Below are 61,601 nucleotides of genomic sequence, written 5' to 3' on the forward strand. Positions count from 1 at the left end.
GAACAGAAAATTACTTTGACTCTCTCTTCACTCTGCTTCTCTCCCTCCATTAGTTTTCTTACATAAATATAAAAGGATCCAAGTTTAAAATCATTGGAGAGGTATTTCAAGTAATTTAGTTTTAATTTATAAGAGTATTAAAATGTTGTCTACAACCCAAGACGGATAAGATGCTTTCTCACAACACATTAACGGGATTTAATCTGAACACATGTAATTATTTAGCTTTTAATTGTGGAAGAATCACTTTTTTTTTTAACTTTAAAATTTGATGCCTTTATTTTGATATTTACTAGTATAGGGATCAAGAGTTTGATTCATCTTCCTCACGCAGTCAAAGATGACCGACTAAAAGAATTCATAGTCCAAAGAAAGAATAGATCGTTTCAGAAACGAATTCATGAGCTTGTAAAGATTCAATCGAAGAAAACCAAAAAAAATGTAATCCAACTAAACCTCCCGCAAGATCATAGCAGATCTCTCACTCGCGGACGAGGAATGTCGGAATCGGAAGCCTCCGATCCCTCTCGCAAACGAAGAAATTGCCTCAAAACATCGGATTTGTCTTGGGACAGAGTGAGTTTGCTAAGAAATCAATCACCAAACCGAAACCAGAGATTTTGAAAATAAATAAAAAAACCCTTGATTGGAAAGCAGATGTACCACCTATGAAGGGCCCGGAGAATCACGGATTCGATCAGATCCAGTTTGAGTTGCGCTGGATTCCATCTCGCAAGTTTGAATCGAAATCGACTACGAGGGGTTTCGAGATCAGAACAAGAATCTGATCTTGCTTACCTCGATCTCCCCACCCAAAATAAAGAAGAAGAAAAAGAAAACAAATTAGAGTAAAAAGAGTACAAAAACTTTGGAGAATAATTTTGTGTTAGGGTTTTAGTGTTGAGCCGTTGGCGAAAAAGGAGGAGGTTACTATTTATAGAGGTAGGGTTAGGGTTTTATCGGTTCGATTTGACACTTTTACGTAATTGCCCTTGTTCTTTCCGTAATTGCCCAAATCGTTTGGTTAAAGAATAAAAATATATCATAAATAATATAATACTCATTTTTTTTAATCTATAATTTAGAGGAAAATTGTAGTTTTTTTTTTTTTTTGTATTTTGTTAGAGTACTGAAATAGAGGGCCCTATCTGGGGTGAAAACATAAGGATAAGACGGTGTGCTTAATCTATATCTGGATTCATATTTCTGGTTCGAATACAAATTCAAATATATATATATATTGGACTAATAGAAAAGTTATACTTTAGAGGATAGTTATACTTTTTTTTTTTTTTTGTATTTGGTTAGAGTACTAAAATAGAGGGTCCTATTTAGGGTGAAAACATACCGGATAAGGATGGGATGGTGCTTAATCTATATCTGAATTCATATTTCTGGTTCGAATATAGATTCAAAAATAAATATTGAACTAATAGGAAGATTTTAAATCATATCTTAACTAAATCGGTATGGATGAAATAATTTTCAGATAGAGAATTAGATTTTATATGAATACAGATAAACAATTAACATAAAATATAAAAAAAAAAATTCTTGTGTATTAAATACATATAAAGTTAGCAAAATCAATCTATACAAATAATATAGAATACAACATTGGTAACAATATCAATATTCATTATATGAATAAAGTATATTAAAAACTATAAATCATTCAAAATATGCAGGTAAATAGAATCCAGTATACGCATTCGTATACAAAAACTTATATTTGATTCATGTCCAAATTTGTATCTTCCTTAAAAAGACTTACTTGTATTTGAATTCATATTTAAATTTTTTGTTAAAAATTCTACCTATATCGGAATTAGGTACAAATTTTTGTACCCGAATTTGATCCGAATAAGGTTGAATAGTGAGTTGTAGAGTTAATCCTGACTTATTTTCTCCCTGATCCTCTTTCTCATTCGAACTTTAAGTTGGAATAGAAAAATAAGGATATTAACCATAGAATTAATCATAGGGGAATCTTCAACCAAGTGGAAATTACTATCATTTTAATCACCCCTTATGTTTTACCAAATAGTTCAAGAACACCTCTCTTTAGATACTTAACTAAACTTAACTAAGCTCAATTACTACACACAATAATTATAAACCAATAAATTGCCAAATAAATAGAACCCATGACTAGGGATTGACAAAATAACTTTAGACCTAAACCCACCTTTCACACAAAGAAATTCATCTCCTATTAAAAAAATAAAATTCCAAATAAATAGAACCCATGACTAGGAATTGACACAGTTTAATCCTATTAAGATAAATCTCTCTCTCTCTCTCTCTCTCTCTCTCTCTTTCGTGTTCTTTGTCCAGTTCCTTTTGAGTTTCTAAATATGGGGGTTCTAATTTAATTCAAAACTGAAATAAAATTTACAAAATCTCCTGTAATGCCCTCACGCAGGATCGAACTACGGACCTTCAGTTTACAAGACTGACGCTCTACCACTGAGCTATAAGGGCTGGTTTCGAGAATCTAATAAGATTATTGTATAATAATATTAATCGTCAATTTTCTTGGATATAATTGATTATAATTTTCTAACTGCACAAAAATCTGTAACATAATTATTAAAATTTATGAACACTCAACAAATATATACAAAAAATAGATTGGAGATTCATATAAAACTATTTGACCTTTATATCACTATTTTCATCATATTTAAATATTATTCAATATCTTCAACCAATATCCATATATGTATAGACTATCCAAATAGAGATACGAAATTGGGATACTAAGACGAAAAAATATATATTCATACCCAACAAAACTCGGATACAGAATTAGATCTGGTCGGAGTTAATCCCACCTGCTTTCACTCACCTCTATGTACAGTCTATTAATATTTGGAAATTGTTTTATGAGCATAAGAGTGGCCAAATTATATGAAAAGAGTGCACAAGAAATCCTCTGGTGAAGTGGAAATATATTTCCCAGATATATTTACAAGAACTTTAGTAACATCAAAATTGCTCACTGTTCATGTAGCAAGATGCAGCAAAAAGTGGATCTCACAGACATTATGTTTCTATTGTATTACAAAATTCACTCTTCTTTTGTCAACCAAAGGAAAAATTTATGCACTCAAATGGGAAAAAAACACTAAATAAAAGATTGAGAAAAAAAATGGAGCTACAAAAATTCAAACATCATCACACAAAAATACGTGGCTGGTGGTGAGATTAAAGTACAAATGCTCCCCTACTTGTTTAGCAGTGGGCATTTTAGGGTATATCCAGCCTAATAAACCACCTGCAAGAATTGCATAAACAAACCAGCGAGCGCAATTAGTTCAAAATTTAAGAAATACTCCTCTGTTAAGATAATAAGATCAGCTATATTATCAAAAGAAACAACTGATAAGTCCCATAAAGAGAATTGAAAAGGGCACTTGTCATGAGTCCAGAAAACTGCAGCCATTACTGGACACTAGAAGAAATATACATAGAGCTTTTGATCACATGATCTAGAGGGCTCGAGCCCCCCTGATACGTGATGTTTGGGGAGGAATATATAATTAACCTCGATTTTGAGGAGGCTATTTCCAAGACCTGAATACATAACCGCAGGGCACAAGAGGCTAGTCTTACCGCCACACCAAGTGACGTTTTATATAATCTAGAGAGATAAGAGAATCTAGATACAAATAAATCAATTTAATGAACTATCCAAAAGAGCTTGGGTGTTTATCTGATGAACTCGCCTTTAGGTAATTCATCAAAATCTATATATTACCTTCTCCCACATTACAATTTTTTAAGGTCAGATATCCAGGCCAGATAATACTATCTTCTGGTTGTCCTGCATGAATGCCAACATCACCATAATCATCAATAATTGTCAAATGACTAGGACAAAAGAAGTGTTCTTTCAAGAGAAATAAGAAACCCCACATGATCATAATTAATAACATTGTCATCGACATGCAAGATTTCCCCATAACTTGGGATTGGCTAGATCTTCATCATCCAAGACTTCCCTAACAACATGGTATTAGTTGGTGTAAATTTCAAAGATGATAAGGCTCAAAAGAACTTAAATTTTTTTGCGATAGACTGTCAACTAGAAAGAACCCATAAAATATTAGTGTCAAATTACTACCCAAAGAAAAATCAGATAATAGAGTGATTGGCATAAAAAACAAGGTTATTTGGAGGAGTAGCATTGCAATTCAACTTCATTGAACAAAAGGACCTCCAGAAAGGCCTCTAGACTAGATGAAGAAAGATGATAATATTGTTTTGGGATTTGCGTCATTTCCAAGGCAAGATAACCAAATTAAATAATGGATCTTAATCGATGGAATAAGTTACACAACTAAAAAATTTGATAGGTCTCCAAAAAGACTGACGAATTCATAAGACTGCTCTGACTTACTGGCAACACTCCCAAAATTGAACTCAAAATTCCTAAGCAAAGAAAAATCAGGCAAAACTTTCTTGCAGTAATTACTTAAGCATATAGTGCGAAAGCCTGCAATAGCACTCTTATCTGGTGCAGGTGAACGCATGAAACCTAAGCACAAAACTGCAATGGTTCCTATTGACTTAATATATTCAGGTAGAGAGAAGTTTGGATTCAGTGTATTATCTTCATCTTTAAGGCAAATATCACACAATTGACTAAATATGTCGAACTAACAATCTCATTTATACCCCTTCTCTCTGTTTCTCTCATATATACCATGAACCAAAAACTTGCTAATTCCTCTTCACCGTGATCATTTTTATCATGACTAGTTAATAATATGATTGCTTTTTCTTACAGATGGTCTTCTTTAACTCTTTTATAAAGCAATATTATTACCAACTCACGCACATCTACTTGTTCTGACGTAATTCCAACAGTTAAAATGAGCTATAAGAAGAACTGGTATTGAAAAAAAAAGCCGAGAATTCTTAAACAACACCTACATTTTCACCACTTTCTGATTAACACCTCGTCTTTAAATATTTTGTTATTTGACCTTTCATTCTTATTTGATACCTTGAATTAACTAAACCTAACTGTTAGAACCAGAAAAAAAAAAGAAAAAGAAAAAAAAAAACAAAAGTTTGGGGTTGAGAGAGGAGGGTGCACGTGCTCAGCACGTGCAACCCCTCCCCTCTCCCTCTCCAGTACACAACGAAGCGTGGTTAAGGGTGGATTTTATCTAATCCGAATCGGATTAGGTTTGATCCTCTCCTAACCTATAAATTTAACCCTAATCCTCTCTCTCTCCTCAACACCCCCTCCCAGCCTTCTTCTCCTCCACCGTTTTCTTCTTTTCTCGCCGACGGAGTCATGCCGTGGAATCGGCCAACCGGAGTGTCGTCGGAGCCATCGGAGACCACCTCGTGATTCCTTCGTAAGCCTTCTCCCACCCCTCAAATTTAATTAAAGTTTAATAGAGTAAAACGAAAATACCTAATTTGGGATTTCGGCTTCACCGGCGACTCTCGCCGGTCGGCGGCTTCGGATCGCTGTTGCTCGTATGCCAAAGACTTGCGTCGTCGACCTCGTGTCGTAGGCGCACTCCCCTGAAGTCTTCGTGGCTTAAGGTGTGGAGGAGACGACTCCAGGGCCGCCGGCCATGGAGTCGAGCTGTCGACCGCCATCTTCGGTTCCTCCTCCACCTCTCATGGTATGCTGCGTCGCGAGAGTGTAGAAGAGGTTAGGGTGCGGCCGGTGGTTCATCGCCGGCAGTGACCGCCGGCACCTTTTCTCGCTTTCTCTCTTTTTCCTTTCTCTTTTTCTCCCTCTCTCTCTCTCTCTTCGGTTTGGAGAAGACAGACTCGGGCAACCCGAGTCTGGCTTTCTCCCATTAAGTGTTTGGATTCGGGTCGGGTTGGATCCGAATCCAAGGGACCCGACCCGAACCATTAATTTGGTGGGCTGCGGGTTAGCCCGAGCCCAATTCAATTAATTCGGCTGGGCCTCGGCCCAATCCGATTTAGTTGATTTCTTTTTGGATTGGGTCGGGCCAGCAGCAGCTCAGCCCAATCCAATGGGAAATTTTTAAACCCATTTTTTTTTTAGTTCTTTTGGTTTTTAAATTTTAATAAATACTGTTATTATTCAAATTAAAAATTTGAATATTATTTATTATTTAAGGTGGTGAATTCTAGTACGTGAGCTAGAGATTTGAAGTTTCGGTTGTCTTACCTAGACTCAGGTGAGTGGGTTCACTCACATGTTTAATTTATTGTATTTCGTATCTTTGTCAGACCATGTAAAATTTTGGTGTGCAATTTATTTATTTCACCCTTATGTGCAAAAATTAAATTGTTGCAATTTCTGTGTACAAATCTATTTATTTCATCAGTACTTGCGAAAATTAAATTGTTTTATTTTTTGCGTGCATTTAATTATTATATTCAGTACATCACCATACTTCGTGCAAATATTAAAATTTGTAAAAAGAAAAATGAGACTAGTATTGATACGACTTAGAGAACAGTCCCGGTATAAATCGTTTGCGATTTTCCGTGGTGACTCAAGTCTATCTAAAAGTCCAAGGGAAAGTCCTAAATTAGATCACTGCGATGACTTTCTTAGGTGACTCTGGCGGGGTTAGGGAACAGTCCTAGGAAGAATGAGAAAATTTCCTAGGTGACTCTAACTTCTCTCAACGATTAGAGGAAAAGACAGAGTGTGTTAATCACAGGGTGATACCCTCTGATGACCCTAACCGGATCAGCTATGAAAAAAAGTCCTGAGCGTCATCTCGAGGTGACTTCTAGTTGATGTGGATCCACAGGGTTTAAACCCATTGAGACATATGACAGTATAAATATCAAAAAGATGTTAATAGGTTGAAAACGTACAAGGTTACAAGTTGTGACATCTCTCTACTGTTATCATTGTTATTATTTAGAGAGCATGCCTATTGCATATTGTGATGGATATTGTTGCTTTTAGTTTAATTTATTCAGCATTAATATGATTTAAAATTTATTTAGTTTTCGAGTGGATTCTACTCACTGAGCTATAGTTGTTGGCTCATGGGTTCTATTGTTTTTGTATTTGTTTATTTATTTCAGGTAATAGTCAGCGGGGCGACTGAGCGAGATGTACCCGGATTCCACCTCCACTTAGGATTCACCTATTTACCTTTCCGCTCTTTTAGATTTTGTACTTTAGATTAGAAGTTTTTATTTTTTTTAGTCTAGAGACTCAAAAATATTAACATTATTTTTTTATTTTTTATATTTTTTTATTGCAATTAGTTATAAAATTTAATAAAGTACATTCTCATTTTATTTATTTATTTTGTCATCGTACACGTAGAGAGTATTAATACGGCTTCGTGCATCTCAAGCATATTGAGATGCATGGCCGGTCATGATTCCTATTTCGGGTCGTGACACTAACCATTTTCAAATAGAAGAGTGTCAACCAAGAAATGTCAGATTAGAATATTAAAGATAATTTCTAAGATACTTGAATTATCTTTTAGTAAGGTAGAATAGGGTGATTAAATCTAAGAAGAGAATTTAGAATTTTTAATTTAGTGGGGTTGGGGGGCTACGGTGGGTTATGGCTTAAAAAGATGAGTTAAAACTACAAAATTCTCTAAGGGCATTTTAATAATTTAATCAGTAAAGTTACATAAACCATATACTAAGATTAATGGTAATTAGTCAAGATAATAATAAAGTGTAAAATGAAAATTATAAAGAAAAAAGAGAGATCTGGTTACAAAATCTTCAAGGATAGGGTAGAAAATGATGAAAATGTAGGTGTTATTTGAAAACTTCCTGAAATTACAATGCTGCACTCCATTAGATTAGTATTAGGATCCACTATAAATGGTAGGCCATGATTTACACATAGAATACAGATTTTATTGACCAATCTTTAAATAGTTAAAGGACAAACCAGAAAAATAAGGCCAAAATGTAGACATAATCAACTCCAGATAGCGAGATTTCTGAACTGCGATGACATTCCATCTGATAGAAACTTAACAACCTCCTCTCTCTTAACCTCTTTCTCTTTCTTCAGCTCAAGATGGCGAACCTGAGGAAAGAGACATGATATGTACTTAAAAATGATTCCTAGCAAGGTAGTATATAGCTAAAATTAATAAAAATTCTGATTGACAATAGAAGCAAATTATCATCTAAAATATCAAAAGTTATCCTCGACATACTCTCTCCACTATCTATGGATCAAAGAAAAGCATGATATTATCATACAAGGTGGTCAGTTAAGCATAACACACAAGACAAGATGCTCTTATATAGATTTGATCTTCGATCCCAATTTCGAACTACTCAAGGTTTAATGTTCCTTCACCACTAGGAAATTTGCTAGATATCTCATACTCAAGCTTCTTGTTCCTACCTTCAAAATGGAAGATCATTATGAATAACATATAGGACAGAAGATAAACAGTGACAACGATGTTGTTGCTAATCACATTGCACGAGAACTTAGGTGGCTGGAGCCTAAATTAAAAACTTCTATAGTTTTATCCCTAAATAATGTTGTAAAAGGTTTAATTTCAAATTAAATGGAATTTGTATTCTGTGAGTGATATTTTGGGAAAAATTTCTAATTGTGTAGAAATTTCAGCTCAAAATTATAAAATTTGGGTTCAAAACTTCAAATAAATTCATATGGAATTAATCCAACATGTTCCTACACTAATTTTGACTCATTTTCAATAAATTTGACATAGGAAAAATTTGGAGGGAATTAAATTTCCCTTTTAATTCCTATACTTTACAAAGTAGTTTTCATAATGCTAGATCTATATATAATGACTTTTGCAAATGACAAATCTAGCAAAATTAACCTAGATTTATCATTTATATATCCCAAATTAGTTGCTAAAGTTAAAATAAAGAAAATGCCTAAGAGAATGAAACTTTTTTATACTTTTTCAAGAGTTTAAAGAAAATATCTTATAAATCCCTCCTAGATCTCCTCTATTTTTTATCTTCTCTTCCTCCTACTCCTGATTTCAGAAAGTTGCAGCCACTCTTTGACTTAACTAAATGGGTATCGGATGACACATAAAGGGGTGCGGTGCCACCCGATCACTTAATACAAGCAATACATGCATGATGCATTGACACACACCGGCATGTTAGGCTCCATATATGAGTAATTATTTTCCTTATTTTACCGCCTATCCCGATTCTGATTGGGATCCCAATTTGGAGCTTTGGAACCTTGAATAAAGTTATAAATATCTAACTAGAGAGATGATATCATATGGTTAGAGTATAACAAATAACAAAATTGAACAAGCAAAATAAATAAATAAAAGAGAATGTCAATCTTTCTTGACAATAGCTGGTAAACAATTTTGGTATGTTCTAGCCTTCTAGGCCTTCTGGCTTTAACTGACAAGCAACTGAAAAATTGATATGGAGTAAGAAATCCAATGAGAGAGATGCTACCTTCACTAGATCAGTTTGAGAGAGACCAACTTCAGTTACAATGATAAGAACTTTAATGTCATGGTCGCTTGCATATTCATACTGTTCTTTCAGACTTGGATCTGACTGGGGTACAAACTCTGCCTGAGATAGTCACGTACCATGAGCAATTAGAAGTTCATGCCTAGAGTTACCAAAATATCAATATGAACCCTTGCCTGCAGAACTGACCTTTATGTTTGCCTGCCAAAGTTCTGCAACAAACTCCATGCGTTCTTTTAGCAGTCCGCCACCACCTCTTGAACAGACAAGCACACTGACACTAGTATCGATCCTGGACAGCAAGACAAGAAGATATACTACTCTAGGAAAATATAAAATTAAAGGTTTACAGGGATGCTCAATGCACTAAAGAGGAACTACTTAATCAAATGTTTATCGCACCTTGGTGGCCTGATATCTGCAGAACAATGAATAAGAACTTTCTCCAATGCAATGCTGACTCCAACTGCACCTGGAGGATTAGTTTTCTGGACAAATATAGGCACACCATTACTATAAGTAGCATTCTACCTGATCATATACTTTAAGGAGGCTCAATCACGATAATGGCTAAGTGTTCACAGAAAAAGCTAAACATTAGAAATTTATAACAAAATCAATCGAGATATTTAAATGATAGTGAACTTGCTGTAGTTACCTCATTCAATTGCTAATAATATTTAGAGCTGAGATGCAGTAGTATATCTAGACTTCTTATCAAGAAAAGGGAGTTTGACAAAAAAAAAAAAAAAAAAAAAAAAAAAAAATATATATATATATATATATATATATATATATATATATATATATATATATATATATATATAGGGCTACATCATGTTTTTCTTGGCATGCTTGGAAGGATTTCAACTTTCATGCTGCCAGCATTCACCAGAGATGCAATGATCACATCAAAAACTTCATGTCAAATCTTTGAGGAAGATTTAACTTTCAGCCCTTGATGTGCTGAGATCTGCAAACCCTCATGTCAAGGTGAGAAAAGGTGAGTTAGGGATAAGCTTCCAATCCTGAAACACAACTCAAGGCTAGAGAAATGTTACTTTCCCAAAGTTTTATCATTAATGAGTTTTTCTGGTATGAAATGAACCACTTCAAATAGGTACATTACTCCGGCCTAGAATACAATTAATCTGGCATGGACTACGTGAGCTTCAAGTAGTTTACCAGACGAATTGATAAGTTTGACATTCTTGGCCCATCAAGCAAAATCGGTGGTAATAGCTAAAGCTAAAGTTCCATTAAAGAGTGTTTCCACATGGTAGAATGAAAGAGGGTGTTAGGACTTAGGAGTGTGTTGGTTCAATCTTTCTTAAGGTAAATGGTCAGGCCTAGAAGGCAAGTGAGACTGAGTGAGGGCTTTATACCCTCGGGAGGGAACATCAATCCATGGCAATTCAGTTTAATAAATGTTTCATTCTTGTCCGGTCTAGTCAGTCAGCCAAAAAGCAATATTCTTGTTCATTTGGAGGGAAATCACATTCATTCCCTCGGCAATAGGAGTCAGAATGGAAAGCAGCCCAATCTGTCTATCAGTTTAATACATCAAATCAAGAATGGTTGTGTCGGCCATGGCACAACATAATGTGTCGGCCATGTTGCAAGAGTAGAGGCTCCACCTACCGCCGTCGCATGCAAGAGAGGGAGACAAAAGTAGAGAGGGAGGCTACTCACCGTCACCCACTCTGCTCATCGTTGCCCTAGCTTGAGGAAGAAGATGATAGAAGCGGGTCGAATAAAAATGATACTGCAAGGGCTAGGGTGTAAGAACCAAATAAAAAAATAAAATAAAATAAAAAACTCTCTTGGAGCGCACATGCGTACCTTTTTCTCTCTCCCTCATCGGCACGTGACGGAGTAGCAGCAAGTTTTTCGACCGAATCCAAATCTGTTTTGGATTTGGATTCTTCTCTATAAATCAACTCAAAAGTCCTCTCTGGGGGAGGAACCACAGAACCCCATTCTTCCCTCTTTCCACCTCCATCTCTTTCTTCCTTCTTTGTCGTCGAGGTCACAATGTGAGATCAAACCGTCCGAGTATCACCGGAGCAATTGCAGACCACCACTCGACTCATCGGCGAGTGCTCTCCCAACCCTTAAGGTTAATTAAAAATTAAATAGACTAGAAGAGAATTACCTAATTATTTGGACGTTTGCGGGTCGGCGAAGCTCGCCGACCGGTGGCTTCAGGCTACTGTTGCTTCTGCTTCGGAAGCTTCGTGTCGTCGTCCTCATGCCATAGGTACTTCCTTTGGAGCCCTCGTAACTTGGATCGCCGTTGGCCATAAAATTGACTCCGATCGTCGACGATCGGTCCGACCTTCTCTCTTTTCAAGCATGTGGCTGTGGTGGTGAGGAGCTGTTGGGTGCCATCGATGGACCTCTGACGATAGTGATCATCATCTCCCTCTCTCTCTGTCTCTCTCTCTCTCTCTATCTCTCTCTCTGATTGTTGATCCCCTTAAGGAAGGACTCAATCTCGACCCGAGCCAACCCACTTACGTTATTTGGGTTTGGGCTTGGATTTCAAATCCAAAAGACCAGACCCGACCCTTTTAAATTAGTGAGATTAGGCCTTTAGCCCAATCTATTTAAATGGATTATTGGGTGGGTTGCGGGCCAACTACAGCCCAGCCTATGAATAATATTGAGTATGGGCCTTAGCCCAAATTATTTAGTGGGTTTTGGTAGGCTGCGGGCCAACTACAGCCTAGCCCATGAATAATATTGAGTGTGGGCCTTAAGCCCAAACTATTTTAGTGGGTTTTGGTGGGCTGTGGGCCAGCCACAGCCTAGCCTAACCATTTGGGCTTAAACAAGCCTATTTAAATAATTTAATTAGTTTTAAATTTTAGAAATCATGATATTAGCTAAATTGAAATGTGTTATTTATTTATTTATTAAATGTGGTGATTTTTCTTTACCTATGGACTAGAGATTTTAGTTGTTTTACCTAAACACAGGTGAGTGGGTTCACTTACGTATTTATTTTATTAATTCATCTTATATTTTGTGCTTTTTATCAGGTCATGTATAATTTATTGTGCAAATACATTATTATATTTTTTTTTCTGTGCATTATTATGTTCCGGGTGCAAAATGTAAAATCCACTGCATTATTATACTTAGTACATATAGTCATTTATATGATCGATAATATTAGTAGAAAAATATAATTGATACGTGGTAGGGCTTTGAGAACAGACACATACTAGATATTTTTTTGTGTATCTCCCTGTGGTGACTCAAGACTATCTTGAAGTCCAGGGGACAGTCCTAAACCTGATCAACATATGATCCATTTAGGCGACTCTGGTACGCTAAGAGAATAGTCCTAGGCTAGATTAAAAATCTCCCTAAGGTGACTCTAATCTTTCTTTATGGTTAGTGAAAAAGATAGAGTAAGTTTATCACATAGCGACACCCCTAGTGACTAACTAGATTAACTATAAGGAAAAAACTCGAGTGCATATTGAGGTGACTTATAATTAATATGGATCTTCAAGAACAATCCCAAGTTGAGACATATGACATTATTATAAATATAGAAAAAATTCAACATATTGATGCGAACCATGTTATGAGATATAATTTACTCTGTTATTACTTGTATTGTTATTATTATTATTATCATAAGCAAGCTTAGTAAGATTTTCATTTTATATTATTGGACTTGTATTTATTAAAGATATGCTATGGATTTAGATTTATTTGGCTTTTGAGTGGATTCTACTCACTGAGCTATAGTTGTTGGTTCATTGGTTCCCTCTTCTAATATTTCAGATACTGATCCACGTGGTGATTGAGCGAGATACACCGGGACTCCACCTCCGCTTAGGATTTTACTATTTTGTCCATTGGTCATATTAGATATTTTATTCTAAACCATCTATTATTTTAGTTTGATTGGTGACATTATCGATGACATTGATGTTTCTTTATTATTGGATTATATTAATTGGAGTTAATTGTTCATAATTAAATTCTTATTATTTTGGGACTTAGAAAAATATTAGTTAAGGCTTCGTATACCTCAAGTGCATTAAGATACATGGCTGGTTATGATTCTAATTTTTAGATCATGACATAGGACATGCAAGTCGAATAAAAACGATCTGGCAAGGGCTAGGTAATGCGGGTGAAATAAAAATGACCCGATGAGGGCTAAGGCTAGGGCGATCACTTATAAAGTTATAATGCAAGAAGACCAAGGGAACAAAACTAAGAGAATGGAAAGAGAGAGAGCCATATTACATTTGTGGTCCTAATTCCTAAACCTGCTTACTCATAAAATTCTAATATTTTGATTTTGAGTAATTAAATTGCAAAATGGAATAAAGCCTATCAATTTATAGACCAACTACTAAGAACATTTATTAACCTAGAGAAGTCAATTATTGTATGCTTTCTAACAACCTTTTCCCTTGCATATATCAAAGATAGTTTTCTCAAAAAGCTATAGATATCTCTAAATACATAGGATGCATTTATCTTTCTTCTTATGATCTACCTCTGGATCTATCTCTGAACCATCATCAACTGAGAAACTCATTTAAGATAAAAACACTCGTTGCTATTCTTAATGCATTTATCTTTCAACTTGCTTGAATATGATGATTACTTTTTCTCAAATTGTTTCATGCTATTGGAGCCCAAGGTTTATTGTTGGCAACCTCATGTCGAGTCGGTCGATCACCCTAGTGGTCAAAGTCGAGATTCATCTCTGAGCTCGAGCCGTCTACGAGGCCTTCATGCACACTCGTTGAGGACTCTTCTCGTCAAAGGACATCGTCAAGCTCGAATACCCAATCTCCAAGCTTGAGGTTCATCTCCGAGCTTAAGGACTCCTCTTGTTGAGGTTTGTACTCGCCTAAAGATCTTTGTTGACTCCACAGCTCGAGGGCCAGTGTGAGATATCCGTCATGGAGCGCTCTGATCATCTCCTCTCTTGAGCGCGACCTACTCCAGAAGATCTCCATCGAGACCTCCATCATTGACTTGGAAGGAGCTCCTCATGCGCGAGATCTCCATTGACAAGCTCTTCAATCATCTCCTCCCTTAAGTGCAACCTCCTTTGGAAGATCTCCATCGAGACCTTTGCTGTCGACTTTGATGGAGCTCTCCGATCAATCGTCCCTTTCCTCTTTGATCCAAGCAAGGTGTCCTTTTCCTCTCTTTTGATTTTTTTTTTCTCTCAATCAATTGATTGGATTGGCTAGTTGGACTATCCTTTCTACTGTTTGATGGTTGGATTGGATTTGATTCTGCTCATTCACTTTGCCGGTTGGATTTGCTCTCCATCCAAAGTCTAATTAAGAATAAATTGTTACCCTTGAATTAATTGTACCAAGTCTGATCAAGATTTAATTACTATTGTTGAATTTATTACTATTGTTGCTTTCAATGACATTTTTATACAGCCCGTGATTACCTTCTTTCTTTCACTAATTACTGATTGACCATATTGGTCTACCAATTTGATGGACGGGGTGGGTCTCTCCTATCATCTCGACATTTATCTTCACATGCCCCTTTAATGCTCCAAAGAATATGCTACTTAGAAGGCTTGTGATCATCATGTTCAAGCATATTTGATCGCCTCCATTGACAAAGCTCTATTTGGATTTTATTTGATTTACCATTGCAGCTAATCTTGGCGCCATCTTCGGTCACGTTTTGTTGAGTCTTAGTGGTGTTCGGGAGTATCACCTTATATGTACTCAAACAGCTTTGCAAGGTGAACAATATATCTAACACTTGTATAATCAAATGCATGATATTTGGTGTGAGTTGCAAAACTTAGAGCCTTCTAACATTCCTCTAACTTATGAGAATTTTAGAGAGCGTCGCCAGTTTTACCAATTTTTGTGTGCTCTTCACCAAGAGTTTGGCAGGGACTTTGGTCCATCGTGGCACCCTGCCGAGATTAGAGTTAGCTCTTGTTGAGATAGTTGCTGAGGAGACGCATCTTTGTACAATTCATTCTCGATATGCTCCACTAGTGGCATTCCCTTCAACTGGGATGGACTAGGTTCTTAGCGTCGTAGCTGCTAAATACTCTCGTTCTCGTCCAGTGTTCTCATTGTCACAAGCTAGGCATCTGATTGAGACATATTGAGAACTATATCCCAAGAAATGCAAGAACCACAAACTAAAGAGTTGTCCATGCCCAAATACATCTATGGCTACTAATGTTTCTTCTTAGATATCCTCCAATGTTTCTTTTATGCATATTGCTCCACTAGATCATATTTAGCAGATTAAACTCCTTAGTCTCTTTTGCAGAACCTAGTCTCCACTATGTCTGCTTCTTTGATAAATCACTCAACCATGTCTGCTCCTTCTGGTAGTGCTCATGACACTCGGCATATGACTCCAATTCCTTACTGCTTGCTCACCTATGTCATAATTAGCATCACTTCAAACTATAAATAGATCTCTTCTTTCCATTTGTTAAGATGGATCAACTACCACTACATCGTCTTACTCTACCTCATATCTTGCATGTTCCTTTGTCCCTTGTTCCTATTGGATAGAAGCTCTTTTAATCTCTGTTAACTTTATTAACTTCATGTCTTCTCCTCTCCTATAAGATCACACTCCTTATGGGGTTCTTTCCTCTGTTAAACCAAATACAATCATCTTCATGTTTTTGGAAGTACTTGCTTTGTTCTACTACTTGCTCATGAGTCTGACAAGCTGTCAACTCGATATGTGTGATGTGTTCTTGTGTTCTTAGGTATTTTGAACACAGACTATCAATGTTATGATCCTTCAACTCATCGAATGCAGATTGCACGTTATGTTTCTTTTCTTGAGGATATTCCTTATTACGCTCATGAGTCTCATGATCTCACATTCCTTGAGCCTTTATCTTTGACATCTTCTCCTCAGCCTCATTTTGGGACTGTGCCCATTTCATATTCTCCTAATAAGCCTCTTGTTGAATATCCTAGTAATCCTCTCCCTTTGTGTCCTATCACTCAAGTGTACTCTCGATAGGTTATTCTTGTACCTCATTTATCTGCATCTCTTGTTTCATCTTCTACGTCACATTCTACACCCTCTCCTCCTGTTAGTACTATGGGTCCTTGTTGAATTCAGCATGAGCATCGTCTTGAGAGATATTGATTTATTGATGTTACATGTTATTCTTTTCAGTTTCACACCTTCTTGATAGCTCTTCATGCTAATCGTGAGCCTAGTTCTTATTAGGAGGCTGTTGTCTATCCTGAGTGGCAGCATGCTACAAATGAGGAGTTTTAATCTTTTGCACACCCTCAGACATGGAATGCTGATCCTCTACCAAGTGTCATTGAACTTATTAGTTGTAAATGGGTTTTGCAAAATCATGAGGCAACCTAATGAATCTATTGACAAATACAAAGCTCGTCTTGTTACTAGAGGTTTCACTCAAGAGTATGTCATTAATTATGAAAAGACATTTGCCCCTGTAGCTCAAATGGATACTATTCATACCCTTCTTTGGGTAGCTGCCATTCATTGCTGGCCTTTGTATGTAAAGAATGATTTTCTTCATGGTAATTTGATACAAACAGTTTATATGCAGCCTCCACCTGGATTGTCTGTCCCTCTGTCCCATGTTTGCCAATTTTATTGTGCCATTTATGGCCTCAAACAACCACCTCATGCTTGGTTTGAGCAGTTTCATCGAGCTATGATAGAGGTTAGTTTTGTTGAAAAATGATCATGTCCACCCTATGCCACACAGATTTCTCCACAGGGGCAGGTTATTCTACTATATGTAGATGATATGATTATTACAGGTGATGATTTAGTTGCTGTTAAGTCTTTGTAGAAACACCAATCTCAACACTTTCAGATGAAAGACTTATGTCATCTGCGCTATTTTCTTAATTTTGAAATTGCTCACAGTGAGAGGCATACTTGTATCTCAACAAGTTTATTTTCTTGGTCTTAAAATTGCTCACATTGAGAGAGACATGCTTGTATCTTAACAAAAGTATTTTTCTAATTTGATTAGTCGGGCAACTATATCTAATGATTGGACAACCGATACATCTCTTAAGTTTCATGTGAAGCTTTGTCTTATAGATAGAGTGCCATTGGCAGATCCGACTAGATACAAGCAGTTTGTTAGTCAGCTTATGTACTTATGTATCACTAAACTAGACATTGCTCATTCTGTGAGCATAGTTAGTTTGTGGCAGCTCCTCGATCTATTCATTATGTAGCTACTCCAAATTCTCAGATAAATCAAACCCCAAAATCCTCGCTAGGAGAGGGACCATAGCCCCCTTCTTCCCTCTTTCCATCTCCATCTCTTTTTTTTGCCGTTGAGGTCATGACGTGGGATCAAACCATCGGAGCATTGCCGAAGCAATTGTAGACCACCACACGACTCGTCGATAACCCCTCTCCCATCCCTCATAATTAATTTAAGTTTAATAGGTTAGAATAAAAATACCTATTTTCGAGGCGAAGAAGCGTTGTCGGTGAATCGTGTAGGTGGCTTCGGGTCGCTACCGCTCGTGTGCGGGAGTGTCATGCTGTTGTCCTCGTGTCATAGGCGTGCTTCCTTAGAGCCCTCATGGCTCAGATCGCCGCCGACTTTGAGTTAGGAGCATTGGTCGTCGTCGACGACCTCTCCACCTTGTGTGGTTGCTGTGGCCGCCATCGTGGTGAGGAGAATAGGATGTGGCCGATGACCACCGACGATGGCGGTCGCCGATGGACTCTCTCCTTATCTCTCTCTCTTCCTCGCATCGATCTTCTCGAGGAAGAAGGGTGGGGTGGGGCTTAGGTTAAACCGAGCCAACCCCTCCCCTTTCATTTTTTTAGTTGCGGGTCCGAGTTGGATTTCGAATCCAAGACCCGATCTGCACCATATTAGCAAATGATGGGCTGCTATCTTGCAGCCCAGTCCATTGCCAAATTTTTTTGTTGGGCCTTGGCCCAGCCTGTTTAATCAAAATCTTGTGGGCCTTAGCCAGCTGCAGCCCAGCCCAACCCAATGGGCTTAAACCAACTCATTTTAGCTATTTAATTAGCTTTAAATTTTAGAAATCATGATGTTAGTTAAATTAGAATATGTTATTTATTTATTATTAAATGTGGTGATTTTTCTTAACCCATGGACTAGAGATTTCAATCGTTTTAGCTAAGATACAAGTGAATAGGTTCACTTACGTATTTATTTTATTTATTCGTCTTGTATTTTGTGCTTTTTATCAGATCACGTATAATTCAGTGTGCAAATACATTATTATATTTTTTATGCATTATTATGTTTTGTGTGCAAAATATAAGACTCACTGCATTGCTATACTTAGTATATATATAATCATTTATATGATCGATAATATTAGTGGAAAAACATAATTGATATGTAATAGGACTTTGAGAACATACACAGGCTAGATATTTTTTGTACATTTTTCTATGGTAATTCAAGACTACCTTAAAGTCTAGGAAGACAGTCCTATACCTAATCAGCATATGATCCGTTTAAGTGACTCTGGCGCGCTTAGAGAACAGTCACAGGCTAGATTAAAAATCTCCATAAGATGACTCTAATATTTTTCTATAGTTAGTGGAAAAGACAGAGTGAGTTTATCATATAATGACACCTCCTAGTGACCCTAACTGGATTAACTATAAAAGAAAAACTTGAGTGCATATCGAGGTGACTTGTTATTAATATAGATCCTCAGGAACAGTCCCAAGTTGAGACATATGACTTTATTATTAATATTAAAAGGAATTCAGCATATGGACACAAGCCATGTTATGAGATATGAATTGCTCTATTATTATTTGTATTGTTATTACTATTGTTATCATAAGTAAGCTTAGTAAGATTCTTATTTTATATTATTGGACTTGTATTTTTTTTAAAGTTATGTTATGGATTCGGATTTATTTGGTCTTTGAGTGGATTCCACTCACTGAGCTATATTTGTTAGCTCATGGATTCCCTCTTTTAATATTTCAAGTGCTGATCCACATGGCGACTAAGCGAGATGCACCGAAACCCCACCTCTACTTAAAATTTTACTATTTCGTCCATCGATTGTATTAGACATTTTATTCTAAACCATCGGTTATTTAGTTTGATTGGTAACACATTATCAATGACATTGATGTTTCTTTATTATTGGATTATATTTATTGGAGTTAGTTGTTCATTATTTAAATTCTTGTTTATTTTGGGACTTAGAAAAATAGTAGTTAAGGTTTCGTGTATCTCAAGTGCATTGCCATGATTCTAATTTTGGGTTGTGACATTGATCACTATTGTTTCCTATTTGGAGATGATTCTAAAATGGCGATGAAGTGAGACAAGAAAATCATGTACTGTATACTAAACCTGAATCTGCCTGGAGTTTTTTTTTTAGTATGTCTTTCTAAAAATATCTCAAAAGTAAGGATAAATGGCCAGGACCTTGGCTTCAGTTTATGGAAGTTATAATATCTTTCTAGATTAGGTCAATACTCCTAAATAGAAGCACTTTGCATCAAGAATTCCATCCTACTCATCACATAACTAGTAATTGGACTAAGGAGCCAATCTACAGTAGGGATGACTGATCTGTGTGGAATTTTAGTCAGCTAGTTTATACTTCATAGATCTTATTTGAACGAGTATAGGCATGTTTGATATCAAAGATGACAAATGCACATTTATATTACTTGTACTTCGTTATTATAATCTACTTGGAGCAAAGTTAAATTTTCGATATGACCAGAAACAAGATAAATAACTTTTGTAAAACATCCACGAGTAAGATCTTAAAAGTAGAAAGAATTAAGTCTATCAGGTATAACTTACAGACTGCTGATCCCACATTTGCTGCATCAGGTAATCATAACGCCCACCAATAGCCAGCAAGGTTGCCTCAGAACTTGGTCCAGGAATAGTCTCTTTCAAGTATATCTGTCTTAACATAGGTGAGGATCATGCTTTAAAAAGATGGAAAGAAAGACACCAAATGACTTGAGATTCTAAAATGATAGTGTTGCAGCTTTATTATCATTTCCATATCCAGCTAAAAAATGTTTTCAGTTAGAACATTGGCATGAACTTCCAAAATAATATTACTGACTTTTCCAACTTACAAGATTCAACAAATAAAGAATACATCGTGCATCGGAATCAACGTAGGAAACAAGGATACTTTCGTACTCTCGCCATATCCGTATCAGATATGATACTAGTCGGATACTTCCAGATACATATCATTTGACATGTTCCTATTACAAGAAATCATGTTCCTATGGTCAATTTCTTTTGATTTATAATTTGAATTTACTTATTCATTTGACATCTTAGTTAGTAAGATACTATGTAATATAGTAGTCCTTTGTTACAAATGGTGTGTATGTAATCACTAACAATACTTCCTTCTGTAGATGGAACAAAGATATACCATATGACATAACTTTGACATCAATTTGATGTAGAATAGATGAAGGTTAGAAGATATCAACAAAAGGAAACTATAGCTACAGAGAACCAAAAACTTGGTGGATTTTATTGGATCATAGTGTAGATGTAGGAATTGGTTATAAAGAATTTAAGAGGCTTAAAGATTTGCACGAAATGGAACAGTTACCGGCTGAAACATATTCAGAACTAAGACCGAAATTTGCAAGATTGTTGATTTTGACATTTCTTTTGGACCACTATCAGTTTGGCCCAATTTTTTCATTTTTTCTCTACGGGTTAAAACAAAACCAATTGAAACCAAAACCGAAACTTCGAAACCATCACTTTTGATGCTCTAGTTTGATTCTGGAAGCAAGAATCACCAAAAGAGAACAGAGCACCAGTAAGGCAATGATAAAAATTTTCTACAAAGGCCTGATTCAGGTGCATCTTGCGAAGATGGGTTCAAAGGGGGCAATCACAAGGGTTATGTTCAGCAGGATCTGGTGCAATCAATCCAAATTTGGCTGGTTATCAGATTCCACTGGTAAATACATGAAGAAAATGGCAGATAAAAAGATATAGAAAACAAGTACAGAAAGAACAAAAGAGGGGAAAATAAAATATTAGGATTTGGGACTCACTCTGAAGCCTTGTACCAGTAGTTGCATCATATGAAGGAAGAAAAAAAGAGGGGCCCTCTTTTTTCATTTCTTGTAAGTGAAAATCCATACAATTATTATGAGACCATCTTGTTTAAATACTGGACAGACAAGAACTCCTTAAGAAACTCATTCATAATTAGAATTTGTAAAACACTTTAACACATAGCTATTATAAAAAATTAGTGTCCTTATGCACGAGGCTACCACCTACATGAGGGAATGAAGAGGTAGGAGATTACATAGTCCTAGTGTTTTACCCTCCTCTTTTCTGAGAAATCTATTTTCAAGATTGAACCTGTGAGGCTATGACTTCTTGGATGCAAAGACAAATCTTAATGCCTTATCATCACAAATAGCTATCATAAAAAACTATGAACTAGTTGACAGCCTAATCAGGCCAAAGACTTACAAGTTACAAATTATATAAAAAATGACAAAGAAATAACAAAATAAAATTAACCTCTGTAAAATACCTCCTCCATTTGTGAAATGTTTATACCAACAGTCTAAGACATAAAGCAGAAGAATGAAAATCTTCACCTGAAAAAATAGATCCCTGTGGTAAACTTCTGTGGGAGGCATGAGTACATCAATAGAGATATGCTGCTCAAAAGACCACACTCTTAAATAGCTGACAAGGGCTGACAAATCTTCAAGAGCCTTGCAAGTAGCTTTATCTGCAATATCACCATGACAATAATTTTCTCTTCTTGCTTTGTGGTAAATATAAGTATAGAACACATACACTGCTAAATGAGTACCAGAAGAAAGGGCCCCTCTTAACCTAGCAAGGGCCTGATCAGCAGATCCACAAAATCTTAAGTCTGCTGTTTGTAATCTATCAACAACTGCTTCAGAAAGATGAAGATCCTAAATGACAATAAAGTAAGCACATGTGTCAGTTGATGCAAAGATATTCTAGAACATCTATTTCTTGAAATCCATTCTACAGTCATCTGTGCTCTTAGTAATGCAATAATTATCAAATATTCTAGAACATTTTTTTCTTGAAATCCATTCTATAGTCATCCGGATCTACAACTTAACTCTTTGTTCACCCGCCCCGACCCGCCCAAGGTCTACTTCCTCCTCGGGCTAGGCTTGGGGCTAGGGCATTCTCGCGTGGGACGCGACGACGCCTTCATCTCCAGCAGCGAACGACGGTGGCGAGTGACGACAATGAGGTCAAAAAGTGAAGCACCGTTAGTCTCCATTTTTTCTCTCTCCCTCTATTGCAGCATGGCCGGTGGTTGACACGGGCCATGCCATGGCATGGCCATCCATGGTTTGATTTAATACTAGCGGCCGATATGACCGATACATATCATTTTTTCTAGCAGTCAAACTTGATATCAAAATTTTAAACCCTGGTTTTACCACTATCCAATGTGTATTTGATTTGTTTCCCCTTTTCACCCCTATATGTACAGTGTCGAGGCATTTGCAATAATACCAACTTTAAGTGTAAGCATAATATGATTAGCAGGAGTGTAGGACACAAGAAATAAGATTACAAAAGATAGAAAAACAGAACATGTTTAAGTACAATATTTTTAGTTCATTCATTTTGAAAAAGAAGAAAATAATTAATCCTTGGCTATAGGGTAGTATTATTATTATTTGCACCAATATTTTGTGCAAACCTCCTAGACCACATTCTAACGAAGCAAGTTGATATTATCTGAAGAAAACATTATCATGGGTTACCTGTAAAAGTTGTCGCCGAATAAATTTCCAATTGGACTTCCGACTAGTGGATTGAGGAGAGGATGGCCCAATTAAGGATAAAAGCTGCATTAAACAAAAGAATTGTCAGCATGCTTCTTTCTTTATTGGTGTGTGGTAAGTGGTAAGTGGTAGTGATGTACCTCCGCTACGTTTTGCCGCAGTTCACTCGTGATTCCTATCCAAGACCAAATTGATTCCAAGACCCGGCCATGATTCAATCGGATGTCTATAGAATGTGAATGGAAAAAGCATCTCCCAATATCCATCGCCACCTAAAAGTTAGCATGTAGGTTACCAAACTTGTCATTAGTTTGTAAAAGAATAGAATATATAGTTTCCTAGATGATGCTTTCTAACTCTCAATCTCCATCCTTCATGTAGAATATGTGTGTAATAAGATCAAGATTCAAGTATGATTAAGGGAATCAATAATCTAAGACAATGAATGCATCTGTACAAAACACAGCCTGAAACAGAAAATGCTTCTTACAGATTATAAACTGATCAGAAAACTGCATTTTCATGTAAACCCCTTGAAAAATGAAAATTATTATATGCATATAGATAGACGCAACCTATTCACAAGGGCACATACATTATAACTTCAAATGCTCAGACATGGCCATGGCAACTAATATGCCATATCCATGCTTCACTGTACTCTAGTTTTTGGTACATTATAGTAGAGAGAGAAAATTCATATACTTGCAATAGGATATCCTGGGTGCTTATATCTTCTCAAACCTAAAATCACCCAGATGATTTCAGTTTTTAAATATAAGGATAAACAGTACAAGTTGCCATGTAATATCAAAAGCCACTGGAAGAATTAAAATACAACTCGTTAAGGTAAGGATGCTTGGTCCCACAACATGAAAGTGGCAAGTAGCACTAACTAATAGTTAAAATTTGAAAAGTAATCTACACAATCTCAAACTAAGAGTCACATAAGACTACTTATTGAGAGAAACATGTTTTCTTCTTTTTCAAAGATTTATCAGCTCGAGAAATCATCTAAAAAATAGAATATAAAGCCAGGATTGACAATTGCAAGAGATGAAAGAAATACCAAAATATGAGATTGACTAAGTACTAAAGTTCTATATAATAGGTGCTCAGAAACATCAATACATCCTAAGAGGATCTCTCCTCTTCCTCGATGAATGCAAAGCTAAGGTCCAAACCTCGGCATAGCAAAGTTTGAAGTTTAGTTGATACAGTTAGATCAGTCAGGGGAACAAAAGTCAGCGAGATGACAACTATGAACATAAAAAGACTGAAGACATAACTATTTCATAGAAACAAGTAGACGAAAACATGTAGGCGGATAAGAGGAGATTGCTCGAGGCTGAACAATGATTGAAAGATAAGATCTGAGTTTGAAATCCCTTAACGCCTGAACCACTAGGGCTAATTGACCCATAGAAAAAGTGAACTTTTTCATTAATTAGCTATCATAAAAGCTGACTCAGGGTAATCTGGATGCCAGAATACAGTGCACACTCCACAAAATTATGAAAAAAGCTGATGAGAAACAAGTAGACAAAAACATGTAGGCGGACAAGAGGAGATTGCTCGAAGCTGAACAATGATTGAAAGATAAGATCTGAGTTTGCAATCCCCTAAATCCTGAAACCACTAGGGCTAATCGACCCATAGAAAAAGTGAACTTTTTCATTAATTAGCTATCATAAAAGCTGACTCAGAGTAATCTAGATGCCAGAATACAGTCCACACTCCACAAAACTATGAAAAAAGTTGATGAGAACTGATTTGATGTCAATAAGACTTGATAGCCCTCCACAAGCCCACAGGATATGCTGATGTTTTAACACATTACCCTATAATGCAATTTCAGTAGGCATCGAGGTTTCTGACTTTCTATATATTCTTACATTTGTATATATAAAAGGTGAAGATCCAAGTCTTCTATCAAAACGAAAGCTTCACAGAGATCAGATTTCATGCTATGTGAAAGTAAGAAAACTCTTCAGGAAGAGGTCTTCCATCTGATCTGATCAGGGTGGAAAAATGAATGTCTGCTAATGAGTTCTTCAAGATATTTCCACCAAAGTCAAAATAACCATGCTGTGAAGATGTTGCTTTATAGTGAAGTAAAAGAAAAACCTTTATTACTTCGGCCTCAGTTATTGGTGAAGCACCTCCAATGATGTCAAAATCACCCTATGAGAGACAGAAGTTTACCAGTAATTATAACTATTGGCAAAACATAGCTCATGGTAAAAGGGAAAGAAATATTGGAGCATCTAGCATCAATAAAGCAAGGACCTGGAGGAAACGACTAGGAGTTGTACGGCCAATTGCTCTCCTGTAAACCCATGATATTTCATAATGCTTGAAAAATGATTTCTGCAGGAAACAGGAAATAAGAGAATTATGGAAGAAAAATCATTGATTATTCCATTAAAAAAGGGTAATGAAGAAGAAACAGGATTATAGGAAGAGTTTGCACTTTCATGATCAATATAACTTGTAGGTCCTGATAGTCTCCAATTTTATATGTGAAGATGTACATACAAACATGCAACAATATATGCAAAATACAAAGAAAGCGTGATCATTTTAAGATTACCTTTTATTGCCCTCAAACAAATATGTACAGTCAAATAGCTTAAAGCTCAATAGATTGACAGTTGTTGAAGAGGATGCAATGATAAATAAAGTTACAACTCAAGCTTCAATAACTGGCTATAAAATTATGAGAAGCTACAACTAAGCAAATTAGATAATCAATCATTAATAGAGTTTAGTTAGCCAGCTATCGAAGTCTCAGATTACTTTCTTATGATCATGTATTCAATCTAAAACATCCTGAGGGAGCAATTGAGGATATAGCAGGCCAGATCCTGTTGTTTGGTGGCTAGCAGAATGCTTCATCCCAAGATGCATGTTGATGTATGGAAGATTGCACTATGGCTTCTGCACATTGCGAACGGACACCATGACAAAAGCTACTTTTTGTCCTGTCCTTATTAGTTTGAATAAATAAGTGATAGAAAATAGCATGGATGGCCGTGCCATGGCACAACCTGTGCCGACCATAGGCCGGCACAATACGGTACGGCAAGTGCCACAAGAGAGGGAGAGAAAGAGGAGGGAGACTAACGACGCTTCACTTTTCGACCTCATCGTCGTTGCTCACCGCTGTCATTCGCTGTCAAAGATGAAGGCATCGTCGCGTCCCACACGAGTATACCCTAGCCCTAGCCCCAGCTCAAGGAGGAAGAAGACCTCGGGCGGGTGAATAAAGAGTTAAGTTGTAGATCCATATCTACCCACCCAAGGTCTTCTTCCTCCTTGGGAGGGGGTTGGGGCTAGGGCACCCTCACGTGGGACGTGACGAAGCTTTCATCGACAGAGCTCTCTAGCATGACGAACAATGATGGCGGTCAGGTCAACGGCGACAGAAGCTCGATGGTGAGCGGATCGCCACTACAAAGGGTGCCGTGCGGCACCCTCCCCTTTCCACGTGCCGGTACGCTGGCGACATGGTAAGTGCAGACCGACATAGGGTGTGCCGGTCAACACGGCCATTGTTGAAAAATAGACAATAAATCTAAAATATATAACTATTCAATGAATCTTATTCCAATGCATGATTTTTCTTCCTACAAAGGGGATTAAGAAGGGAAGTTGTATGGGGAGACTTACCCTTATTTCCGAAAAAACTGAATTTCAAGTGATGCCCTCTAATAATAATAGTAATGCAATATTAACGACAATATAATATAAAAGATGTATTAACAATGCATATTTAATGAAAATTTACTATAAAACAATGTAGTTAGTGAAATTATTTACTACTTGATTATTATAAACCCCGCATAATTTGTAGGCCACCCATACAATTATTTATTAGGATTAGATCATATATAACATTACCATACATATGCATCACCAGTTACATGCATGATGCAACCCCAGATACATGCATCAGCAGATGAAACAACCAAACACCTCAAAATAGAGGTGAATAGAGTAAAATGATCAATATGACTCATCCAAAATAGTTGGAACTACCTACTCTGTCCGTCAGCCATTGTTGTTGTGGAATCAACTCAACCATAAGAACATTAACATGTCACATGTCTACTGCATACTTTCAAGAGTATATAGCAAGTTCATAAATTGAGTACCTGGTTTGTAGTTATCCAAATAACAAATGGTGTGCGTAACTCATGACGAAGCTCAAGCATATTTCCTCCTTGGGTTAAAAGCTTGACCGACTTCCTTCTCAGTGAAACGTTATGAATTAGAAATTCCATAATAAAATCAAGCAAAGAACAAAATCATCTTACAGTCATCATAAAAGGCGATACAAGGAGAAGAAAAACTCAAACCTATTAAATGGATAACTGCCATCCAAGATGCTCAAGGGTGACAAGTCCAGTCTCTTTGCGCAATGCTGTTTAAAGACATCCTTGCTAACCTCAACAACAGTGTCTTGAAATTCAGTATCTAATTCAGTTGACCGTATTAAACACTCAGTTCTCATCAATTTTGCACTGTCATCATGCTGGTGGTGAGATTTCAAAATCAATCTCTCCTCATTAAAAATGGTAGAGACAACCCGATCATAAACATATGTGTCCTCTGGCGTCTGAATTGTTCTGAGTACATCTGCACAAGAAGCATAATTGTAGATAATGACAAGAAATTACCAAATCAGTTGCATTATAATTGTAACAAGTTGGTATATGAAGAAGAGACATCTAAAATGTCAAAACACATGCCCAAGCAAGTTGAATGCATTGTACAGAACAAAATATGAATTATGTTCAGGCTTCTGGGGCCATGACAATGTTATGTTTTGAGAACTTGATGATGCAGGACCAGCTAAGGGTTAGCTTATAATCCTCGGCTATGTACTAAAAGGCTATTGCAATATGCAAACAGCAAAGATGCCAGCCAATGTAGTATGCCGATGCATGAGTGTAAAACGTGTCCAAACAAAGTTAATGATAATCTAGATGATGTAATATTACACAAAAGTAGACAGATAAAATAATCAACATAAAATCAGAGAAGATCTTTCTGCATTATTTAAGAAACAAGATCACATTGCAACTTAATAATGACAGTGTCAAACAAATTAACACTGTAAGAAGATAAACTAACTATGAAGAAAATGAATAATCAAAATCAAATCTCTGAGAGCAATGAGCAAATTATTCAATGTCCGCATGGGGTAACGCAACTGTAACATGCATATGCAGCTTTATTGCAGTTGCATAGACTGACTTTTAGAAGTAGAAATGGTATGTAAAGAGAGAATAGAGGAAGACAAGAGTAATGTTTAAATATAAAGGGCTACTGTCCAGTCTACAAGAGGACAGAACTGACAGATTGACAATTATAATATTTTAAGAAAATGAATTTGATTTCTTCTTTAATATAGAGAGTTTCAACAGGTAGGGGTTGCTCTTAAAATCAGAGTGATGCTCAAATTGGTTCAGTATTGAGTCATGCAAAATATGTGGAAACAGTAAAATGATTAATGACGGGAAACTCAATAAAAAAATTACAACCATTGAGGAGCTATAAAATTTGCAACTAGTATATGTACCACAATAAGACTAGGTTATTTAGCTATATGTACCACAATGATAAATCGAATTAATTTTTTTTAGGTATATCTTTAACTAAGAAAAGATATTAGAATCATTATCTTAATAGAACTCTTATTATATTTCTTTTTAGCTATATAAAAGGGAGACCTAGAAGAAAATCCTAGAGAGAGAGAGGAGTTGTGCAACAAAAAAGGAAAATAAAAAAGAGAGGAAAATAGAGGGTTGGGGTGGTACTGTAGCAATCGAGAGGAAAATAAAAGATCGTAGTAAGAGATAAAAGGGTCATTTCCTACTTCCTTTTCTTATCTTTTATTTCTACATCCTTACCTTGTCAAAGCCACCATTATCTGATTCAAACATCGAGGAGTCGGCAGAGTGAAAGAACAACACCAAAAGCATTGCAGGTAGTGATTGTCTTTCTTAGCACATGGAATAGAGATTTCAGTGATTTGATTCAGACTTAGGTGAGTGATTCACTCACTTATTTATTCGATTTTTAAGTCTTGTACTTAGTGTTTTTTTATCAGATCACATATAATTCAATGTGGAAATACATTATTATATTTCTGTGTGCATATTAATTATTATATTCTATATGCAAAATATATGACTCAGTGTATTGCTATACTTCGTGCAAATAGTTATTAAAATGATAGTGAATATTAGTGAGCAAAACATAATTGATACGTGGTAGGATTTTGAGAACAGACACAGGCTAGATATTCTTTATGTATCTCCCTGTGGTGACGCAAGTCTACCTTGAAATACAAGGAACAGAAGTATGCCTAATCAACATATGATCTGTTTAGGTGATCCTAGCACGATTAAGAAATCTTGAAGTGCAAGGAATGAATCTATATACCTGATCGGTATATTATTCATTTAGGTAACTCTAGTGTGGTTAGAGCATAGTCCAAGAGACAAACCTTATTCCTGATCAGTAAATGATCCGTCTAGGTAACTTTGACATGGTTAAAAAATAGTCTCAGGCTAGATCAAAAATTTACCTGAGGTGACTAATATTTTTCCATCATTAGTGGAAGAAACGGATTGTGTTTTCACATAGTGACACATCCTAGTGACCTTTAGGAGAAAAGACGGAGTGCGTTTATCATATAGTGACACCTCCTAGTGACTCTAACCGGATTAACTATAAGAAAAAGACTCAAGTACGTCTTGTGGTGACTTTTAGTTGATATGGCTCTGGCATAATCCCAGTTGAGACACATGACATTAATATTAATATTGAGAACAATTCAACATATTGACACGAAGCATGTTATGAGTTATTATTTACGTTATTATTAGCAATGCTATTATTATTGTTGTTAAGAACATGCTTCGTGGAATTGTCATTTTATATCGCTAGATTTAGATTTTATTTAAAGTTATAAATTTTGGATTTATTTGGCTTTTGAGTGAATTCTACTCACTGAGCTATAGTTGTTAACTCATAAAATTTTTTTTCTAATATTTCAGATTATAGTTGTTCATAATTAAATTCTTATCATTTTGGGACTTAGAAAAATATTAGTTAAAGCTTCGTGTATCTCAAGTGTATTGAGATATATGACCGATCATAATTCTAATTTTGAGTTGTGATAGTACAAATCATGCTAACCAAAGAGCACCATGGATCTAAGTGTTAGGCAGCACAATCTAGGCTGGCTTGATACAAGAAGACTGACACAACCTTGTATTGCTTATGTGATTCTAGGTTCCTAAAATATTTACTATGTCAGCATGGTATCCACATGATGTGTCGATCAGTATGTCCTATGACAACAGCCTATCAGACGAGGTGTGCTAGCAGCAGTTAAATCTGCTATAAGCAAATAAACAGATTAAGAGTCGGAAATTGCAAATAGTATAAGAAATGGAGAAAGGAAAGTTCAAGAAAAAAAAGAGACACTAGGAAAGGTACATTGGACAAGCAAAGAGATGCCACAGATGGAAAGAGATGGTAGATAAGACAACCGAATCCAACTAGAATAAATATTCCATCCAGTTAGAGCAAAAGCTAGAGGAGACCAATCTTCCCCTTAACAAGTCCTAAAATAACTGTTTCTTTTCTATGGGAAGTATGCTCTTATAGCGAACCTTGCTTCTACCTCATCACAGATGCAAGGATGAATGCCTTGACCCCATATATGTTGACACATGGTATTTTAAGCTTTTAGCAGCTTATGAGCTTGTCTTACTTCCCAAGTTAATAATTCCTTACATCTTTTTGTGTTGCAGATGAAAATAATGCTCATTTTGGAATAAAACAAAACTAACATGACAATACGGTTAATCATTCTGAGTTTTAATGCTTTAGCTTTATGATATGAAATATTCAACTATAATCCCCGAGCTATTAACAACACAATATGTGCTTCAAGTAAAGGATTAACGTGCCGTCAAAACTATTTGTGCCATGCCACTTCCCTGCTGGCATGAGTCAGTTCCCCCAGCATAGAACTAGTACCATGAAAAGGGAGACATGGTTCAAAGTTGAGTTTCAGTTGGCTTTGGATTTTGACTCCTGGAATGAACAAGAAATTTGAGCCAAATCATTATTGGTTTCGGCCTTGAACAATAAGTCTTAACTTTTGGTTTGAATAAGTTTCAGCCGCAGCTATTCCTTCTCAGGTGAAACTTCAAACCATGGGAGGAGCGGAGGCAGATGCAGAGAGAACGAGGCAGAGGGAGGGGAGAAATTGGTTAGGGGCTGCAATGTCTAGGGAATCACATTGGCAAGAGAGGAGGGAAGAAGAATAAGAAGAGAGTTTGAATAGGGTTTGGGGTGAACAAACCCTAATCCGACCTAAAACTGACATAACTTAACATGTGATACCCACAAGGCCACAAGCCGTGACTCTGTTTCACAAACACTAGTTTCGTTGCTGCACAGGATAAGCCCAATTTTGGCACACAATTCCAAGTGCCACTTAAATCCCTAGTTTAAATAAAAATCTCTGAAGAGTTCTGTGACATCATTTGTTATCAATGAAATATCAGCATGCAAGATGACCTCCGAAAAAATGGTTAATGGCTTAATGCCAAAACAAAGTTACAAAACAATTCCTTCATATGCAGCAAAAACAACTTGAGCAGCTCTATTTGTTCGACATCTGAAAGATGCTCAACCAAAGGTACCACCACTCACCATTTAACCATTCATCTTCCATTCTTGGAGGCAATTCATGTTGTAGAAGCTCAACAGCAGAGGGTCGGTCAGAGGGACTTGGAGATATTAAGCGGCCGAGTAGAGTTGACTGTCCGGGAAATTTTTCAGCCCAGGAAGGTGGAATAATCTTTTGTTTAAGATCAGAAAGAACAATATGTCTTTCCATTCCTGTTGCAAAGGGGTGCCACAGCTCGAAGAATATAACCCCTAAACTATACATGTCAACCTGCATGAGAAAACCATAATATCTCTACTATTGATACAAGACTAGCTCAGCACTAAAAGAAAATCAGTATATCAGATAATGTATCCACATATTAGGCCAGATATAGAAATCCTCTGTCATCATACTTTTACTGTCCAAATGGAAAACCAAGTGAAGAAATTAATCATGACAAAAGAATTGAATACTACCTTTTCATTGATCTGTGGCCATTTCTGCTCAATTTCAGGTGCTGTATAAAAATAAGTGCCAACTTGACCAGTTCCGTCCATTGAGACCCCAGTTGCCTCAGTAGGAAAAGGATGATCAAGATCCAGCTGTTCAAGCTTTAAGAACTTCGCTGAAAACAGTGAGAAATTTAGAGTTGGGATTAGTGTTTAATCTACCTAGGTTTGAATATGATCAAAAACCTATTAGAGAAGAAATGCAGCACATTCCCATGGATTGAAGAAACCACTTCATCTAAACCAATTGAAGAGAGATGTGACAACTGACAACAGGTATTTTTCCTTGGAAAACAATAATTTCTTATATCTGCAAGAAAGAATGACAATTGCCCATGGATAAATTTGTTGCAAATTGTACCACAAAAAATAGATGTTCCACTTACAAATTTACAGGTCACAAGCCTTTATCTATTATATGCAAAACTGAAAGAATCCTCCTTATTGTAAACTTTGTCATTATGATGAACTTACAGTCTCTAAGACTAGTGAGTCATAGAATACCTAAAACATTCATGGAAAGTCGGGAATCATCATAGCAAGGACATTTTGGTAATAAGGATTTCAGAGTTCTTTTTGTATCAATCTTATTACCAATTTAAAAAATGAAGACCTGGCTGTTGATCATATTCAATAATAAAGTTACAGATATATTAATTAGCTAATATTTGCAAAAAAGACAGAATATGGTAAAACAAGGGCATAATGAAAATTAAGTCTTTTAGGTTATAACAGCGCGACTACTAATACAAAAGAATACATTGTCCTCATGCTACTAATGATGAACAAGCAAAAGAAAATAGCGCATGAAACTTACCAAGACCAAAGTCCCCAATTTTAATATCATTACGAACATCAAAGAATATGTTGCTAGGTGTCAAGTCTCGATGGATGATTCCCTGGCTATGTATATGTGCTAGACCTTCCACAATTTGTCGAAATAAATGCCATGCATAGTCCTTGTCAAACGAGGAAGTATATGATTCAAAATCTTGCCGTAGGGTCCTTCATACACCAAAATCAAAAGTTAGGAAGGCAAAAAGAGAAATTAAACAACCCAAAATGTACTATATTGGATGTCAAGGGATTAAATGTGGAATAAGGCTTTGCTTGACATTAAAGTTCTAAGGGCCCACAATCAACATTTCAGATACAATCAAGATTTGTAGATAAATAAGTTCACTACCAAACAAAAATGGCTCTTGTTTGTACTAAATCATTCTAATTGCACTTGTCAAGTCGTCAGGTTGCCAACTTGTCATTACAGACCCATACGTGGTGAGTTTTCATCATCATAAGAGAGTATTAAAGAGATCACTCAGTAATGAAATTCACAGGATTATATTTTTAGAATTTAGATAATAAATGGTAATTAAGCATTTTTAAAAATTTTAACTGTAAAATATCATAATTTAATTGCAAGTTCTCTAAAGTATAAAATCACATTCTACAGGAAAACAGAAGTAGAATTAATATAAAGGGCATATGCCTAGAGTAATGTATGCAAAAAGTGAACCAATAAATTGGATAAGAACAAAAATTAGAGCTTCGATATATCCATCATAAGTGAAATAATAAAAAGAAGAAGAAGCATACATAGGAAGTCAATATACGTGTAGACTATCTTATTGAGTATCTATCTTTGCAGCTTATGCTGAAAATAATGTGATATACCTGTATGTTGTCCGGATATGATACTTGTAGTCTTGTATACATAGGTAATCTTGCACCACATGATCATAGCTTTGTTGAAACTATTTGCCAACTTGGCATTGCCTACCACAAGGTGTTTAGCCTATTTGCGGATCCACAACATAACTCTTTATTCACCCGCCCTAACCTGTTTGAGATCTTCTTCCTCCTCGAATTGGGGCTAGAGCTAGGGCATCTCCATGTGGGACACGACAACGCCTTCATCGATGGAGCTTTCCAGCATGACGGGCTACGGCAGCACCCCTCGTGCCACATGCTGATATGCTACCGATACGGCCATCGTTGAACCTAATATAACATATTATGATCTATCCTGATATCACATACTTGAATGTAACTTTCTCTCTTAAGCCTTAAGAAGCTAAAGATCAATGTCTCATATCTATCAAAAACTTAAATAATTTAGACAATGCAACATATTTCTTTCTCTCCATCCTAAGATCTATGAAGGCCCGCTTCCACTCACGAAACTGATTCATGATGTCTAATCAATGATGCACATAGGAATGATAAACACGTTGTTTGGTTGATAAATGAATCATAGATTCTCGATGAATCATTTACATTAAACCCTTCTAAATTATGTAATCTAAAAAATTGATAAAAAATTGTTATATACATTTATTCAATAAAATAATTTTTTTCAAATATTACTATATTACAGATAAAATTAATACAATTTTATTCTACATATCAAATATATATAATCTAATATTTTAAATATAATAAAAAAAATAATGTTATTCTACATATCAAGTATATTTTGTTTCATCTTATATAATATTAGATTATTGATAATATTAAAATATTACACTTTCATATATTCAATTATATTTATCTAAAAAATGACTTTTTATTATTATAAAATAGAGGAAGATTCCAATATTTTATAAGATATATTTGTGCAGTTTAATCAATCATAGCCATGTTGGTGGTAGCACAGCACCTAACATAGAGCATGATAGTTGCACATCCCCATGCTGAGTCATGCTAACCGACATGGGTGCGTGTTGGTCAACACTACTACGCGTCGTGCTATGCTCAAGTGCGTGCAGACTCGTGTAGATATGGAGCCCATTGTTTTAAAAAAAATTAATTTCATCAATCAACTTTAGTGTTATTCTTGTGTCAGCAAATGAAATCACCATCATCAATATGATTAAATATTATCAATAGCAACATTCTCGTATTATTCTTATATCGGCAAATAAAGTCTTGAATCCCTCTCATCATTATACATTTAATTAGATATTAGTTTTAAAAAAAATTTACAAATCACACCTATATTTTACCTATTTTGTGATTCACACCCTATCTTTGAGAATTTTGTAACTCAACCATTTTTTTTCTTATAATTTTTATTTAACACCCTAATATTATTTTGATTAACTAACATTATCCAAATTACCAAATTACCCCTACCACCCACTCTCCTCTCTAAAATACCCCCATTCTTCTTCTTCTTCTTCTTCTTCTTCTTCTTCTTCTTCTGCCTATCCTTGTTCCGACCGAGGGTTCACCAAAGAAGATGGAGCAAACCGAGCATCTCGAGCAACTATGATTTAGGGATCAAAACTTTTGGCTTCAGCATGATGAGGCGGTGAGGATGATGAATAAAATAGGAGAGAAAGGATGAAGAAGACGGTGGTAATTTAAATATTCTATAAATTATTTAATATATTATAATAGAATATTTTTTTGTTAGTATAGTTAAGGTGTTAAAAGAAAACTATAAGGAAAAGAAAAGGGGTCGAGTTACAATTTCGTCAAAGATGGGATATAAATCACAAAATAAGTAAAATATAAGGTGTGATTTATAAAATTTTCTATATTTAATTATTGAATTGTTATCAATTAATATTGTGTGTTAAATGTTATTATATTTTTAATTATATTATGGAGAATTCATATTATAAAGTATTCAATCATTAATATTAATTTTAATGAATGTATTCAATCATATTGTGTTGAATAATATTTATATTTGATTATTGCTATATCATTAATAAAATAGGTAATCTACAAAAATAATCTAAAGATAAAAATTCTAATATAGGTTTTAATACATATATTTAAAATAAAAAACAAAGACTGGCGTACCAAAGATCCAAAGATATCTTTACATATCTTAATTTTTTTCTTAAAACTATGTTAAAAGCTTGCCATTGGCATGCAAAGGCGTGCTAGTTGGCACACCCTGTGTTGAGAAATTACATGGCACGTGCCTTCGGCATGACTATCATTGGTTTAAATAATGAAATTTGTTTTGTATATACATTAGATATTTAAATCAATAAATATCAATTTATCAATATATATATACTTTTCACATTTGACTATATATATTTGGCACATATAATAAAAACTTCTTTTAAATATTAATATATTTATGAAAAAACATATATGTATATTTGTATTTTAATAGAATATCAGATTATTAATACTATTTTAAAATTTTAGTGCAAACATAAGGATAATATATATAATATTATAATTGTAATTTTATTACATCCAATTAAATATTTGACTATCAGAAATTTTGTAAGAAAAATAATTTTATGACATTCCCTTTTCTAAATTCACTTTCATATTTAAAAAGTTACTATAAGAATATTAAATTCACATAGGTAGCATCATGGATTAAGTGTTGATTCCACTCGATTAATGACCACATGATTCAATACATGGTAGCCAAATGTGCCTTAAAAACAAAATTTTCATATAAATAGAATAACTACATGTTGCAGACTTGCAAGAATATATAGATAAAGAAATCATTTACACATGCACTAGATCATAAAAGATAAAAATGATAAAATTCTTCATACCTATGGCAATACTCCATTTGTATATATAAGTACGTTAATTCCTGCTTGTTATCACCAGGAGCATCTGTAGAGTTGACACCTGCATAGCTACTACTATAGCTCTCTGCAGTTTTTGAACCCCAAGCACTCTCTCCATGATAATTGCCATATTCCGTTTCAAACCACGCCTAGATTTCTCAAGTAAGGAAAAAGATCAGAGATTTAAATTGTTAAAAGGCAGAAAAGATGAGCACTCTAATACAATTATCAAAATATAACTGGACAAAAGCTGTCATAGTTGGGCTGATAGGGTCAGAACTAGGTCAACCTTTGGCCAAGAATTCCAAGGTTAGGCCCAAGACAGATATGGGTAAACTTTCTAAGCTATATGGAAAAGAGTTCCATAAAATGAATAAAACGGATCATGCATTAGGTTAAGCTTAAGACCATTTGAGTAGATAGAATAAAAGGGAATATTTCATTTACTCCATTCAGTAATTTCAATAGCGAACTACAGTTAACCTTTATACAAGAAGCCAACTGCAGGGCATTTTACCTCATTCTGCAAAAAATATAGGATATCATAAAATTTCTATAATCAAACAAAGCATCTGCTAACTGCAGATGTGGGAGGCAAATTAACACTGGAAGAGATGTATAGGAACACTCTTCTTTTATCTCACTTTCTGTCTAGCATGAAACTATGAAGTAGTAGTTGCTACATATATCTTTATTCACAAAAAATAACTATGGTTTGTGATCATCCACTCGCCAATAGTTCAGTATTGAGCGGCAAACATAAATCTGCCAAGAGAGTACTTTATCACTCTAAAATGTTAAAAAATAGTAATAATTTAATCAACTGTGAAAGAATCTGCAATTGCAGATGCATAAAAAGGATAAATTGAAACTAATAGAATGGTAGGGCCTTAGGAGGACTATGAAGGATTCAAGGGAACTTCTCCCTCACTTTCCATCTACTCATGCCATGAGGTTATTGCTGATAGTCGCTACATATATATCAGTTCATATAGATAACCTTTCATAAAAAATATGCTACATCCAGTGCAGGTAATGGCCTTCGATAACCTTATATCTTTAATTAAATGAATGGCATACTATGTACAAAAGTGTATCCGTATGGCAATTGAGCAATTTTAATTGTCTATCATCATTCAGAGCCAGAACTTGTAACATGACAATATAAGAGTAATATCAGACTACAAACAAAGAAATATGTTTTACAGTTTTAATATATTTGTTGGTTTAACTCAACCAGGAGTATAGTTTAGAAAAATCAACTTGATGGCTGGTTGTTCCTCAAAATGCGTTTAAACTCTTGTTTATTAAAAATTAAAAAATAGGAACACAAAATAGAACTCCGCTGGTCCATGATCTCAACAAACTCAATAGCACGGAAACTGCAACAAAATACCTACGACTAAAAGGAAGAGAGCCTAGATTGTAGACACATTAATTGAAGAATTTTGTTTCTGGGACATTGAGACCAGGTATCAAGGTGAAACTTTTCAACAAGCTTGAAGGTCCAAAGATAATGTGATTAAGAACTAGGTTGCTCTTAATACCACACTAATACAAAATTGTGCAACTAACTTGTTAATCCCTTTAGTGATAATCCATCTAAATTTGCATAGCATTATCTCTAAAACTGACGGTTCCATTTACATAAGTAATTAAGGATCTGTTTGACAGTCCAAAATCGCCTGAATCGTATGAATCAGCTGATTTCAGGTACCAGGAATGCACCGAGATTCCTAATCACCAGTGAATTGCGGAACGCCAAGTTTCTCAATCATGTGTGAATCATGATTATCTGTCATCTCGTGCCTTTAGGCACTTAGGATGCATTTAGTAATAGGGTAAGGAGAGATAAATTCATCTCTACGCTTATCCCAAGAGATGACATATTCCTTGAGATCAAGGTTCGAAATATCAGAATTTGTCACCAAAAAAAATTATGCTTATCAACCATATCATATATATTGATTGTTTCAACCGTCAATATTGAGTTTCGATATCAGACTCTTTTTTAATTACACAAAAAATCCAACGTTCATCTTAATACATAGAAAAAAATTAAAAATAATAATAGAAAACTAGATAATGTCTCACAAAATAAAATCTAAAAATTTATTAATTTTTTTTTTTTAATTTCTCTCCATCTCTCCCACTCACTCCCCCATTCTCCTCCCTATCAGTAATATTCAAAACAAAAAAGAAGGGACACGTATAAGGCACATGTAGTTTCCTTTCTCATATTCCTTCTCTTCTTCTCTTTCCTTCTCTGACTCGGGTTATGGGGCAATTGCTGGAATTCCACGATGTCCTAACTACAAAGCCTAACAAACCTCTCCTCAAAAGGCATCGGGACTTTCTTCTCCTCCTTGATGATGGGTCGTCAGAGTGTCACCGGAGTAAATTACAATCACCAATGGAACGGCTGGTGAGTCCTTCCCCATTCCACAAAGTTATTTTAGAAATTTTAGGGTATTTAGTATAGTACCTTAGTTTTGGGTGTTTGCGGCCTTGTTGGCTAAGTTCGTTGGTCAATGACTTCATGTCACCATCACAATACTCCAGAAGCTTCACGTAGTTGGTCTCGTGCCATGATTCCATCCATTGGAGCCCACATGGCTCGCATTAATGTAGAAACTAGCTTTATGACCAGCAGCCATAGTGTTAGGCTATTAATAGCCTTCTGCGTTTTCCATCCATCTTGTAGGAGTGGCGGTGGTCGAAAGGGCTCATCAGTAGGGCGTTGGTGATGGAGGTTGCTGACTACACTCCTTTTGTTGGGCTCCCTCAAGGAAGACAACGAGGTCGGACTACGGCTCAACCCAAGCCAAACCCCACCCCTCCCCACCTTTTAGTTTTAGGTTGCAGGTTGGATTCGTGTTAGCTGGGTCTTCCCAAATCCGATTTGCCTTGTGGGCTGGCAGCTCAGGCGCCCAATATGGTTCACCCTTTTAGATTTTGGGCTAAGGGCTAGCCACAACCTAGCCCATGAATGAATGGAGTTTTGGGCTAGCTGTAGCCCAACTCAAGTCTTTGGGCTTCAATGTTGGCTCCGACTTGTTTTAAATTTAGAAACTTTAGTTATTGTTAAATTAAAATAAGATTTTATTTATGGACAAAGGTAAAGATTTGCACACATATTAAGGGTGGCAATCGGGCCATGTTAGTTGGGTTCAAGTCGTGTTGGGTTCAGGTAAGGTCATGATAATATAAACACAAGCACAACCCGTTTATTAAACAGGTCAAAAATTTTAAACATTAACACGACCTATTTATTAAACTAGTTACATGGGTCATTGGGTGGTACAAAATATTTAATTTTTTATAAGTTATTTAGATTATAAATGGATCTATTTGAGTTGTAAACTGGTTTATTCGGGTTATAAACAAATTTTTTGTGTGTTAAAAATAGGTTAGCCAAATCAAAAACGAATTATTGTATTATGAACGAATTGGCGGATCATAAACGGGTTGGCAGGTCAGGTTATAAACAGGTTAATCAGGTTGAGGTAATAACCACGAACACAACCCGTTTAATAATCGGGTTAGACGAGTTGACCCGTTCCAAACCCAATTAGGCTAAACCCAAACCTGTTTAAAGCTGGTTTGCCTTGTCGGGTTATCAGGTCGAGTTAACTTTTGTCACCCCTAACTCATATATAGATTGTTGATCGCAGGTGGGGGATTTACTCACGTATTTATCTTCATATATTTTGTATTATAATTTTATTATATTGTCTTCATACTTTGTGTATCATTATTGCTTTTATGATATATTATACTTCGTGCCATATATTATTGTTAGTGCAGGTAGCCAATATATTGATCATTAGTAGCTTGCTTAGCATGAATTATAAGTGGGTGAAATTTTGATAATAAATCTAGGTTAGATATTCTTCGTGCATCTCCCTATAGTGACTCAAGTCTATATTGAAATCTAGGGGATAAACCTATTAGGTGACTCTAGTGAGACGAGAAAATAATCACAAACTAGAGCGGAAGTTTGCTTATACTTATTATTCATATTATGAGCTTGCTGACCATTGTTATTAATTGTTAAGCTTTGATTTTCATATTATATTGGATAAATTATGGTTTTATTGGCTTTTGGGTGGATCCCCACCCATTGAGATGAAATTGCTAGCTCATTAAACTTTTCTAATATTTCAAATGTTAATCGGCTTAGCAAATAAATATGGGCATTAAAACTCTACCTCCACTTAGGATTTGTCCTTTTTCTATTAAATTGTACTAGTTTTTATGTTTCTAAACTATCTGTTCTTTTAGTTTGTTTGGAGACACATCGGTGGTGACATTTGGTTATTATTATTTTTATTGGAGTTGGTGTTTCATATTAAGTTTCTTAATGTGAATTTATATAACTAATAATGTTGAAAACTTGAAATTTTTTATCTTATTCAAAGTGATATTTTCAAAATTTCTAGGTTATCTTCGTCAATGCTCATAATGACCTCATATTTTTAATTGGATGTCTTCAAATGCAGGATTTTTTAGAAAAAGGGATAATGTAAGGTTGGAAACATAAAAAGTCCATAATATAGGGGGTTATTTTGAAATATCCTTAAAACTAAAACTAACAGAAATAACAAAATAAAGTTAATATGAAAATGTAAATGCATAAAAAAAAGTAGAAATAAAGCCTTTTAATAAAGTAATACTTTAAATAAAAGTAAAATTGAAAATATAAATTAAATATAAATAAAATGTTTAGAAATATAAATATAAAATTTAAGTAATTGAGAATGTTATGTGTATTTAAATACCTAAACTTATTATTTCTAATCTAAGGAAAATATAGTAATAAGCCCTATGGGAAGCTATATCCCCTCCTATTAATCAAGTCCATTATTTTCATATCAAACATAAGATATGTGGGACCCATCAATAACTAATCCAACCCCACCATCTATATCCCCCAAACAAATGCACCCTTAAATCTTTGCACAGAAGCATAAGAGTTGATCATAAGTTCATAACAATCAAACAAAACACACTAGGCCACACATACCAAGATATCATTATATAGTAAACATTAAATGGTCAGCTCAATATGGCAAATGGAGAGTGTTTATGCAGAAACTTGATTATTTATCTGTCTATACAAGGTGATCTTCTTTTCTATACTGTTCTCCATGAAATATCACAAAGCAAAAGTTACATGAGAAAACATACACATAGAGAGAAGAATATAGCAATATCCCAGAAAAGAATGTAAAGAAACAGTCTTACCTCAGTTCTTTCAAACCCTTTTAAGAAAAGATGTACCTTATATTGCTTTCTAATTAAATAATATCTTAAAAGCATTAGATGGAGGACAAAATTAAGAGTTAAAAGTAAATTACAAAAATGAAGAAGCACTCACTTGATAGTAACGAACAACATGTTGATGCTGCAAGCGAGACAGTGTGGCTACTTCTCTGAACACCTTGCAAAAATGGTTATAGGAAACATCGAAAAATGTTAAGTAAAATAGTGAACAACCAACAAAACTAAAGTAGCAAACAAAGAAAAATCATTAGTCTACAGGAACTTGACATAGAAATCTGTATAATTTAAGAAAAAGAGTAGAAGTACTTTCTCGAAAAATAAGAAATGTATTGCTAATCAAGTAATGGACAATGCTGGGGTAAGATTGCTTACAAATTGCAATCTTGATTGCAAAAGTTTGCCTTAAATTTTGGTAAACTTTTGAAATCAAGATTGCAATTTTGATTGCAAAATGACACCAGCAGTAATAGGTTTTCTTTTTCACACATCGAGTGCTAAGGATGTTAAGGAATGGCAAATTATTAGCTATGAATAAGGTAGTAGCAAGTAGTAACAACAGTAACATTTGTTAAATAGCCAAAGAGACAATAGTGACTGTACTTCGAAGAACATAATCATGTAAAGGAAATGAGTGCCAACTGATTGCACCAATAGAGAGCATGTAGGAGTCTCCATCTCTGGAATTTTACTAGCTTGGATCTTGGAGCACCCAAGAACCTTCTAACATAAGAGACAAACTGTATTTGCAAGATTGTATTACTTAATATCTATAAAAAAAAGATTGTATTACTTAATTACCCAAAACCAAATCAACCTTTATCTATCCTCTTCCTCAATGATGACAACCTCTCTGACTTAATTGTTTTCAAAGTACTCAGAAATGATTCATCCGCCTATCACCTCTGGCTATCTGCTGACCCCTCTCTCTTCCGTGGGCCTCCATTGGCACAACAAGATGTGGTCTCAGATAAGCCAGCACGAGGTGGCACAAACACCTTGGATCTAACCAAGGTTATGAGGGACAGTGGAAGCTTGTAAGCAATCTTTCAGGAAGTGACCAGCAGCCAAGCTGGCAACTGCTATGATAGATTTAATTACTATCATCACGAATCTGCTTTCACAGCCTATCATGGCAGCTGATATGGGGGGTGCTCTGGCAACATCAAGGCCGTTACTAATCTACTATTGCATATTTGAGTTTCGCTAAATCTTGGTCACCATGAAAAAGATGTTACTATATGCAGAGAGAGCATGGGAGAAAGATGGAGAAAATGTAAAGGAAATTGAGAAGAGTTCAGCAACAATAAAAGTTGTCATCAACAGTCATTGGATCACCCATGTTCACTGGAGTATAATAGTAACAAACATGAGAAGAATCACTGTGAGGAATCTATTTTAACATTTTCTATTCATTCTTCTATTGCTTAAATATGAATTCTCTGTTCTTCTGCTTTTCCCTTTTCTTTTCTTCTTCAACCTAATATCTTGTCTTCTATTTCATTGTTCTTCCTCTATAAGATGTGATCTTTTTTACGGTTATATGTAGCCAACTCATGAGAAATAAACAAAAAAATTAGTATGAAACAAGGTTACAAGTATTGAGATCGGGATTGGAATCGGTTGTTGGAGAAAATGATTCGTATCGGCCGTATCGATCATCCGTATCAGTCTGTATTTTAAAATAATTTTTAAAATACATAAAAATATTAAAAATTTTAGAAAAAATAATAATAAGATAGAAATATATATGGAGTCTAAAAAATAAAAATATTATTTTCTACCACTCATGCACTCTCTCACCCCTCTCATACAAATATTTTTTTTTAACTCTCTCCCTACTAACTCTCACTTCCACTAACTCTCCAACTAACTTTCTCTCCTATTAACTCTCCCACTTACTCTCTCTCCCATCTCCTCAGTATCTCTATTCCCACTCTCCCTCTCTAGAAAACCTATAATCCCAACCTCTCCTCTTTCTCTCCCTCCCCTTCTCTCTCTCCCATGTACTCATCTTCCTCTCCTACTCCCTCTCTCTCCTAAGTGATGCTTCTCCGATGTGTTCCAGCCTCTATCAATGTTCGGCAAACTTCGCTGACGTAGATCCAGCTCCATCAACCTCCGACGTAGATCCAGTGTCAACCTCTCTATAATAAGCTCCACTCTTTTCTCTCTCTTCTTTTTTTTCCTTGCTATCTTCCCTCTCTTTCTCCCTTTCTCTTGACTAATCCGGTTCATTTTGGCTAAAACTTGGTTAATCTAGATCGGGATCAGCTGAAATTGAGAACCTTAGTATGAAATGTTTGAAATCCATCTCTAGTTCACATCGATTGCCATCCGGTCTATGGAATGAATCATTCAGACAATAGTCTGCAAGCCACAGTTTCTGGATACTGGGTTGGTCGACATATATCGTCTTGATCTACGAAGCACAGACTTCGAATAGCATGTCATGTCCGTGTCCAATACTTGTTGAACACCAACACTCTTCGGACACTTGTTGAACATTTGTACAATGTGTCCGTCGGAGATTTTCTTAGTCTAATCGTGCCCCGCTAGTAGCAACAGGCAGCACGTCCTCGAGGATAAACTAATACGAACATGGCCAAATCTGATGACTCCAAGCAAACCCTGCCTACATAACCACTGTGCTGAACTTCTAAAACCGACACTCGTGCTGACATTGCCTCTTAGCTCTAGTAAGGTGATGTCGGAAGATCAAAACGAGATGATAAAGAGATCGTACCAATGTCTGAGATAGAAACCCTCTCAAAAAAAATAAATAAATAAACTTCCTATACTGAGACATTTGTTGATCATGCCTACTCAAGAGACTTCCTTGAAAGTGGATCTTCCTCGCACCGCAAGACCAGCATGAAAGGAAAATGGGAATAGAAAAAAGTCAAGTACCTCTCTTGGGGCCATATTTGAAATGCCTCCAAAAAGAGAGAATAAAACAAAAAAAGCAAGACTTATATGGAATAACTATAATAAACTAATTATAACAAAATAATATACTATAAGTATAAACTATACTATAGAGGACAGATTATTCACATTTAAGTTGATGGTTAGAGGTTTTAAAAATTACCGAATAAATTCGGACACTCTTTGGACATTTTTGGACACTCTTGAGACACTTTTTAGACATAAAATTTATCATATGCTATAAAAGTTTATAAATATAATTATCTCTTGTAGGAATTTCCTACATATGCTATAGAAATATAATGTAATAATCACATGTTAGTGCATCGAAGAAAATTACTATTAATGCAAATTATTGTAGAATCATATTTACTATTAATCCAAATTATTGTAGAAAATTAATGATAGTTATTTATTCTCATAATATTGAATTGTATTGTAATTTATTAGCATTATCATTTTTGACTTTGTTGTATTGTGTATATTTTGTTTTTCCCTCATAAATAATTTATGCATGCCTATGTACATATATTACAAGTTATCAAAAATATTTCTTTAAACATATCAATAATTAATATAATACTTTTATTTATTTATTTTGTCATGTCTTAAACATATCGTGTTCTATTTTTTTAAGATTTACTATATTTCCATGTCTGTATCGTGTCGTATCTGTGTCATGTGTATATGTCCGTGCTTCTTAGGTCTTGATGAATGGTAGGCCACGTCCTTCTATAACACTTAGTAGTGTCATGTACATAGGGGTGTAAACAAGCCGAGCTTGAGTGACCCAGCTCTAGCTCAGATTCAGGCTCAGCTCGAAATTAATTTCGAGCCTTAGAATTGGGCTCAGACTCGGTGTAGCTCAACTTGAGCCGAGCTCGAGCCGGGCCAAACCGAGCTCCCGCCGAGCTCAAACCTAAAATGAGCCTATCATCAAGCCTCATTCAAGCCGAGCAAAATCGAGCCCAAGCCGAGCCATAAGAAGAAGAAGAAAATTGAGGCCCGCAGGACAGCGCAGGGGGACTCGCCAGAGAGTTGTGTGGCGGAGGTGTTGATCCACCTCGATCCGCCAGAGATTTGCTAGCACCGCGACGTCTTGCCGTTGCCGAAGGAGGAGGAGGCGGCACCGCGGTGGCAGCTTGGCGAAGAAGGACGAGCACCGAAGGAGGAGGCGAGGATGTGGGATGTGAGATTTGGGGGTTAAGGTTTTCTCACCCATTTTATGTCGAGCGTATCGAGCCGACTCCAACTTAGGCTCGGATCGATATTAATTTTGAGCTGATTTTGACGGCTTGAGCTCGGCTCATATCTAACCAAGCAGAGCAGAGCCCGAGCCACTTGTTTATTTTGATAGCCGTACATGTACGCATGATCAAGCCTCCAAGAGCTTAAATCCTTAACTTCTATCTACTTAAGAAGGTACATATACATTTATGATTTTATGCAAGAATAACTTGATACACTCTTCACAAAATCTACAATTTAATGGTGAAATATTTTGCTTTCCTCATGGCAATAAATAAGCCGCCACACTAATTCTTAGCTTACATAATTAAAGCTTAAATTATGTGAATAAAGAATACAGCAACAAGATTACTAGTAAATATGAATAACTCAAGTAAGCAATAGATGAAACTTTAAACAATTAACGGACATTAAAAACGAAAGGTGGGGAAACACAAAACCTCAAAATCCTTTCATAAAAATGAGGGTAACTAAACCTTAGATTATGTGAATAAAGAAAACAGCAACAAGATTACTAGTAAATATGAATATCTCGAATTAGAAATAGATGAAACTTTAAAGAACTAAGGAACATTAAAAATGAAAGGTGGGGAAATACAAAACCTCAAAATTCTTTCATAAAAATGAGGGCTTTTATCCTTAAGGAGAATCTTTTTCACAGCATATTGCCGCCCATCTAGCTTATTTGTGCATAATGCAACATGGCCAAAGCCCCCATGACCTGACAGAAACAACACAGAAGCACACCATCAATGTAAAGGCAGATGCACTGTCAAGATAAAGTTTAAACTCAAATCAACCTCATCGAATAGCAAAAGTAGTGGGAAGTTTTTTACATCAAACAATATAATTTCATTATAAGACTAACTAACCATTATTGGAATATCACATCAGTAATCAGATCCCATGCCATTTGACATAAAATTGTATTGGGATTGAATAGACATATGTGATACTTCTAAGAATCTCACATTCTTCTGTACTTTGTTTCCTATATGAGGCTTGCTTTCATCACAAGTATCCAAGTACCATTTCACAAAAAGAATCTATACTTTTGAAGCAACAAAGTCTCAAAACTGAAAGAGGCCCATAAGGAACAAGATTCTTAGCATAAGAGTACTTGTAAGAATTGGAAAAAGAAAAAAGATCTCTTGGGGCGCACGTGCACTGCACTTGTGCACCCTTCACCCTCTCCATCTCCCTCTCCCTCTTCGACATGCAACGAGGAAGTCGCGAGAGTTTTGGTTGAATCCAAATCAAAATCAGATTTGAGTTCTTTCTATAAATAAAACCCTAAATACCCCCATCTCTCTCTTTTAACCCAACCATTTCTTTCCTCTCGTTCTTTTTCCTTTTTATATCGTCGGAGTCGTCGTCGTGGAATCGGACAGCCGAAGCAATCGGAGACCACCACACGACTTGTAGGTAAACTGTGAGAACCAAAAGAAAAAAAAAAAGGGTCGCACATACAATGCCGGAGTGATCGGAGAACACTCGACAACTCGCAGATTAGCCCTCTCACAGTCCTCATAATTAATTTAAGTCTAATAAGTTAGAATAAAAATACCTATTTTTTAGGTAAAGCGGTGTCATCGGTGAATCGAGCCGGCCGGCAACATCGAGTCACTGCCGCTCGTGTGCCAGAGTTTCATGTCGTTGACCTCGTATTGTAGGTGTGCTTCCTTGGAGCCCTCATGGCACAGATCGCCGCCGACAATGAGTTAGAAGCGTTTGTCATCATCGGCAGCCTCTCCTCCACCTCATGTGGTTACCGTGGCTGCGATTATGGTGGGGAGCTTAGGATGTGGCCGGTGACTGCCAATGGCAGCGCTCGCCAGTGGACTCTCTTCTCTCTCTTATCTCTCTACCTCACGTCAACCCTCTCGAGAAAGAAGGGTAGGGTAGGGCTCAGGTTAGACCAAGCCAACTCCTTCCCTTTTGTTTTTTTTTTTAAGTTGCGGGTTCGGGTTGGATTCCGGATCAAAAACCCGACCTGAACCAAATTAGCAAATGATGGGCTACGACTAACCCGTAGCCCTGTCCATTGCTAATTTATTTGCTAGGCCTTGGCCCAACCCGTTTAATTCAAATCTTATGGGCTGTGGGCCGGCCGCAACCCAGCCCAATCCAATGGGTTTAAATCAATCTAATTTAGCTATTTACTTAGTTTAAATTTTAGAAATCATGATATTAGTTAAATTGAAATATGTTATTTATTTATTATAAAATGTGATGATTTTTCTTAACCTATTGACTAGAGAATTCAGTTATTTCACCTAGACACAAGTGAGTGGGTTCACTTATGCTTTTTATTTCTTTTCTTCGTCTGATATTTTATGCTTTTTATCAGATCATGTATAATTTGGTGTGCAAATACATTATTATATTTTTGTGCATTATTATTTTTTGTATGAAAAATATAAAACCCACTACATTACTATACTTAGTGCATATATAGTCATTTAATTGATCTAATATTAGTATAAAAAAAAAATTGATACATGAAAAGACTTTGAGAACAAACACAGGCTAGATATTTTTCGTGCATCTCCCTGTAGTGACTCAAGACAACCTTGAAGTCCAGGGGTCAGACCTATACCTTATCAGCATATGATCCATTTAAGTGACTCTGATGCGCTTAAAGAACAGTCCCAAGCTAGATTAGATATCTTCCTGAGGTGACTCTAATATTTCTCTATAGTTAATAGAAAAGACAGGAAGAGTTTATCACATAGTGATGCCTCCTGGTGACACTAATTGGATTAACTATAAGGAAAATACTCAAGTGCATATTAAAGTGACTTGTAGTTGATATGGATCCTTAGGAACAATCCCAAGTTGAGACATATGACATTATTATTAATATTGAAAAAAACTCAACATATTGACATGGACCATGTTGGTGAGATATAATTTACTCTGTTATTACTTATACTATTATTATTATTGTTATCATAAGCAAGCTTAGTAAGATTTTAATTTTATATTATTGGACAAATATTTATTTGAAGTTATGGATTCAACTTTATTTGACTTTTGAGTGGATTCCACTCAATGAACTATAATTATTGGCTCATGAGTTCCCTCTTCTAATATTTCAGGTGCTAATCCACATGACGACTGAGTAAGATGTACCGACACCCCACTTCCACTTAAGATTTTACTATTTTGTCCATCAACTGTATTAGACATTTTATTCTAAACCATCTATTATTTTAGTTTGATTGGTGACACATTATCAATGACATTGGTGTTTTTTTCTTGTTGGATTATATTTATTGGAGTTAGTTGTTCATAATTAAATTCTTATTATTTTAAGACGTAGAAAAATATTAGTTAAGCTTCGTGTATATCAAGTGCATTGAAGTACATAGCCGGTCATGATTCCAATTTGGGTCGTGACATAAATCCTCTTCCACCCGTTAAATGTAATTTAAGTTTAATAGGGTAGATTAGAAATACCTAATATGTGGGGTTGCGACACTATCGGTGAATCACGCTGGCCGGTAGCTTCGGGTCACTGCCACTCCGTCACTAGAAGCTTTGCGCCATTGGCTTCATGCTGTGGGTGCCCCTCTTTGAAGCCCTCGTGGCTCAGGTCGCTATTGGCTATCGAGCAAGCCTCATTTTTCTTCTCCCCTTCTCCATCATCTTCTTCTCTATCGGGTGAAAGAGAGTTTGGTTTGGCTTGACCCTACCCTTTGGTTCATGTCTGGGTTCGAGTTTGGATTCAAACCCAATAAACTCGACCTGAGTTGGTAAGTTAATTGAATTGGGCCTTTAGCCCAATCCATCTTTTGAATTTGTGGGCCGCAACTGCCAGCCCGTGGGTAAATAAATGGGTTTTGGGCCATGAGCCCATACTAGTCTGGTTTGACTGGGTTGTAGCAACTACAACCCAGCCTCGAACTTTTGGGCTTAAATTAGCCCATTTTAGCCATTTATTTTGTAATAAAATTTAGAAATTTTATTAAGGATTAAATTAAATTTCTATTATTCTTTATTATTTAAAGGTGGTGATTTTTAGCGCATAGGCTAGAGATTAAATATTTCAGTTATTTTACCTAAACTCAAGTGTGTAGGTTTATTTACATATTTATTCATATTGTATTTCATATTTTTTATCAGACTATGTATTTCTCCGTGTACAAATTTACTTATTATATTTTCTGTGCAATTTAATTATTAGAAATCTATGTGCAAAATATGTAATTCAATGCTTCACTATACTTTGTGCAAATTGTAAATTTTAATAGGAAAAAACATAACTAGTATTTGGTATAACTTAGAGAACAGTCTCGATATAAATCGCTTGCGACTTTCCATGGTAACTCAAATCTAACTAAAAGTCTAAAAAAATTTTAAATTACTACAGTGACTTTCTTAAGTACTCTAACAAGGTTAAAAAACAATCTCAGATTAGATCGAAAGACTTCCTGAGGTGATTCTAATCTCTCTCAACAGTTAATGGAAGAGACATGTCGTATTTATCACATAGTGACACCTCCTAGTAACCCTAACCGAATCAACTATAAAGAAAAGACTCAAGCACCATTTCGAGAGAACTTTTTGTTGATATGAATCCACATGGTATAGACCCAATTGAGAAAAATGATGTTATTGTTATTAAGAAAAAATTCAATATCTGAGCATATTACGAGATGACTTTATGTTATTATTATTGTTATTTTATATCATTGGATTTAGATTTTATTTAAGTTGTAAATTTTGAATTTTTTTGGCTTTCACTCACCGAACTATAGTTGTCGACTTAGGATTTTCTCTTCTAATATTTCAGGTAATGTCAGCGTGGCGCTGAGTAGGATGCACCGAGATTCCATCTCCACTTAGGATCTACCCTTTTTACCTTTCAGTTCTTTCAATATTTATGTTTTAGACTATCTCTTAATTCAATTTGCTTAGAGACACATTAATGATGACATTGATTATTTTTATTATTCTTGAATTAAATTATTGCAGTTAGATTTTCTCATTAATTATTGTCATTGTGTAATTAGAAAGTATCAGTAAGATTTTGTATATCTCAAGCGTATTGAAGTGCATGCCCAATCATGATTATGATTTTGGGTCGTGATAGTACCCATCCCGCCATTCAAATTGGTAAATAAAGGGAGATTAAAAACCACCCACCATCCTCCCCTCGACCTCTAAAATCAAATCAGAAGTACAGGTTAAGGAAGAGTAACAACATTCTTTCCATCTAACAATCGTACTTTGGAGTTTGGATGACAAATAAGTTGACATGTTCCATACATCAACAGTTGTTCGAACTTTGAATAACAAAATCCAACAATCTCCCTCCTAGATTGGTGGCTAGGTTTCATGCTAAGTTGTTTGGAGGGAAGGAACCAAACAACGTGCCTAGAGAATTTATAGCACTTGCCACTTGCCAGTGATACTAACATGGGTAATGAAGTAACTCTTTCTTTTGGTTCTGTCTACAAAAAGAACAGGAGGTAATTAATGTTTCTAATGGAACTGGACTATGGCCTTTTGCCGAAAAAAAAAATGGTAAATGAAGCTTGGCATGTCCTAGTAGGCAGGCTTCATGCGAAGTTGTTTGGAGGGAAGAAAGACCACATTACTAAAGAATCTATTCGCAATAACTGACAAATTAGTGCATGTACAATTCAATTCAATTTCCCAGTCGGTCACAAGTTTAGAAGCTAAGAATGGTATCTATAGAAAGGCTACAGAAGCTATAGTCTTTTTGCTTCTCTAATTTTGCTACCTATAATCTTTTGCTACAACAACTAAACTCAATAATTACTATTACCTACTAAGTGTGATCTGTATTTGTAAAATCAAGTGCTTTCATTTTGGGATGAAGTGTAGGAACTCAAAGGCACCAATTTTGACTTTTTGAGAAACTAAAAAATGATAGTGTCTTAAAAACAGAATAATAAAAAGAAGTGACATCCTTACCAAGTGATCGGACCTCTTCAAAGTCATTAAGATAACGAGAATTTGATCTGGTTGAATTGTTATCCCCAAGAAAACTACCATCTGGTTTCCAAAAGTGAGAGAATCGCGAAGAGATCTATACAGTTAATCAGAAAACCACAATAAATGGCAGCAAAGTAAATTTCACCTTTGCAAATAAGTAAGAGAAGAGTATAAATATCAACTGGGAGACAAACCATATGTTGTTCAAAAGCATGATCAAACTCTTCGCTGAAAATCACAGAAGGTGCAGCAACTAAATCCTTAGCCCATTCTGAAAGCACCTGCTCTATGCAATAGATAAGCAGCACGCTAAGGACAATGCACAATATAGTACAAGCAAAAATGAATAACTGTCATAACTGCAAATGTACCCCTAGGTTGCATAATTCTGATGATATTTCTGGCAAAGCGCTAGAAAATGATCCGTTAGAAGAGGAAGCTAAACGAAGCAAGTGTACCTGATTAAGAAGGTGAAACTGAGATTCAAGACAAGAAGATATATGAGATTTGTGCGAACGTCATAAGCAATAGAAGAATACCAAAAGTAGATCCTTTTTCTTGTTCTGAGATTCCTCATCAAAGGTGACTGAAGCAAAAGATGGTGAACATGAAGACCCGACATCTGAACCAGAACCAGCCTCCCTTAGTTTTATGTCAAGGCTGGCATCCTACAAGGTAAGACGGATAAATTTTACACATTAAAATTTAATGTATCATTGGATAAATTTTACACATTGAAATATAATTATTGCCTTTCCAACTTTCAAATGTTCCTGTCATGGAAACTTGAATTAGAAGTGTTCTACAAGAAGATGGTGTCATAGTGCACAAATTTCCTGCCAATGTGGGGTCTACAAAGGGCAAGATATATCTAGCCTTACTTCCAATGAGGGAGAGGTTGTTTTCATGACTCAAAACCACCACAAGCAGCACTCTTGCGACAAAACTTAATTGTCACTTCAAGTGACTCCCTAAGGTCTTTTACATGACGAAATGTACAAGCTAAACAGATTATAAGCTTACAAGAAAGCTTCCATAAGAAACTTCAAGTGTCAAAGCATCTCTAGACTAGTTATACATAAATTAGTTTGAATTTGCCACATTCTTTCTCATATGATGCTTAGGCCAAAACATGATCGCCATTTAGTATTCTTTTGTCAGGCACTACGCAAAGATCTGACATTCTAATAGTTATATACTTATATCACCATCCATAGGACGATAAAAACAATTAAATTCATTCGGCATCAAATTTGCAGATGATAACATTATAGAATCGCGCCTACATATCAAACCTTAGAAAAGGGCGGTTAATCGTAATTTATTTCCTCACAATCAGCTTTGAGCGCATTGCTAAAAGATAGATTTAACAATCTGGCACCCCTCATGCCTAGGCTGGGCACTCATCCTGAAAACCCTACTTAGGAGAATGCCACTGGCACCCTTCATACCATGTGCCAACAACCCACTAAATAAGCCCATATTAGCCGAGTGAAATTACTAATACCTCCAATACACTTCCAGCCTAACCCCAGTCTAATTAAATTTCTTAAAAATTTAAAATACCCTTGAAAGATATCCGCAAAGATATTTGAATTTTGTAATGGTACTTCAGACAATGATATTTTAGAAATTACCGAAAAAAGAAAGGAGAAAATAAGGGTATTTTAGGTATCTTAAAGGTAAACTTAATATCCCTAATGAAATATTCCTATTTTGATAATGTTTTGTTAGAGATTTGGTTAGTTTAAGATAATCAAGGTGTGATATGGAAAATTATCGGCAAAAGGAGGGTCAGATTACTTATAGCTCAAAGACAGAGTATTAATCACAAAAAGACAAAGATGTAGGGTGTTATTTGAAATTTCCCTATTCTTTCTTACCTTAAGCTGATCTCTGCAATCAGAACTCTTCTCTGAAGTACCAAATATTGATTCTCGTTCACTGGTAGATGTGGTTTTGCTATCAGTCTCACTTTCTTCTGCAACAACATTTAATTTTGTTACAGCTTCTGGTATAACAGTATATTTCGCAGCACGCAACACTTCAGATGCCACATTCCGGGAGGAACTTTCTGAAATAAGATTGTCAACATGAGCTGAAATATGGGATTGCAACAAGATTTCCTTCCTCTTGTCCTTATCAATTAGCCCAGTTTGTACCCTTAAGGTTTTATAGTTGTTCTCAATTGACACTTTTCTACTATGACCGCCCCAACTTGCATTTTCACCAGACAACTCACTGTATAGATCAATCAAACTGTAAACATAAGGACCCTCAGAATAAGATCGCTCATCTGGTTGACCTGCTACATTCCCATCAAGTGACTGATCCTTTTTTATTAAGCCCATACTAAGAACCTGCAATAGAATTTCAGCAGAAGTAAGTAAGAAAACAAACATTATCAAAAATTGTCTATAAATATCATAAACTATAAATGCAGAAAACTGCGACTAATTTAACACCAGGCAAAAGAGAAGAGATAATTGAAAGTTAATGCATAAAATGCATAAAGATGAATATACTTTAGAAACAAACAATGTATTGATAACTAGGATATACCATTAGAAAAATGGGAAACAGAGATGAGAAAAAGATGGAAAATGAGGATGAGGCCATTTCTTCCATCACCTAGAACAGTATACATTGTGTTGCCTATAAAAGGCATAAAAGAAGTGTACTTATGACAACTTACACTTATGTTTATTGAACATAATGCCATCTATCTTTATCTTCAGATCTTTGTAACAGGTCTTAGTACATAATACCATAATGTATGCGATGTGCCATCAGCTTGAGCCAAATGATAAAGAAGAAATGACTTCTTGAAATTCTCCTCTTCTTTTATTTTGAGATTATTTTAAACCTATTCTTTTATACTAAACTTCTCCAACAGTAGCCACATGCCAAGATCTCATAGGAAGCTGCCTAGGGCAGACAAAGAGAAGTGGCAAAAAGATGGACAAAGCACTCAGAAGGCCTGAATATAAGCAAATCGAGCAGAATTAAGTAGATCAAAGTATATACTAAATACATCATCACTACAGCATCATTTACACATAACATTAGCATGAAGGTCCCAATTGTTGTTTTGAACTTTTGATGATGGGAATAGCTGTGACCAATTCTGGCATAAACTTTAATTGGAAAGGATTTCACAGTAATTACAATATATAGCTACTTAACCTGATGTACAATTATCCTTATTCTCTTTTGCTTACATAAGAATATGTATCAAGAACCATGCACTTAAGAATAATCTGAAGGAAAGGGCAGCAATAACAAACTACATGTAAATCACATTCCGCCTTTAGAAAGTAAACTTAATTTAGTGGAAATTTAAAAAAGAACAGATAAGGATAACCAACCCTTCATGACGTTAAATGTCAAAGGCTCAAAGCTATGTAGCTAACTTACAGAATTTAGTGAGTGATCCACTGGAACAATTTCGGATAGAAACTCTTGAGCAGCCTCCACCAACTCATAAATCATTACTCGTCCCTCTCGAGCATTAATGTTTGCCTAATGAATATCAAAGGATGAGTCAACTTAAGTAAAAAATTATTATGAACTAAAACAGCTAACATGACACAACACTGCTGCTTAGTGCGTTGAAAATACCCGATTTTGCATATGAACTCATATCATTCATTCATTTGTGTTAATAAACATTAGCCACATAGTAAGCATTGATGTGCCATTGGCATGAGGCATGTTGTATTGGCTCAACAAGGCATGTGCCGTGCTAAGTGTAGGCTCACCCTGGTGAATTGCTAACACATTCCCCAGTTGTGTTAATATAATGTCAAAATGTAAGGTCGCAATATCACATGACATCATCATAGATGACTTCCCACCAAAAATTTGTACAATTAAAGCTTTCATTATCAAGTAATACTTTTCAAAGTTAGATACATATTAAAAGTGATCGATATTTGCAAAGGCTGTTAACTATTAATAATATTTTTCATGTTATCCAAGAGAAGATTGACCTAGAAATAGCTTTCTGAACAATGGTACTGTCTTACCTGGTCATGAAGCAGTGAGAGTAGTTGATTAGCATCTTTCTCAGATAAACCTTTTTCTGGAACTATTTTTAACTTTGGACACTTGTGAGGATACCCAGGTAAGCATCTAAATGTGGAGCATGAAAGGATCAATGGAATATGAAACAACGAAAGAATCTAAAAGAAAACCACAGAAGAACCACACTTGCCTTACAACAAGAACAGCTGAAATGTTGAGATCTTCGAAACCCATATCATTAGAATAAGGCCTGCTTGCATGGTCATGTATCTTAACAATTACAAATATATGATGATGCCACAAACAGTTTGGAATATATAAAGAGCTAAAGCAAGTAGATAGAGTACCTGAGATTAATTTTAAACTGTGTATGAGGTGGTTCTGAGACAATTTTAAAGTCCTCTTGAAATATGGCAGCCCTTGAATAAGAGAGTATAAGATGTTATCAAAACAAAAGGAAAAAAAAAAAAAGAGGCAGAAATGACATTAACTGCTTGATTAACTAAAATGTTTAATTTTCTTTAGCTTGTCACAAGATAAACATCTTTTATTTTCTGCAAAGCTAATTCAGGCCTATTTGATGTATTGTAACTTTGACTGGCCTCTGCCAATTTTTGTGAAAAATATATTTTATTCTTTTATAGAAAAATAATAATAAGAAGTCGAACATATCATAATAATCATGTTTCTTCTCTTCTTGAACGGCAAGCATTCTTATTGCCTTTGGTAGGAAGTGTAAGAAGATGGAGTGCACTATACAGGCTACACACCAAATATCTGATTATGTATCCGCAGGCCTAAGGGCACTGCTAGTTTCTGATGGATAGCCTCATGATTCTCTTGCTGATGGTGTAATGTTTTATGTCTGAAGCATTCTTATTGCCTTGGTAGGAAGTGTAAGAAGATGGAGTGCACTATAAAGGCTAACATCGAATGTCTGACTACATATCTGCAGGCCTAAGCCTCATGATTCTCTTTGGTGGTGTAATTTTATCATGTCCGAAAGCTGACAATTGTGGAGAAGGCAAATAAAATAGCCATGTGACTAGTAAGACTTGATTGCTTTGGAACACTAAGATCTTGAAATGCTCTTTAATCTTCAAACTGATGTATCATGAAAGGCTTAGAAGCATGGGGAGATATTAAAGAATCAAACGATGAGGGAAATATGTGATCTTATCAAAGTTCTAAGTATTGGTTCTGGAATCGGGATCGAGTGCATAAAAAAACGATACGTATCGACCATATCGGTTACATGCCTTCCTTTTCGGCCAATTTAGAGAGGGGATTGACCAAATCAATCATATCGGCTGATCCATTTTGGCGATATGGATCAGGATTGGCCGATACTTAAATCCATGGATCCTATGGTTTCTTCCTCCAGTGTAACTCTTTTTCTTCAGAAATAACAAATCGAACTAATATATTAGTGATCCTACAGTCTCACAACTTATCTTTATTGCTTATTAATTGCTTAGGCTAGTGTTTCAGTATTACTCCAAAATATCATGAAGCAAATGATGGACATCTCTACACATTTTCTAGTAGAGGTCAAAGCTTACTCCTACTTGATCTCCTAAGCATGACCTGATTTTACAGATAACTTTGTTCAGCTTGATAAGACAAATATTGTGCTGGTGTCTAGGGTATCATATGTACTTCAAAATTAACAGTGGTCAATGTTTCTAGTAACATCATAACATCAAATACACTCAAAATCTTAGATACATATTATTAGAAACTATATTTTTCAAAAGTAGAGTATGATATTCTCTTGATATATACATATAAATACAATATATATATATATATGTTATGCCTTAGTTGTTCTTCCAAGGTCCAACACATTTGATTCAACAACCTTTTTCTAGTATTGCGTTTAACAACTCATAGCTATTGAAGAGTTGATGTATCATCTTAAACTCAGTAGATTTTCATGCAAGTTTCCAAAAACACTCCACATATCACCATATTATGAAAGCACAAAGCATTCTCCTGAGTCTACTCCAACATAAGCAAACTTGTTCAATCAAGGAAAAGACACTACTAATCTCCACTATTAAAGAGAACAAGATGAAACAGTAATTACATCAAAAGAATTTATGTGACAAGTATTTTTCTTGCTTAGCTTTTCTTATTCACTCCAGCCTATGGTCCCCTGACTGAAGTACTTTCCATCCATAAGACTAACTCTAACCTCTAGAGTACAAATGATGCTAACTTGTCACAAGATAAACCCTTAATAAAATTTTGTCACAAAATAAGCAACTGTTCTCCTTTACTACTTAATCATTCATATATCTCTGCCACCCATAAGCATCCCAATTAGCTATATAAGTATCCTCACTTCTTGAAAGATCCCCTTCTTTAATAATATGAAAGAACTCTACACTGGATGTACTGGTTTATCACACAAAAGATATCTCTCTTTTCCTCACAAAGCATCATCTTCCTGTGAATAACGGGCTTACAAATAAATCGTAACATAATAGAATCTACAGCAAAATAAATTCTTACAGTGCTGTCAACTCCTCATTGAGGACAACTTGATCATCCTCCAGTTGGGACCCATGGTCCTTCGAAGAAGCCCTCCCACGGCTCCGCCCACCTTTACTTTTCTTCTTCTTCTTCCCCATCGGACCAAGATTTTCTCGTCACCTCGGAAAATCTCAGAGAGATGTAGGATCAAAAAACCCTAAAGAAACCGAAAATGATATCGATCTCAAACAACACCGTTAGGGTCACCCGGATTGGAGATGTCAAGAAACGATCGGAGAATTGAAGGAAGAGGGAAAAAGAATGGTAAAAATTCGCCGTTTGAAACAGCGAATTTGTATATAAATAAAAAGGTGCGAAATTCCACGAAGGATCACTCCAAGAACAGATTTCTTAGGAGTTTCTTTTTCCGTCAATGCCCTTAAAAATCTCTTATTTACTTTTATGATCTATACCTCTCAATTAAAATAATTATATTTAATTAATTTATTTATTTATTATAATAATACTTAGTGCATATATATTTTATAGTCTGCATATTTTGTTAGAATAAAATACATATTATTATAAATTGAGAAACTAAATAGAATTAAATTACAAAAGCCTCTTCAAAAAATATATTATTTGCATAAATACTCATTTAGTTATTTTTCAAGTTAAATTCTAATAATTTAACAGAAAAAATATAAATATATATATATATATATATATGACTCAATCTGGCTTCCTAATATCTCCCTGCAAGATCTAGCATCAAGAGAGCTTGCTAGGTGTTTGCCCTTGTTGTTTTTATCTTTTTTTTCTCAATGAATATAAGTAGATCAAGCTCACTTAATCTGAAAAGAAAAATTAAATAAATAAAAGAATATACCACATTATGAAATTTACTTTAATTCACTGTAATTTTAAGAAAAATACTAAACTAATAAACGTTATTAAATACACTAATCAATTTAGTATTTTTATCACCAATTTTTTTTAATTACTAAAAGATTAAGTTAAAATATATATATATATATATATATATATATATTAAGCTGAACTGATTAGCATTTTATTTAAAGATAAAACGTTGATTAGTGTAGCATTTTTATTAGGATTATAATAAATTAGACTTAATTTGATAATAAGTTTGAGGAGTAATCGGTAAAAGAACTATTTTGGTCAAAAACTCAAGTAGTGGGTTCCAAAAGTCTCTTGGCAGCTATCTTATTAGTTGAGACACTGATTCTCCATTGAGCTAGTTATGATTTTAATTTTACTCAGTGGTGATTTATAGTTTAATTGGGATGCAATTAGTTTCCATCATCTTATTATAGGGAAAAAAAAACAAAAGGAATACAAATTTGATTTAGATCATTCTAGTAATAGGATTCCTCATGGAGGACTTTATTACAGAAGACACCAAGCTTCTTAGTCTGAATATTTGTTACTAAGATAATATTGTTATATGGCCAACAGTCATGAATGGATTGGATTCCACTGGAATCTCCTGACAGTAGTCCTTATGGGTCTAATTTTATCTGCTGTCAAGCATTCAAATCTGAGCATCTTTCTTATATTTTCTGAGGTTTAGATCCTGAGTGGTTCAGTTGGCCCAATGCTTATTCAACCATCCCAGGTAGCTAAAAGTGAATGTAGATGGAGCATTCACCCAAGGTGATTATCAAGGTGGAGCAGGCACTGTGGTTAGAAAGGAGGATGGGTCGGTGCAACTAGTAATGTGGGAGCCTTGTCCTAGTGAATTGGTGTTGTTCTTAGAATGATGGAAGGAACACAGCAACTGACCATTGAGTCGGACTCGATAGAGGCAGTAGGCATCATAAGAAGGGAGATACCTCGTCCATGGAGGGTGAGAAACCATGTTCATGAGTGTCTCGAACAGATTGAGAGATTGGGAAATGTTCAGATGATCCATATTGATAGGAGTTGTAACAAGGTGGCTGACTGGGCAGCCCACTAGGAAAAAAGGGGAACCATGAAATCTGTAATTAGGCCAGAAGGCTCTTTTCCTAGAGTTATGTAACTTGTTGATTGTAGACTCCTAAATGAATTAACTTTCTTTCTATTTGATAAGAAAGTGACCCAAGATCTTTTTAACAACTTATGATCTTAACATTATTTATAGAGAAAGTATTCTGATATTATCTATAGATTAGTTAAGATTTAGCTTTTGAAATCCCGCATCAAATGGTGCATGCACTCTGTTAGAGATATTATATATTTTATTAATTTTGAGTTAAATTTAAGTAAAGTCTATATTATTAATGATGAATTAACAGTGAAATTAAAAGAGTTCAAAGAGTACTTAGTTGTCATATATTCACTTATTTAAATTTCCGAAGATATTTTAAAAAATATCATAACGTAAATTAAATATTATATTAGATATTTTAAAAAATATTAATATAACATATTAATATCAAACTTCTCGAGTTTTGAGCTCTAAAATAGATACCTATTTTATGAATAAATATTATACAAATTAACTCACCCGCTCACGTCGCCCGATCTAATTCCATTTTTTTTTAACTTCTTTTGATCTATAAGTTTATTTAACTTTATTTTATTTATTGGATTGAGTTTGTTGTGAGTTTTAGAATCAGATTCTTAATGCTGCAC

At 35.3% G+C, this 61,601-nt stretch overlaps 1 protein-coding gene and 1 non-coding gene across 8 annotated transcripts; both read right to left on the reverse strand.

Moving 5' to 3' along the window:
- Positions 1-2,412: 2,412 nt before the first annotated feature.
- On the reverse strand, positions 2,413-2,484 carry TRNAT-UGU (transfer RNA threonine (anticodon UGU)). The gene has a single exon. It is a non-coding gene; the product is annotated as a tRNA-Thr (tRNA).
- Positions 2,485-2,937: 453 nt separating this feature from the next.
- LOC140771693 (eIF-2-alpha kinase GCN2) lies at positions 2,938-59,377 on the reverse strand. Of its 7 annotated transcripts, none has more exons than XR_012106211.1 (32): positions 59,001-59,377; positions 56,831-56,902; positions 56,674-56,733; positions 56,486-56,591; positions 55,875-55,979; positions 54,341-54,817; positions 52,997-53,125; positions 52,829-52,915; positions 52,652-52,738; positions 52,437-52,551; positions 47,094-47,211; positions 42,412-42,466; positions 37,014-37,180; positions 33,290-33,477; positions 32,440-32,588; positions 32,005-32,251; positions 27,624-27,903; positions 27,420-27,513; positions 25,552-25,632; positions 25,390-25,446; positions 23,403-23,534; positions 23,242-23,325; positions 22,296-22,404; positions 22,075-22,211; positions 20,273-20,377; positions 9,844-9,929; positions 9,631-9,733; positions 9,421-9,543; positions 7,889-8,029; positions 3,922-4,002; positions 3,764-3,829; positions 2,938-3,280 (listed from the first exon to the last, which is right to left on the reverse strand). XR_012106211.1 is itself a non-coding variant. In XM_073113301.1 (30 exons), the coding sequence occupies exons 1-29, from the start codon at positions 59,117-59,119 to the stop codon at positions 7,919-7,921; spliced, it is 3,783 nt and encodes a 1,260-aa protein (XP_072969402.1). In that variant the 5' UTR covers positions 59,120-59,377; the 3' UTR covers positions 2,938-3,280; positions 7,889-7,918. The 7 variants fall into 7 exon arrangements, 3 of the variants coding, with proteins under 3 accessions (XP_072969402.1, XP_072969403.1, XP_072969404.1); XR_012106210.1 differs by having other exon boundaries at positions 3,922-4,007; XR_012106209.1 differs by lacking the exon at positions 3,922-4,002.
- Positions 59,378-61,601: the final 2,224 nt, after the last annotated feature.

The sequence above is a fragment of the Typha angustifolia genome, chromosome 12, assembly GCF_048772165.1.
Source record: "Typha angustifolia cultivar Huaian chromosome 12, ASM4877216v1, whole genome shotgun sequence".
Taxonomy (NCBI): Eukaryota; Viridiplantae; Streptophyta; class Magnoliopsida; order Poales; family Typhaceae; genus Typha; species Typha angustifolia.

Coding starts and splice junctions, on each gene's coding strand:
- LOC140771693 (XM_073113301.1), bottom strand. CDS start 59,119: ATGGGGAAGAAGAAGAAGAAAAGTAAAGGTGGGCGGAGCCGTGGGAGG. Junction 27,904..32,004: donor GGAAGATGAATGGTTAAATG/GTGAGTGGTGGT, acceptor CTTCTTGTGCAG/ATGTACTCAGAACAATTCAG. Junction 22,405..23,241: donor TTCGGCGACAACTTTTACAG/GTAACCCATGAT, acceptor ATTGTCATTTAG/GATCTTCATCTTTCTGAAGC.